This window comes from Rhinoderma darwinii, chromosome 1 (genome assembly GCF_050947455.1).
Source record: "Rhinoderma darwinii isolate aRhiDar2 chromosome 1, aRhiDar2.hap1, whole genome shotgun sequence".
In the NCBI taxonomy this organism is placed as follows: domain Eukaryota; kingdom Metazoa; phylum Chordata; class Amphibia; order Anura; family Rhinodermatidae; genus Rhinoderma; species Rhinoderma darwinii.
In genome coordinates this window covers 411,759,250-411,831,338 of record NC_134687.1, presented here as the reverse complement: position 1 = coordinate 411,831,338, position 72,089 = coordinate 411,759,250, and the positions used below count along the sequence as shown (strand labels likewise).

The window sequence follows — 72,089 nt, the reverse complement described above, 5'->3', positions numbered from 1 at the left end:
AACTCTTTCAGCATCCTGGACAGTGACTATCCCTTGACGTCGCCTAGCAGCGCTCCCGTAATTACGGGTGCACAAACGTAGCCACCCGTAATTACGGGAGCCCCATAGACTACTATGAGCCTGCCCGTGCCGTTATTACGGCCTGAAATAGGGCATGTTTTATATTTTTCAACGGCACGGGCACCTTCCCGTAAGCAAACGGGAAGGTACCCGTGGCTAATTGAAGTCTATGGGCCCGTAACTGCGGCCCGTAATTACAGCCCGTAATTACGGGCATTTTTACGTTCGTGTGCACGAGGCCTAACTATGTAACTATGTAACCATATAACGCATATATGGATACCACACATATACCTTTTATCATGACACTCATCCTACCACCACCATTCCCTGATGCACAGATATATATGTAACTGCCTTTCCCTAGATGTTGTCTCTGCAATAGATGACTTAGTTTGTTCTTCTGCTCACTCTTTCCAATTACCAATTTGTTATTACTATGTGGTATTTGATTGAATACTTTGTAGATGTTCACGAACTATGTTATTATGTATTTACTTCTTGTGACATTCTTATGTTATGTATGGAGAACCTAATGTATATCAATTTTGATTGTATAATTTTTCATTGCCTGAAGAAGATCAACAAGACCGAAAAGTTACAAGACCGGAACTTTGCACTTGTATGAGAAGAATTCAAAAAAAGAGATAAATCCTGGCTACAAGCGATCTACTGCACTGTTAGGTATTGATTTTTTTTTTCTGACAAAGCAGAAAAAGAGCAGCTCTGAAGCACAAACTGTTCCGCCAATCGAGTGATATACTGCACAGTTTTAATGTATATTTTATTGTCTGAGTGGAGACATGCTTAAAGGGGTTGTGCCATCAATAGAAATGGCAATATATAAATTCAATAGACATTTTAGAGTAATGTTGTTAAGTATTGTTATTAAAAAAACTATATATTTGTAGAAAAATTTCAATTTTCTGCTTGTAATAGCGCCCCGCTGGTGTTCAAATGAATAGGCCTCTGCACGTCATTCTAGTAAAGCCCTGTTAGACGTGCAGCTTCTGCTCTTATCTGTGTAACAAACAGAGAGAAAGAAAGTCCAACATGGGCAGTAAGTGTAGTGTCCATGGCCACCGACCATCTGGTGTACTTACCCATCGGCGGCCACAGCCATGGATCTTCGAGTGCCTTCCGAGCAGATGCCACCACTCACTTCTGCTCTGGTTCACTGTGTCCCGTAGGGTGCCTGTGCATGCTCGTGCCCAGCCTTGAATGGAATCATCATTATCAACTGCCCATGATTCCCTGGAGTGTAAAAAGGGCCCTGCCCTTCTGATCCTTGCCTGAGCATTGTTAGTTTATCCCATGTCAGTCTTGCAAATGGTCCCTTAGTGTTATCTCGTTCCTGTTGTTACCCGTGCCCTGTTACCTGTGTCCTGTATCCCGTGCTGTGTTCTTGTTCCTGAGCCTGTTAGTGTTGGAGTCGTGTCCTACTGCATCTGCTGTCGTCTGCTACGTCTGGCGCAACCTGCTTTCCGTTAGATATTTGAGGAACCTGGGAGAGTCTCTTCTGCTGCTGCATCCCTGCTGACCCTACACCAGGGAGATCTCTCAAGTATGCCATTCAGTTTCGTACCCTGGCTGCTGAATTAACTTGGAACAATGAGGCATTGGTGGCCACATTCTGGCAGGGACTGTCTGATGGGATTAAAGACGAGATGGCCGCTCGCGATCTGCCACCTATCCTGGACGATCTCATCCTACTAGCCACCCGGGTTGACATGAGGATCCGGGAGCGTTCCCAAAAAGTTCTCTGGGAGAGAGGATTTTCTAGGCGGGATTCTACTTTCCAGCAATCCCTACAATCCTCCTCAGTCGTCCTACCAGAGGATTCTATGCAGATGAACCTAGTCAAATTGTCTACCCAGGAGAGACAACGCAGACGCACTTCTGGACTTTGTCGGTATTGCGGCCTCGGAGGCCATATTGTGCGTTTGTGCCCCCAGAGAAACCCCAGTGCCTAGGATTGGTTGGAGAGACAACCCTAGATGGAACGGTACAAAATAAAGCATTCTGTTCCAAGTTGAATATTCCTGTGACCATAGTACCCAGTGAGAAGTCGCATCGGGATTCTGCCTATCTAGACTCCGGGTCCGCGGCAAACTTCATCCAAAAGGAGCTAGTGGATCATCTCCAGTTACCCACAGTTTCCCTGGAGACATCTTTGGCTGTAGCCTCGGTGAATGGACTGCCTCTGCCCGATCCGATCGTATCTAAGACCAAGCCGCTGAAGCTCCAAGTTGGAGTCCTTCATTCTAAACTAATTTCATTTCTTGTTTTGCCCAAAGCCATCAATCCTGTTCTGCTGGGCCTGTCTTCGCTTCGACTGCATACCCCAGTCCTGGACTGGAGTTCCGGAGAGGTTCTCCAATGGGGCTCCAAGTGCTTCGATCGCTGTCTGTTGCAGATCCATCCTGTCCAGCCTCCTCTGCCTCAGTCATTGGCGCGACTACCCCCCCATTTCGCTCAGTTTGCAGATATCTTCAGTAAGAGGGAGGCTGAGACACTGCCTCCACATCGGACTTATGACAGCCCCATTGAACTGGTTCCAAATGCCTCTCTCCCCCGTGGACATGTATATCCTCTGTCCTTGCCAGATACTCTATCCATGTTGGCTTATATCAAGGAGAATTTGGAGAGGGGTTTCATACAAAAGTCTTCCTCCCCGGCTAGGGCCGGGTTCTACTTCATTAAAAAGAAAGACGGATCTCTTCGACCCTGCTAAAGGGCGCAGCTCACCCAATCCTGATCTACACCGACCACAAGAACCTCACCTATCTCCAGTGTGTTCAACAACTAAATCCCTGCAAGCCAGGTGGTCGCTGTTCTTCACCCGTTTCCAATTTGTGCTCCACTACCATCCCGCTGACAAGAATGTGAGGGCCGATGCCCTGTCCAGGTCATTTGAGATGGATGACACGGGGGAGTCTCTTCAAAGTTTCATAGACCCGCATTGTAACTGCCAATCCTTTGCAGGTTAGAAACATCCCTCCAGGGAGGACTTTGGTTCGGTTGGCAGACAGAAGAAGAATTCTCAGCTGGCGACACAGCTCTAAACTGGATGGGCACGCTGGTTTTCGCAAGACCCGAGACCTGTTTGCTCATCAAATCTGGTGGCCCACGCTACCCAAAGATGTTGTGGACTTTGTCTCTTCCTGCACGGTGTGTGCTTCTATCAAGGTTACTCACTCCAAGCCTGCCGGCCTGCTCCAACCTCTGCCTGTACCCAATGCCTCCTGGCAGCACATTGTGATGGACTTTGTCACAGACCTTCCTCCCTCAGAAGGATGCAACACTGTCTGGGTGGTGGTGTGGTAGACCACCGGTTTTCGAAGATGGCACATTTTATCCCGCTGGCCGGCCTACCTTCTGCTCCCCGACTGGCGAGTCTCTTCATTCAGCACATCTTCCACTTGCATGGCTTGCTCCTTCACATTGTGTCTGACCGGGGGGGTTCAATTTACCTCTAAATTCTGGAGAGCCCTCTGTAAGCTCCTGGATGTGATATTGGACTTTTCCTCAGCCTATCACCCCCAGTCTAATGGGCAAGTCAAGGGGATTAACCAGATCATGGAGAATTGTCTCCGCCACTTCATCTCCTTGCAGCATGATAACTGGTACAGCTTCTACCACAAACTCCTCCCATCCCGCCGACGCCTTTCTCTCCAGTGATGCCAGCACATGCGTTCGTCCTGTTCCGCGTTGACCACTAGGGTGTGCGTGAGAGCTCAGTCCAGCCTTAAAGAGCCAGAGTGCACACATGTGTGAGATTGAGCTGATTGCTCCCAGATCACCCTGGACTATAAGAAGGGCCCTGTCCCTTCCTGCATTGCCTGAGTGTTGTTTGTACCTACCCGTGTCTGTCTTTGCAAATGGTCCCCTTAGTGTTTTTCAGTTCCAGTGTTCCCGTTCCTGCTACCTGTATCCTGTATCCCATGCTACCATGTTCCTGTGCTGTACAGTGTTGGAGTCGTTTTGTGTCTCCTACTACACCCTCTGTGTTTCATTGTACCTGTTATCTGCCTGCTGTTAGAGTTCCATCCGAGCCTAAACCATCGCTACTGTCTGAATTGCCACAGGTACCTTATACAAACTGTAGACATTGACTTTGTACCCTGTTTGGCCAGCTGCTATACCGCTACGGCGGTACGGCCCAGTGGGTCCACACACCCGTCGTGACACTCGTATAACAACTGCACGAGTGAGTCCACCACTTCCACACTAGTCTACATTGTGTACAGTCAACATCCTAGAGTCCCTCTTCCTGTGTCGACTACTACTCAGGTACACGCTGCTGACTCTGCATTTGGGGACTCTCTGCAAATCTGGCAACAGACCCGGTCCTCTATTTTGCTGGCAGTCGATCGCATGAAGCAAAAAGCGGATAGAAAAAGAAGAGAGCCGCCTCAGTATCTTCCAGGTACCAAAGTCTGGCTGTCCCCTTCCAGTTCTGCAGTTGCTCTCAGCGGTTCATCTGATGTGTTTGAGGTGAGGGAGATCCTGGACTGCAAAAGGGTAGGAGGAAGGCCTTTCTATTTGGTAGACTGGAGAGGGTTTGGTCCTGAGGAGAGGTCCTGAGAGCCGGAAGAGAACCTCAGTGCCCCTGCTCTCATTAAGAAGTTCCTCTCTCGCTCTGGCCCCAAGAAGAAGGGAGATACGGTAGCATCCATGGCCGCGGACCGTCTGGTCTACTCACCCCCTGGCGGCCGCAGCCATGGATCTGTGAGCGCTGGCTCTCATCTCCTGTAGGGTGTGCACGCTGGCCCTTTAAGGCAGGGCAGGAGCGTGCGCGCGCACCCTACGGGACACAGCAAACCGGTGCGGAGGTGAGCGCTGGCATCTCCTGGGAAGGAGATGCTAGCCAGCGCTCACAGATCCATGGCTGCGGCCGCCGGTCAGTGAGTAGACACGACAGTCCTCGGCCTAGTGGGTCCACATACAAATGAAATTATCACTATCAACTGCCCATGATTCCCTGGTCTATAAAAAGGGCCCTGCCCTTCTGATCCTTGCCTGAACATTGTTAGTTTATCCCATGTCAGTCTTGCAAATGGTCCCTTAGTGTTATCCCATTCCTGTTGTTACCCGTGCACTGTTACCTGTATCCTGTTTCCCGTGCTGTGTTCTTGTTCCTGAGCCTGTTATTGTTGGAGTCGTGTCCTACTGCATCTGCTGTCGCCTGCCACGTCCAGTGTCATTTGCCACGTCCAGTGTCATCTGCCACGTCCAGTGGCATCTTCCACGTTCAGTGGCATCTTCCACGTCCAGTGTGATACACCACGTCTGGCGCAACCAGCTGAACCTGCTGTCATCCGACACGTCTGGCATAATATTCTGCACCCACCTCCATCCGTGCCAAAGCCTCAGCCACTGTCTGGACTATTCAGGTACCCTAGTGCGGGACTTTCTATTGCTGGGGTGCTCTGTTCTTTGGCCAGCTGCCTTCCTGTAGGCAGTGCGGCCAAATGGGTCAACATACCCACAGACCGTGACAGTAAGGCTCTGTTCACATTTGCGTCAGGACTCCGATCATGGGTTCCGTCGAAGCTTTCTGTCAGGGGAACCCATGAACAGAGCCCTGACTGAAACAAACGGAAATCATAGGTTTCCGTTTGTATCCCCATTGATTTCAATGGTGACGAAACCGGTGCCAATGGTTTCCGTTTGTAAACGTTGTGTAAGGGTTCTTTCATTTTCACAAATTAATAGCGCAGTCGACTACGGTATTGATTCTTTCAAAATGACGGAACCCTTAAACAACGGTGACAAACGGAAACCATTAGCAAAGTTTCCATCACCATTGAGATCAATGGTGATGCAAACGTCAGCTAAGGTTTCCGTTTGCCTTTCTGTTGAGGGGTTCCCCCGATGGAAAGCTCAGACGTAACCCCTCAACGGAAAGCAACGCTGATGTGAACACAGCCCAAGGCTTTGTTCACATATGCGTTGGGACTCCGTTCATGGGTTCCGTCGGACCTTTCCGTCAGGGGAACCCATGAACGTAACCCAAACTGAAACAGTCGGAAACCATAGTTTTCCATTTATATCACCATTGATTTCAATGGTGGCAGATCCGGTGCAAATGCTTTCCATTTGTCACCGTTGTGTAGGGTTTCCGTTGTTTTCACGGAATCAATACCGTAGTCGACTGAGCTATTCATTCCGTCAAAACAACGGAACCCTTACACAACGGGGACAAACGGAAACCATTTGCACCAGATCTGTCACCATTGAAATCAATGTTGATGCAAACACAATGGTATGGTTTCTGTTTGTTTCAGTTTGGATTTCATTATGGGTTCCCCTGTCGGTAAGGTCCGATGGAACCCATGAACGGAGTCCCAACACAGATGTGAACGAAGTATTAGGCATATTTCTAGCCTTAAAGATATGCCTCTTTTTTAACTGTATTCTACGGTGTCTGACATTCAGACATTCTATAGAATGACGTGCAGAGACCTATACATTTGAACACCAGGGGGTGCTATTACAAGCAGATAATTACCATGTTACTGTGTGGAAACATTTTTTTTTAATAACATTGCTTTGCAAAGTTACTCTATATTGTATATTAAATGTATATATTGCCATTTTTATTGTTGGCACAACCCCTATAAATATCTGAGAAATTCCTTTTATTTATTCATAGTTATTTAAAGAACACTCCGAGCTTAAAGCCATTTTCTTTTAAACAGCACACAATTATTGACACTTATTATTTATCACCTATCAACAGGATAGGTAATAAATAGCTAATTGGTGGGGGTCCGCCCTTTGGGACTCCCATCGATCATGAGAATAGGATTACCTTGCCGTCACTGGGAGCCCCATAGAAATGGAGTGGAAGTGTGCATGCTCGACCCCCACTCCATTCATTGCTATTGGCTGCCGAGCAGTATCTTTAACATTAGGACCCCCTTGTGTTTTATGTATCAGTAATCAGTTTCTGTTTATACTTTATTATTTTATATGGTGAGCGACCACAAGATTGACTGATCAGCAACTCCTGCATTTATTGGGCGGCTCAGATAACGGCATTTGGTTTTCCCAGAGGTCTCCCGACAGGTTTGGAAAGGGACCCATAACCTAGCCACCATAGAGCGGGCTAGAAGAGTTTTGAATGTTCCTGTGTCCAATCAAGTACGTAGTGCAGGTAGAGTTGTATCGCATGTTTGAAGGCGATAACACCAATGTTTTGTTGCAGGCCGGCGTTCATCTGAACTCGGTTGGCCTCAATATATTTATATCAGGCCTTCAGGATGGAAAAGAGAAAGTGTTCTTCTTAAAGAGTGAAGGCAGAAGTTCTGCGAAGGTTTATGCATCGCCCTCGATGTCGGTTATTTAATGCTCAGCACTATGTTCCATTACAGTTAAAAGGAAACATGTCCACTGCATTGCAGTGTCTGGGCATACTCGTGGACAGCTAGGCAAGTGTCTCTACAGTTTTGTATTATTTAGATGTTTTAATATATACAGTACATCTATAATAAAGCTGTGGCCTTCCACTTAACCAACAAGAATGTATGGGTCTTTTAATATAATAATAATCGAGGTAATCTTATGTACAGAACTCCTCTACCTCTCCTCTTATTTAAATAGGTTCTTCCCGGCAGTCATATTTATTTACCAAAACACTAACAAATCTCGGTAGAAACAAGAAGAAAGCTTTACTGTTGTGAGGAAGCCCTTAAAAAGAGGCTCAGTTAAATAGGTATGCTGGGTATCTGTCATGTGACATGATAGGAAATACTGAGGTGGGGTCTGTTTTATATGTCACATCTCCTCTTCACAGTCCCTCAGACTCCTGATGATACAACTTGCACTACACAAAATACAACATGATGTGGACTAACAGCGGAACTGTCCTTCCAGGCCTCTTACTACTTACTCTTGTTATAGGTGAGGATGATTTTTATTACTATTCAGTAATGTTGTCAGAGTTTGGTAAAACATTTACTGCTAAATACAAAGTCATATATATTTTAGAATTAGCACAAAGTTATAGTGATATAATAAAAAAAAAATATTCATATTTTTTATTACATTTTCAGATGTGCAGTCAGATCCTCAGGTGTCTCAGGATCCTGATCTTCACGCTACAGAAGACCAAGATATCACCCTGAAATGTACTCACAAAATATCAAATTATGATCGCCTGATCTGGTACAAGCAAATCCCTGGACACGGACTAGAGATCTGCGCTCATGGCTATATACAAACCACTAACCTGAACTCCAGATACTCAATGACTGTAGAGAAAAGTTCTCTCACTACCCAGCTTCATATAAAGAGTGCGAAGGGAGAAGACACAGCTGTGTATTACTGTGCAGTGAGTGACACAGTGACACTGACACCCTGCAGCTCTGTACAAGAATCAAGCGGTGAAATATAAGTAATATTAAGTAACAAGAATGTGCATTTAAATTGAGCGACATTTATTTATTTAATATAAATGTACAACTAAGTTTCTAGCTAAGTTTAGTGCTTTTGATCCACTATACATTTATGGCAATGGCACTATATACACTACCGTTCAAAAGTTTGGGGTCACCCAGACAATTTTGTGTTTTCCATGAAAACTCACACTTATATTTATCAAATGAGTTGCAAAATGACTAGAAAATATAGTCAAGACATTGACAAGGTTAGAAATAATGATTTTTATTTCAAATAATAATTTTCTCCTTCAAACTTTGCTTTCGTCAAAGAATGCTCCATTTGCAGCATTGCAGACGTTTGGCATTCTAGCTGTTAATTTGCTGAGGTAATCGGGAGAAATTTCACCCCATGCTTCCAGAAGCCCCTCCCACAAGTTGGATTGGCTTGATGGGCACTTCTTGCGTACCATACGGTCAAGCTGCTCCCACAACAGCTCTATGGGGTTGAGATCTGGTGACTGCGCTGGCCACTCCATTACAGATAGAATACCAGTTGCCTGCTTGTTCCCTAAATAGTTCTTGCAAAATTTGGAGGTGCGCTTTGGGTCATTGTCCTGTTGTAGGATGAAATTGGCTCCAATCAAGCGCTGTCCACAGGGTATGGCATGGCGTTGCAAAATGGAGTGATAGCCTTCCTTATTCAAAATCCCTTTTACCTTGTACAAATCTCGCACTTTACCAGCACCAAAGCAACCCCAGACCATCACATTACCTCCATCATGCTTGACAGATGGCGTCAGGCACTCTTCCAGCATCTTTTCAGTTGTTCTGCGTCTCACAAATGTTCTTCTGTGTGATCCAAACACCTCAAACTTCGATTCGTCTGTCCATAACACTTTTTTCCAATCTTCCTCTGTCCAATGTCTGTGTGCTTTTGCCCATATTAATCTTTTCCTTTTATTAGCCAGTCTCAGATATGGCTTTTTCTTTGCCACACTGCCCTGAAGGCCAGCATCCCTGAGTCGCCTCTTCACTGTAGACGTTGACACTGGCGTTTTGCAGGTACTATTTAATGAAGCTGCCAGTTGAGGACCTGTGAGGCATCTATTTCTCAAACTAGAGACTTTAATGTACTTGTCTTGTTGCTCAGTTGTGCAGCGGGGCCTACCACTTCTCTTTCTACTCTGGTTAGAGCCTGTTTGTGCTGTCCTCTGAAGGGAGTAGTGCACACTGTTGTAGGAAATCTTCAGTTTCTTGGCAATTTCTCACATGGAATAGCCTTCATTTCTAAGAACAGGAATAGACTGTCGAGTTTCACATGAAAGCTCTCTTTTTCTAGCCATTTTGAGAGTTTAATCTAACCCACAAATGTAATGCTCCAGATTCTCAACTAGCTCAAAGGAAGGTCAGTTTTATAGCTCCTCTAAACAGCAAAACTGTTTACAGCGGTGCTAACATAATTGCACAAGGGTTTTCAAGTGTTTTCTAATAATCCATTAGCCTTCTAACACAGTTAGCAAACACAATGTACCATTAGAACACTGGAGTGATGGTTGCTGGAAATGGCCCTCTATACACCTATGTAGATATTGCATTAAAAAACAGACGTTTGCAGCTAGAATAGTCATTTAGCACATTAACAATGTATAGATTGTATTTCTGATTAATTTAATCTTATCTTCATTGAAAAAAACTGTGCTTTTCTTGCAAAAATAAGGAAATTTCTAAGTGACCCTAAACTTTTGAACGGTAGTGTATATGGGGGCACAAAGTGCCTTTTTACTGCCACTGTGAGTTTCCCCGAAAAGGGGCCTACTAATTCCGTGTCGCCCAAGGGCCCACATAAACCTGGAGCCAGCCCTGTACCAATTGCCGCAAACCCTTTTGTTCCTAGGTGTGCCATCCCTGGTGGTATAACAACCCCTGACACATCTCCAGCTTCCCCCGTTGTTGTTACGTTAGGAGATAAACAGACACCAGCATAATTTCCACCGGAGAATTTTGAAGTCTGGATAATTTCCTTGATATTGCTCCCACTCCAGAGGAGAGCATAAATCTGTTGGCTGCTATGACAAACCGTATCCGTATCCTTAAGATGAACCCGCAAAAATGCATCTGCATCATTGTAGCGACCAGGTCAGTAAAGAGTCATATAGTCTGAGTACAAGAACTTATTTTCAGGTAATCTACACAGAATCGTAGAGACCAATCTATCTTTTGTACCAGCACTATGGGAGCAGCCCGCTGGCTGGTAGTTTCTTTGATAGCAAGTAGAAAATATACAAGAAAAATTGGTCCGCTCACCACTCATTTGAGGTAAGGATGCCACATTCCACGACTGATCAGTGCACGGGCAGGAGACCTACGTCGGGAGTAGGTAGAAATCCAAGGAACAAAGTTAGAGCTCCAGCACACAATATGATATGCAAAAATATAAATATTTGAGTCAAAATTAAAACAAGAAATTAAAAAATTCCGAGGAGAGAACACATACGGGTTTCGATCTTTTCAGTTCTTAATCATAGCTATGGCGTTCTCTCCCTGGGATTTTTTAATTTCTTTGTTTTAATTTTGACTCAAATAACAGTTTTGTGTTTTTGCTTATCAAATCATGTGCTGGACCTCTAACTTTGTTCATTGAGTTTCTTTGATAACTCCTTCCTCCAACATCTTGTTCCTATAGCACTCCCAAATGGGTGCCGCATCTCTGATGTCAATAGAATGCTCAAAGGCTATGTACACCTTTGAGGGCTTTTTTTTTTAAAGAAATAAATTAGTCAGTGTGTTTCGTGTAACTTTGTAATTAGTCTTTATTAAAAGATCGTTTTACTTTTGGAGATACAGCTGTTCTGCATTCTCTATACAGAACAGGTGTATTTAGTTTTACACTGAATTCGTCAGTCCCACAGACCTGACGGGTTCAGTGTCGATGGGTCCTGCTAGTCTCTGACACGCAGAATCCACCTGTTATGCATCACATCTAAGCTATGATCTTTACAGGTGGATTCTGAGTGTCACAGACACGCAGGACCCACCGACACTGAACCTGTCAGATCCGTGGGACTGACAGATTCAGTGTAAAGCGAATGATACAGCTATTCTGTGTAGAGAATACAGAAATGCTGTGTCTCCAAAAGTAATTTTTTTTTTAAATAAAGTCTAATTACAAGTTAAACACACTGACTAATCTTTTTTTTTTTTTTTTAATTGCCCTCAAAAGTGTATATAGCCTTTAATACAAGGAGTGCATCCTCACTCTTCCTCATGCTGGGCATATCGACCCAACAGTTCTCTAAGTTCTGACTCACACTTAATGGGTAAGTTAAGTCCTTAGATTCCTGCCACAACTATTCCAGATGTGTGCATCTCACGTCATCATCCTTTAAAGTGGGGAATTTAAATCATTCGGAGGAAAAGTTTGGCTGCACCACTTCACGGTTCTGCACTACGTATACTTCTGCTGGTTGTCGTCCCTAGTAATAGTCAGTAGGTCACTTTCCACATTTGCGATCTGAACCTGCACAATTTAAATGTGCAACTTACATTAAATATGGGCGACAGACCATGCCCCCCCCCCAATCCCTGGTCATAAAATGGTTCCACCAGTACTGTGGCTCCAGTAAGCCTCATGGCTAAAGGAAAGGAAATCTCCTTATAACCCGGGACCTCCAGGGAACTTTTGGTCAAGAATCAAATGAGCCCTACCCTTTAAGAGGTGACCTCCCATTCTCATTCCAACTGAGACTGTCGCTGTAGTTAGGGGCGGACCCGTGAAGTGGATGTCGGGCACTTTACTTTGCCCTCAGCTTGTGGAATAAGTGGCTGTCCAACTCCCTTAACATGTTCATTCAAAGAGTGTGGTTAAGCCCATTGTGAGTTGGGCCTGATACCACTATAACCCTCCATTTAGGCAAAAAATAATCTTATAATTCAATACCCAACTGCACGACTCCTAGGACCGGAATGGGCAAATTTTTTGCGGCAGTTAAAATCCCATCAGGTGACTCCATCTGGACCTTGGCCTTGTACCAACAAAGTCATCACCTCCCACCACATATCAACGAAACACTCCACCTGTACAAGGTCACAGTAGACTACCGGCCATGCATCGATTAGTTGTCCCCCTATTGACATTTCCTATACTTCGCTTTCCTATCACAGGTGACTCCTTGAGGGGCTGCTGGACCATAAGAACGTTCTGAGCAGGCAGAACCCCTGTGTATAGAAGAAAAGGGAGGGGTCCTCCAGCTCACCATTTGCTGTGTCTTGTTCAGACTGCGCTCGGATCCTCGTACGGTTGAGGGCAATAGTTACAGGAGAAGCAAGAAAAACTTTGATCCAGTGCTGATAGGATGTAAAAGGAATCGGAGTTCCAATTTTATGTGATTTGCAACTTTAAAAACGTCAAAGTGCAAGAAAGGGGTGAATCGCATTGATCGTTCGCCTACGCATTTCAGACACCTCCTGTGTCCTTAGTCATGGCATGAGTGAATGTCAATGTCGACTCCCAACGTTTATATCCGGTATATCCGATCAAAACAAATCTCAGAGCACCTGTGCTTAACGGAAGTACGAGACACGTAATGCAAAAAAATATTTATAGGAAAGAGACTACTGAATTATAGGATAGCCCACATTAAGTATATGGCATATACAAAATAATGAAATTTTGTGTAAAATAAAATTTGATTTAATTCAAATAAACCGGGGGGAAAACACCATTAATCAATAGATTAGACCATCATATAGGACTCGTGGAGAGATATAGTACATCACATCGTGGTAATCAGTTGCTGCCGAACAATGTACTGTATATATTACAACTAGCTGCTAAGTAAAATACATAAATTTCGTTACACATTTCAGTCCGACATAGATGAACATTTTATTTTTAAATTATTTTTTGGAAGAAAAAAAAGATAATATCATTGTGTTTCTCTAAGTATTTTATTATTATTTGAAACAGTTTTTCTTTCTTTATCTCTTTATTTCATGTTGCAGTTTGTTATTTGTCTCCTGATTCGTTTACGTCCGGCTCTGAATTCTATAGTCTAACAAATATTGGTAGTTGTTACACTAAATATACAAGAAATTATAGCAACAAAGTACCTCTTTGAATGAGGGTACATGTGCCGACACGAAAATATATCTAATGAAGCATTCATGCTAAATAGTTGTTATACAATATTTTTTTTCATTACGTGTCTCGTACTTCCGTTAACCACAGGTGCTCTGACATTTGTTTTGATCGGATATACCGGATATAAACATTGGGAGTCGACATTGACATTAACTCATACCATGACTAAGGACACAGGAGGTGTCTGAAATGCGTAGGCGAACGATCAATGCGATTCACCCCTTTCTTGCACTTTGAAAATGTTAAAGTTGTAAATCAAATAAAATTGGAACTCCGATTTCTTTTACATACCATAAGCGCTGGATCAAACTTTTTCTTGCTTCTCCTAGAACCCCTGTGTACCCTGGACCAAAGAGAAAGTTCTGTGATGTCCCACATGTGATGTAAAGTTAATAAATATATTATTTAGACCCGCCTAACTGCTTTAGCCTGGACCTTTTTGCCATAGTGATTTTCTGGCAACAGATAAAGAAAAAATATATGGTGTTGTTGCTGTTGGGACAATAATGCAACTGCTGAAGGTGAAGGAATCATGCTTTTATTCTGCTGCTTCTGACAAGCATCTGCTTGAGTTTTGTCACATCTGTACCCAGGGCCGGTCTTAGGTTGGATGGTGCCATGTGCAGGACTCTCTATTGCTGCCCCACAAACAAAAAATGAACCACATATATACTGTACATACTAGAATATATATACTGTACATACCTAAAGGAACAAATTTAGACATACAGGCAAATATATATATATATATATATATATACACACAGACACAGGCACATATATACATACATACTGGAACATATACAAATACATAATGTACATATATAAACATACATGCAAATACATATACACACACGGGCACATATATACACAAGGGCACATATATACACACAGGCATATATATATATATATATATATATACATGGACAGTGATACATATACACAGTCAGACCCATATTTATCCGCACAGGCAGATATACCGTATACACAGTACAGATGCAGTAGATGTTGCCTACAGTCCTATGTAACACCACAGAAAACACACATTGCTAACATTCGGAGTACAGATAATGTAGAAGATGTTACCTGCAGTCCTATGTAACACCACAGATAACACACATGGTGATAACTTTCTGAGTAGAAATAATGTAGTAGATGTTACCTGTAGTCTTATGTAACACCACAGATAACACACAGTGATAACTCTGAGTACAGATAATATAGTGGATGTTACCTGCTGTCCTATGTAACACCACAGATAACACAGTGGAAACTCTCTGAGTACATATAATGTAGTAGTGTTACCTGCACTCCTATGTAACACCACAGATAACACACAGTGATAACTCTCTAATTACAGATAATGGAGTAGTGCTACCTGTAGTCCTATATAACACCACAGATAGCACAGATAATGTAGTAGATGTCCCCTGCAGTCCTATGTAACACCACAGATAACACACAGTCATAACTCTCTGAGTACAAATAATGTAGTAGATGTTACCTGCAGTCATATGTAACACCAGTGATAACGCTCTGAGTAGATAATGTAGCGTTCACTTTCCGCTGATCAGCTCCGTCTGAGCTTCCTGTCAGAGGAACCCATCAACGGAAAGGCAAACGGAAACCATAGCTTCCGTTTGCATTACCATTGATTTCAATGGTAATGCTTCCGTTGCTAATGGTTTTCATTTGCCTCCGTTCCGTAAGGCTTCTGTTTTTTTTACGGAATCAATAGCACAGTCGACTGCCACAGATATCACACTCTGATAACTCTCTGATTACAGATAATGTGGTAGTGTTTTCTGCAGTCCTATGTAACACCACATATAACACAGTGATAACTCTGATTACAGATAATGTAGTAGTGTTACCTGCAGTCCTATGTAACATCACAGATAACACAGTGATAACTCTCTGATTACAGATAATGTGGTAGTGTTATCTGCAGTCCTATGTAACACCACATATAACACAATGATAACTCTCTGATTACAGATAATGTAGTAGAGATTACTTGCAGTCCTATGTAACACCACAGAAATAACACTCTGATAAACTATACCCACACAGGCACACATACACACAGATGCACATGTGGATGTAATGTTGACTGCCTCTATTTTTGATCTTGCACGCCTCCCATTCTGCCCCGGGTGATTTTAATTAGCTTAATACTGGTTCCTACCATCCCCAAGTATATGTAGGCTTAGTCCCAGTTCTGGGTGTATGAACAGCGTAGGGACCCACCTTAACCAGTTCAGGACCGGGCTATTTTGATCCTTCAGGACCAGACACCGTTTAGCCCTTTTTAGCATTCATTAGTTAAATGGCTATAACTGTTTTATTTGTTGGGCGAGCGGCATGATTTTTGCATTGTTTTTTTCTGTAGACAATGCAGGTTTCTTTTTTTTATCATAAATTTTTATTTTAATTTTCCAAAAGAACAACAAAGACATAAAGATCTCTAAACATGGCGAGATCCTAACAAATGTACAATTAGATACAAAACAAGAGATAAACATTGCCTCTGAATAAAGAGAACATCCATAGATACTTATCAAGTTTCTTCGCTTGAAGTATTTAGACTGCATCCACCTTTCCCATGAATTTAACTTACGATGATGCATTCGGACATGTGAAAGTAATGACGTTTTATGATGACACTGAATATTTACCCGACGAATAACCTCTGAAATACATGGAGGAACCAGGGACTTCCAAGACTGAGCTATAGCCATTCTAGTAGCAATTAGAATGTGATATGTAAGCAATCTCAAATCAGGAGAAATATCCTCAAGTGAAATATCAAGTATTGCTAAGGAAGGATTGATATTAACGTAGGAATCTGAGAACTCCGAAATCAAATCAAACGTATCGATCCATAAAGGTGTAATAATGGGTCAAGACCACCACATATGTAAGAGGGAACCTGTAATTCCACAACCTCTCCAACAAGCCCTAGATAACACTCTTCTTAGATACGAAAGTTGCCATCCCAAAAGAATGGTACATTCTTTGCCTTATAAAATGCTTAGGGCAAAGCGTATTGTAGATGATGAGATTAATTTAGACCATGTCTTGAATCAAATGATGTCCTATTTCTCACAAAGAGGTTATCCCAGAAAACTATTACAGACACAGAAAGAAAAGATTAAATTTACATCTAAAGGGAATTTGGTTGGTAATCCACAAGAACCAAAAACTAAAAAACGCATTCCATTTGTTTCAACCTATAATGACTATAGTGGAGAGGTGTCTAAAATATTGAATAGACATTGGAGTATCATTAAAAACAGTTACAAACATATAGAGGAATTTAAAAATATACCCCTCATGTCATATAGACGCCCACAAAATTTGCGTGATAAACTGGTGAAAACCCAGATTGAGAAAACAAATAGTACAGGACAGCAGACAACACTTAGACCAAAGAAACTGGGCAATTTCCCTTGTCTTTGTTGTATTAATTGCCGACTTATGTGTAAGGGTAATGTATTTTTACATCCCCTTACACAGAAAGAATATAAAATTAAACACTTCCTTACGTGTGATTCGGATTGGGTTATTTACGTGTTATGGTGTCCCTGCCTTCTACTTTATGTAGGAAAAACTACTTGCAATTTTAAGACCAGCTTAAACAATCACAGATATTCTATTCGCAAAAAAAAAGTGCGATTTACCCGTGGCTAAACATTTTTCCAATGCAGGACACACTGAAAGAGACCTGAGATTTATGATATTGGATCACATTCCTGTCCCCCAAAAAGGCGGGAATAGACATGTATTATTGCATAAATGCAAACTAAAATGGATCTTCCTATTAGGTTCAATAAAACCCAGGGGACTTGACGTAGAGTTCAATGTGGCTAGAGTCACTAATAGATAATCCTTCGCCGGTAGGTTCTTTGCATGTTCTTGCACTGTTCTCCTCAGTGATAACAGAGAAACAATTAATGTGATACACGATATATATGACTGTATGTTTCATGTTTGTGAAATTTTAATGAGCTGTTCTTTTCTCTTTTTAGAGAGAATAGTGAGAAATCGGGACCAATTACTAACACTGGATACCTCTATACATCATGTCATGTGGAGTTTATGTATAATATAGTTCCTGCATACATTTGTTTAATTCGACTGTTAGGAGTCTTATATTATTGCTTGACAATAATCAATGGAAGACAAATATCGACTTAGATGTCATCTTTATCTCATGTAATTGAGTCATGTATAAGTTGAGCTGCTATTCAAGCGGGCCCCTTGTTCCGATACACGATGTATAGGTTTCGTGTGTAGTAGACCCGGTACATGAAAATGTAACAGGCTAGCACACAGACCTTGACTCTGGTTACCACGATACACGGAATGGTGGATCGGGAATCCCGGGTCCACGTGTGGAACAGTATGAATAATCATGTTTTACGAATATGCAATCCGTGAATGTAAGCTTTCCCATGGATAAACAGTTATTATACATATTAGGACGATTGTCCTTCCCCTTACAGTCGAATCTTTTATAAAATGAACACACGAGCCTCACTATCTTTTGAATTATGACGTAGTTGCTAACAGCGATGCACATTATTTCCGGCTTCCTGTGCTTCATGTGGTCGCATAGCAACGATCGGCTTCCGGCTAAGCAGTGTGTCATGCGCATTGGCGCTTTAGCAATTCCATGCAATTACCAATTGCATGGTCTGATATTGACAGTATACCACTATGGATTTACATACTCCAGTCCTGATTGGTGAGTGGCCCTGAGATCCTAACTTAGACACATGTTTTTGCATGTTTGATTGAATAACAATCAAGCATATATATTTTTATTGTAATGTTTGATTGTGTTTTTAACACTATTTACTTGTCAAAAATACACTCTCACTGTTGACATATTTGATGATCTTTGTTTATTATGTACACTTATGGACTTTAACCCCTTCAGGACTGAGACTGTTTTGGCCTTGAGGACAAAGCCGATTTTTTCAAATCTGACATGTGTTAACTTATGTAGTACTAACTTAGGAATGCTTTTACCTATCCACGTGATTCTGGGATTGTTTTCTCATGACATATTGCACTTTATGTTAGTAAAAAACATTTGGACGATAAATTCAATATTTATGTGTGAAAAACACCAAACTTTTGAGAAAATTTCAAACATTTGAATTTTTCTAAAATTAAATGTATCTGCTTGTAAGACAGACAGTAATACCACACAAAATAGTCACTATTTCATATATACCATATGTGTACTTTATGTTTGCATCGTTTTTTGAACATTCTTTTATTTTTTCAGAACGTTACAAGGCTTAGAACTTTACCAGCAATTTCTCATATTTTTAAGAAAATTTCAAAAGCCTATTTTTTCAGGAACCAGTTCAGTTCTTAAAGAGGCTCTGTCACCAGATTTTGCAACCCCTATCTGCTATTGCAGCAGATAGGCGCTGCAATGTAGATTACAGTAACGTTTTTATTTTTAAAAAACGAGCATTTTTGGCCAAGTTATGACCATTTTTGTAGTTATGCAAATGAGGCTTGCAAAAGTACAACTGGGCGTGTTTACAGTAAAAGTCCAAGTGGGCGTGTATTATGTGTATACATCGGGGCGTGTTTACTACTTTTACTAGCTGGGCGTTCTGACGAGAAGTATCATCCACTTCTCTTCAGAACGCCCAGCTTCTGGCAGATCACGCTGTGACGTCACTTCCCCAGGTCCTGCATCGTGTCAGACGAGCGAGGACACATCGGCACCAGAGGCTACAGTTGATTCTGCAGCAGTATCAGCGTTTGCAGGTAAGTAGCTACATCGACTTACCTGCAAACGCCGATGCTGCTGCAGAATCATCTGTAGCCTCTGGTGCCGATGTGTCCTCGCTCGTCTGACACGATGCAGGACCTGGGAGTGACGTCACAGCGTGATCTCTCGAGAACACGCTGTCTGCACTGCCAGAAGCTGGGCGTTCTGAAGAGAAGTGGATGATACTTCTCGTCAGAACGCCCAGCTAGTAAAAGAAGTAAACACGCCCCGATGTACGCACATAATACACGCCCACTTGGACTTTTACTTTTCAACACGCCCAGTTGTACTTTTGCAAGCCTCATTTGCATAAATAGAAAATGGTCATAACTTGGCCAAAAATGCTCGTTTTTAAAAAATAAAAACGTTACTGTATTCTACATTGCAGCACCTATCTGCTGCAATAGCAGATAGGGGTTGCAAAATCTGGTGACAGAGCCTCTTTAAGTGGCTTTGAGGCCCCTTTATATTAGAAAATCCCCATAAATCACCCCATTTTGAAAACTGCACCCCTCAAAGTATGCAAAACAGCATTCAGAAAGTGTTTTAACCCCATAGGCGTTTCTCAGGAATTAAAGCAATTTAGAGGTGAAATTTACAAAATGAAGCTTTTTTTTGCCAAAAATCATTTGTAATACAGTTTTTTCTGTAACACAGAAGGTTTTACACGAGAAATGCAACTCAATATATATTGCCAGGATTGTGCAGTTTTTAGAAATATCCCGCATGTGGCCCTAGTGTGCTAATGGACTGAAACATAGACGTCAGAAGCAAAGGAACACCTAGTGGATTTTGGGGCCTCCTTTTTTTAAAATATATTTTAGGCACCATGTCAGGTTTGAAGAGGGCTTGTGGTGCCAAAACAGTTAAAAAAAAAAAAAAAGTGGCCTTATGTTTGGAAACTACACCCCTCAATTAATGTATCTAGGGTTGTAGTTAGTGTTTTCACCCTACAGTTTTTTTTTTTGCTAAATGTATTTGAATTAGTCTGTGAAGATGAAAATCTACTTTTTTTCTGAAAAAAACGTAGAAATTTGTAATTTTTACAAGAAATAAAGGAGAAGTAACACCCCAGCATTTGTAAAGCAATTTTTCCTGATTACGGCAATACCCCATATGTGGTAATAAACTGCTTTTTGGACCCACAGCAGGGCTCAGAACAGAAGGAGCGACATTTGGATTTTGGAGCGCTGATTTTGCTGGATTAGTTTTCAGTGCCATGTCGCATTTGCAATGAACTGAAGGGACCAAAACAGTGTAAACCCCCTTAAAGTGACCCCATTTGGGAAACTACACCCCTCATGGAATCTATGTAGGGGTATAGTTATCATTTTAAACCCAACATTTTTTTGCTAAATGTATTTGAATTAGTCTGTGAAGATGAAAATCTACTTATTTTCTGAAAAAACATAGACATTTTAAATTTTTACAAGGAATAAAGGAGAAAAAACACCCCAGCATTTGTAAAGTAATTTCTCCCGATTACGGAAATAATGTGGTAATAAACTGCTTTTTGGACCCACAGCAGGACTTAGAAGGGAAGGAGCGCTATTTGGCTTTTGGAGCTCAAATTTAGCTGAAATGGTTTTCGGGTGCCATGTCGTATTTGCAAAGCCCCTGAGGTACCCAAACAGTGGAAAGCCTCCAAAAGTGACCCCATTTGTGAAACTACACCACTTAAAGGAACAGTGTCATCACAAATAATTTTTTTATATGTTAAAGATGTTAGTGCTTTAACCCCTTCCCGACATTTGCCGTACATGTACGTCATGGAAAGTACTGACTTCCCGCATCTTGCCGTACATGTACGCCAAATGTTTGGGACCGGCTCAGAAGCTGAGCCGGTGCCATCATCACCGGATCTCAGCTGTATCTTACAGCTGACATCCGGCTGTAACGGCGGGGACCGAAATTAGCTTCGATCCCCGCCATTAACCCCTTAAGTGCAGCGCTCAAACGCGATCGCTGCACTTAAGGTGTTTGCAGCTCATCGGAACCCCAGTAATGAAATTGCCGGGGTTCCGGTGGCTGCAATGGCAACCGGAGGCCTAATACTGGCCTCCCGGTCTGCCTAGCACCGAAGCCGGTCAAGATCCGCCCGGCGGCGGAGCCTGATCGGCTTCCGTAGCTGCAGGCAAGATGGCGCCGGGTCAGGAGCTGATCCGGCGTCATCAGCGGTGGAAGTCAGCTGTACTGTACAGCTGACATCCACCTGTAACGGCAGGAACCGGAGCTAGCTCCGATCCCTGCCATTAACCCCTTCGATGCAGCAATCGAAAGCGATTGCTGCATCGTAGCGGTTACTAGCAGATCGCCAGCCCTGACAGGCAATCGGGACTGGCGACTGCTGTTATGGCAACAGGAGACACAATGGTCTCCTGCTCTGCCATTACGGAAGCCGATTTAGGCCCCGCCGGGAGGCGAAGCCTAATCGGCTTGCTGTCAGTGAATGACTGACAGATCTAATACATTGCACTACATAGGTAGTGCAATGTATTAGAAAAAAAAAAATCTGACCGTTGGAACTTCAAGTCCCCTAGTGGGACTTGAGAAAAAGTGTAAAAAAAGTATAAAAAAGTGTAAAAAAAAGTGCACAAAATAAAAGTTTGAAAACAGTAAAAGTTTCAAGTAATCAAATAAAACACAATCCCCCTTTTACTCTTATCAAGTCCTTTATTATTGAAAAATAATAATAAACCATATGTATTTGGTATCGCCACGACCGTAACGACCGGAGGTATCAAAATATGATATTATTTATTGCACGCGGTGAACAGCGTAAAAAAAACCGTAAAAAACGTTACCAGAGTTTCTGTTTTTTGGTCACTTTGCCCTACAAATATTAGAATAAAAAGTGATCAAAAAGTCGCACGTATCCAAAAATGGTACCTATAAAAACTATAGCTCGTCCCGCAAAAAACAAGCCCTCATACACCTCCGTCGACAAAAAAATTAAAAAGTTATGGTTCTCACAACTTGGCGACAGAAAAAATACATTCTTTTTACAAAAGTAATTTTATTGTGCAAAAAGTTGTAAAACATAAAAAAGTCCTATAAAATAGGTATCGCCGGAATCGTACTGACCCGCAGAATAAAGTTAACATGTAATTTATAACGCATGGTGAACGCTGTATAAAAAAAACCCGAAAAAAGCTGTGCCAGAATTGCGTTTTTTTGTTTACCTGGCATCCCAAAAAATAGGATAAAAGGTGATCAAAAAGTCGCATGTACCCCAAAATGGTACCAATAATAACTACAGCTCGTCCCGCAACAAACCAGCCCTCATACCGCTACGTCTATGAAAAATAAAATTAGTTATGGCTCCAATAAGTCAGGAAATAAAAAAATATGCAGTTGTGCCCGAGGGGAACATTTCTTCTGTTTGAAGAGGCGATTTTTCAAGGACCTAAAATTAGGGAACCAGGAAAGGGAGGGCCCAAACATATCCGCTGGAAGCGACGGTGCCCGTATTATACCAGGACAACACTTTCCCAGCAAAATTCCCCAAACTACAAAGGCGCGGAGTGTGGACCAAAAGGGGGATAAGAAATGACACCATTTATCAGTGCGACACCGGCCTGTGCGGAAAGGATTGCTTCACAGCGTAACACACATCTATGGATTATTTTTATATTTTTTTTTTTACCCCATTATTATACCACCTGACTATGCCCCTTATATACTCCGCCCGGCTTACATATGCCCTACATTATAAACGGAAACACCAGTAAGACTCCAAACAAAACTACTACCAAGCAAAATCCACGCTCCAAAAGCCAAATGGCGTTCCCTCCCATCTGAACCCTACAGCGGCCCAAACAGCAGTTTCCTTCCACATATATGGCATCGTCATACCCGGGAGAACCCTTTTAACAATATTTGGGGTGTGTGTCTCCAGTGGCATAAGCTGGGCACGACATATTTGCCACTGAATGGCATATCTAGGGAAAAATATAAATTTTTAATTTGCACCATCCACAGCGCATTCATTTATGGAAAAGATCTGTGGGGTGAAAATGCTCACTACACCCCTTAATAAATGCCTTGAGGGGTGCAGTTTCCATAATGGGGTCACTTCCCAGGGGTTTATTTTTATTATTTCACATCTGAGCCTCTGCAGTTGTGAACCAATACTTTGTAAATCGCCAAATTAGGCCTCAATTTTACATGGTACGCTTTCACTCCTGAGCCTGATCGACTGTCCAGGCAAGAGATTAGGGCCACATGTAGGGTGTTTCTAAAACCAGGAAACCCAGCATAATAATTAGAGAGCTGTCTCGTTATGGTGGCACAAGCTGGGCACCACATATTGTCCACATATCTGTGGAAAAAATCCCATTTTCACTCTGCAACATCGAGTTCACACTAATTTCTACAAAACACCTGCAGGGTTAACATGCTCACTACACCCGTAGGTAAATGCATTGAGGGGTGTAGTTTCCAAAATGGGGTCACTTCTGGGGGGTTTCCACTGTTTTGGGCCCACAGGCACCCAGAAACCAATCCAGAAACATCTGCACTCCAAATGGCGGTCCTTCCCTTCTGAGCCCTGCCGTGTGCCCAAACAGCAGTTTATGACCACATATGGGCTATTGCCGTACTCGGTAGAAATTGCTTAACAAATGTTGGGTTCTTTTTTTCCTTTATTTGTTGCGAAAATGAAAAAATTTGCGCTAAAGCTACGTCTTATTGAAGAAAAAGGATTGTTTTTATTTTCACTGCCCAATTCTAATAAATTCTATGAAACATCTGTGGGGTCAAAATGCTCACTACGCCCCTAGATGAATTCCTCAAGAGGTGTAGTTTCCTAAATGGTGTCACTTTTTGGGCGTTTTCATTGTTTTTTCCGCTCAGGGGCTTTGCAAATGTGACATGGCCGCCGCAAACCATTCCTGCTCAATGTGATCTCCAAAAGCCAAATAGCGCTCTTTCCCTTCTAAGCCAAGCCGTGTCTCCAAACAGCCGTTTATTACCACATGTGGGGCATTGTTTTACTCGGGAGAAATTGCTTTACAAATTTTGTGGTGCTTTTTCTCCTTCAGTCCTTGTGGAAATGAGTAAAAATAAGCTAAACCTACATTTTCTTTGAAAAAATGTTGATTTTTATTTTCAGGGCCTACTTCCAATAATTTCTGCAAAAATCCTGTGGGGTCAAAGAGCTCACTATACCCCTAGATAATTTCCTCAATGGGTGTAGTCTCCAAAATGGGGTCACTTGTGGGGGGTTTCCACTGTTTTGTCTCCTCAGGGACTTCGTAAATGTGACCTGGCCTCCGCAAACCATTCCTGCTCAATGTGATCTCCAAATCCAAATAGCGCTCTTTCCCTTCTCAGCCCTGCCGTGTCTCCAAACAACCGTTTATTACCACATGTGGGGCATTGTTTTACTCGGGAGAGATTGGTTTACAAATTTTACGGTGCTTTTTCTCCTTCAGTCCTTGTGGAAATGAGAAAAAATTAGCTAAACCTACATTTTCTTTGAAAAAATGTAGATTGTCATTTTCAGGGCCTATTTCCAATAATTTATGCAAAAAACCTGTTGGGTCAAAACGCTCACTATACCCCTAGATAATTTCCTCAATGGGCGTAGTTTCCAAAATGGGGTCACCTGTGGGGGGTTTCCACTGTTTTGTCCCCTCAGGGGCTTTGTAAATGTGACATGGCCTCCACAAACCATTCCTGCTAAACTTGAGCTCCAAAAGCCAAATAGCGCTCTTTCCCTTCTCAGCCTCGCCGTGTCTCCAAACAACCGGTTATTACCACATGTGGGGTATTGTTTTACTCGGGAGAAATTGCTTTACAAATTTTACGGTGCTTTTTCTCCTTTAGTCTTTGTGAAAATGAGAAAAAAAATCGCTAAACCTACATTTTCTTTGAAGAAATGTTGATTTTAATTTTCACGGCCTACTTCTAATAATTTCTGTAAAAAAGCTGTGCGGTCAAAATGCTCACTGTACCCCTAGATAATTTCCTTGAGGTGTGTAGTTTCCCAGATGGGGTCACTTTTGGGGGATTTTGACTGTTTTGGCACCGCAAGAGCCCTTCAAACCTGACATGGTGCCTAAAATTTATTCTAACAAAAATAAGGCCCCAAAATCCACCAGGTGCTCCTTTGCTTCTGAGGCTGATGCTTCAGTCCAGTAGCACGCTACGGCCACATGTGGGATATTTCCTAAAACTGCAGAAACTGGGCAACAAATATTGAGTTGCATTTGTCTGGTAAAACCTTCTGTGTTATAAAAAAAATTGTACTAAAAATTTATTTCTGCAAAAAAATATGAAATTTGTAAAATTCACCTCTACATTGCTTTAATTCCTGTGACATGTGTAAAGGGTTAAGACATTTTCTAAATGCTGTTTTGAATACTTTGAGGGGTGAAGTTTTTAAAATGGGGTGACTTTTTGGGGGTTTCTAATATATAAGGCCCTCAAAGCCACTTCACAACTGAACTGGCCCCTGTAAAAATGGCCTTTTGAAATTTTCTTGAAAATGTGAGAAATTGCTGCTAAAGTTCTAAGCCTTGTGAGGTCATAGAAAAATAAAAGGATGTTCAAAAAACGATGCCAATCTAAAGTAGACATATGGGTGATGTTAATTAGCAACAATTTTGGGTGGTATAACTGCCTGTCTTACAAGCAGATACATTTAAATTGAGAAAAATGCTAATTTTTGCAATTTTTCGCTAAATTTTGGTGTTTTTCACAATTAAATACTGAACATATCGAGCAAATTTTGCCAGTAACATAAAGTCCAATGTGTCACGAGAAAACAATCTCAGAATCGCTTGGATAGGTGAAAGCATTCCGGAGTTATTACCACATAAAGTGACACATGTCAGATTTGAAAAATGAGGCTCGGTCAGGAAGGTCAAAAGTGGCTAAAGAGGGAAGGGGTTAATAAAAACGTTTATTTTCATTTGTGTGTTTGTGTTTTACTGTTTCTTATTTTTACACTTTTTCTTCCCTATGGAATCTATCTAGGGGTATAGTGAGCATTTTTACCCCACAGGTCTTTTGCAGAATTTATTAGAATTAGGCTGTGACAATGAATATCAACATTATTTCCAATAAAATGTAAAAATGTTTAATTTTCACAAAGAATAAAGGAGGAAAAAACACGCCAACATCTGTAAAGTAATTTCTCCCGAGTACGGCAATACCCCACATGTGGTCATAAATATTTTTTTATTATAAATTATAGAGATGAGCGAACCGGGACAACCGAACCCGGTTTCGGTCCGAACTTCCGGAAAAGTTCGGTTCGCAGCGAATCCGAACTTCACCGGGTTCGGCCGAACCCGTTTTGACCGAACCCGGTCAAAAACATTATACAAATCGGCAGCCACTTATCTCCATCAATCACTGATAGAGAAAAGAGGCTGCTGATTAAAAATAAAATAAAAAGCATTTCATACGTACCCGGTCGTTGTCTTGGTGACGAGTTCCTCTTCTTCCTCCAGTCCGACCTTTTCTGACGCGGCAGCCTGTGATTGGCTGCAGAGGCCTCTGCAGCCTGTGATTGGCTGCAGAGGCTGCGGCAGCCTGTGATTGGCTGCAGCGCTCACATGGGCTGCATCGTCATCAAGGAATGTCGGGCCGGATGTCGAGAGGGACGCGTCACCAAGGCAACGGCCAGGAGACCGGACTGGAGGAAGCAGGGAGTTCCCGGTAAGTATGAACGTCTTTTTTTTTACAGGTACTGTGGTCGGTAGTCACTGTCCAGGGTACTGAAACAGTTACTGCCGATCAGTTAACTCTTTCAGCACCCTGGACAGTGACTATTTAGGGTATGTGCACACACACTAATTACGTCCGTAATTGACGGACGTATTTCGGCCGCAAGTACCGGACCGAACACAGTGCAGGGAGCCGGGCTCCTAGCATCATAGTTATGTACGATGCTAGGAGTCCCTGCCTCTCTGCAGGACAACTGTCCCGTACTGTAATCATGTTTTCAGTACCGGACAGTAGTTCCACGGAGAGGCAGGGACTCCTAGCATCGTACATAAATATGATGCTAGGAGCCCGGCTCCCTGCACTGTGTTCGGTCCGGTACTTGCGGCCGAAATACGTCCGTCAATTACGGACGTAATTAGTGTGTGTGCACATACCCTCACTGACGTCGCCTAGCAACGCTGCCGTAATGACGGGTGCACACATGTAGCCACCCGTCATTACGGGGCCTCATGCACACGACCATAAAAACACCCGTTATCACGGGTCGTAATTACGACCCGAAATAGCGGGCCCATAGACTTCTGTTAGCCACGGGTACCTTCCCGTTTTCTCACGGGAAGGTGCCCGTGCCGTTAAAAAGATAGAACATGTTCTATTTTTTTATTTTACGGGCCGTGCTCGTAATTACGACTCGTAATTACGAGCACGGCCGGCTGGCCACGGGCAGCCGGCCGCTTTTGCGAACCGTGCTGTCATTATAATTATAGCAGCACGGCCCGTAAAATAGAACAATAGAACATGTTCTATTTTTTTAACGGCACGGGCACCTTCCCGTGAGAAAACGGAAAGGTACCAGTGGGTAACAGAAGTCTATGAGCCCGTTATTGCGGGTTGTAATTACGACCCGCAATAACGGGTGTTTTTACGGTCGTGTGCATAATGGGAGCACGGCTCGGAAAAACGAACGGCTGCCCGTGCTCATCTCCTGAAATACTCTGTGCTGCCTTAAACTCTGTGGACAGGTCAGGATCCTGTTTCTTTTAAATGCTGCTAGGGAACCCGCTCGATCTACTATATAAGGCTACGCTACAGTGCAGCATTTAAAAGAAACAGGATCCTGACCTGTCCACAGAGTTTAAGGCAGCACAGAGTATTTCAGGAGATGAGCGTGCAGATTCAGTGCTGCTGTGAACTCTGCTCTTACCATTACGTAGCTCTGTCTGTTACCTCTCCTCCACTCCTGTCCTCAAGAACACCTTCACATGATTGGCAAGTCACCACGTAATGGTAAGAGCAGAGTTCACAGCAGCACAGAGTATTTCAGGAGATGAGCGTGCGGATCTTGTGCGTGGTGGTGACTTGCCAATCATGTGAACGTGTTATAGAGGACAGGAGTGGAGGAGATGTAACAGACTGAGCTACGTAATGGTAAGAACAGAGTTCACAGCAGCACGGAGTATTTCAGGAGAGGAGCGTGCAGATTCAGTGCTGCTGTGAACTCTGCTCTTACCATTACGTAGCTCAGTCTGTTACCTCTCCTCGACTCCTGTCCTCAATAACACCTTCACATGATTGGCAAGTCACCACCCCGCACAAGATCCGCACGCTCATCTCCTGAAATACTCTGTGCTGCTGTGAACTCTGCTCTTACCATTACGTGGTGACTTGCCAATCATGTGAAGGTGTTCTGGAGGACAGGAGTGGAGGAGAGGTAACAGACTGAGAGCTACGTAATGGTAAGAGCAGAGTTCACAGCAGCACTGAATCTGCACGCTCATCTCCTGAAATACTCTGTGCTGCCTTAAACTCTATGGACAGGTCAGGATCCTGTTTCTTTTAAATGCTGCACTGTAGCGCAGCCTTATATAGTGGATCGAGCGGGTTCCCCAGCGGCATTTAAAAGAAACCGTGTTTGTGTATGTGTGTGTTTGTGTATATATGTGTGTTTGGGTATGTGACTTTGTCTGTTTTTGTTTTTATATGGGTGTTTGTGTATATGTGTTTGTGTATATGTTTTTGTATATATGGGTGTATTTGTGTATATGTTTGTGTGTAGATGTTTGTGTGTGTTTTTGTATATGTGTGTGTTTGTGTATATGGGTGTGTGTTTGTGTGTATATATGGGTGTGTTTGTGTATATGTGTTTGTGTATATGTGTTTGTGTATATGTGTGTATAACTGTGTGTGTGTGTGTGTTTGGATATGTGTGTTTTTGTTTGTATATGTGTGAGTTCGTGTATATGTGTGTGTGTTTGTCTGTTTATGTGTGTGTGTGTATATCTTGTTGTGTTTGTGTATATATGTGTGTGTCTGTGTATGGTTGTTTGTTTGTTTGTGTGTGCGTGTATATATGTGTGTAGGTGAGTAGAAGTATTGGTATTGTTCACATTGATAACTGTTTTTTTATGTTGTTGCAGATTTTGATGTACCGATTGGACTACGTCTTCGATTCGTTGGACTACTGCGTAGATCTACGTTTTTTTCAAATTTTAATAAAATGGTTAACGAGGGTTTTGTTGGGGATTTCTTATTTCAATAAAAAAGAATTGTCTTTGTGTTTTTTTTTTAAACTTTATTAGTGCCTAGATAATGGCAGTTGGCTGATTGACAGCATCCATTATTAAGGCGGTACTTAGTGTTAGCCGGTGCAGAAGCTAGCACTAACCACCCATTATTACCCCGGTACCAACCACCACCAGGGGTGCCGGGAAGAGCTTGGTACGATCCAGTACCCGACCATCTGTTGTGATGGTCGGGTACTGGGGCGGCCGTAGGCTGGTATTATGAGGCTGGGAAGGGCCAAAATCAGTGGACCTTCCCACCCTTGTAATGCTAGGCTGCTGCTGCTGTGTTGTATCGGGCTGGTTATAAAAATGGGGGGGACCCCCACGTCGTTTTTTTTTTTTGAATTTAACAAATTTAGCAATAGACGGGTCCCCCACATTTTTAATAACCAGCCATATACAAGGCCGCAGCAGTCTGGCATTACATGGGTGGGAAGGGCCACTGGTTTTGTCCATTCCCAGGCTAATAACACTGTGTTGTATGTGGCTGGTTATGATAAATTGGGTGGAACCCCATGTCTTTTTAAAAAAATAAATAAAAAATAAGTAAATAATTAAAAAAAATGACGTGGGGTCCCCCCCACTTTTATAACCAGCCAGATACAACACAGCAGCAGCAGCCTAGCATTACAAGGGTGGGAAGGTCCACTGTTTTTGGCCCTTCCCAGCCTCATAATACCAGCCTGCGGCCGCCCCAGACCCCGACCATCACAACAGATGGTCGGGTACTGGATCGTACCTGGCTCTTCCCGGCACCCCTGGTGGTGGTGGGTACCGGGGTAATAATGGTGGTTAGTGTTAGCCTCTGCACCGGCTAACACTAAGCCTTGCCTTAGTAATGGATGTTGTCACTCAGACAGCGGCCATTACTAAAGTGGTAGTAATAAAATTTGAAAAGAAAAAGACAAAGATATAGATAAAATATTTTATTGAAATAAAGCACCCCCAACACAACCCTCATTAACCATTTTATTGTAGAAAAAAAAACGTCATCTAAGTAGTCCTCGAAACCGACGTAGTCCAAACACCAAACCTGTAAAAAAATTAAAAAAAATGAAATAAAACATGTCGTAGGCTTAGATTCAGTTTAATGTGTGATACTGACTGTTATACCATGTATAGAAGCCTGCCGTGAAGTTGACTTAGATACAGGGCGCCAGCAGACAGTATCATACATGGCCATACATACATATATACAAACATACATACAAGCATGCACATATATACATGCAAATATACATACATGCAAACATACACACATATATACATGCAAACTATCATACATACATACATACATGCATACACACACACATGAAAACATACATCAAAAATAGGAGATGGGTTGGATCCAGCGCTTGGGTAGAGGTAAAATGGAAGGGATTTCCAAGTTTAATGAAATAATATTAAAAGGTCCATTGTAGTAAGGTCCTGGTGTGTGGGTAATAAGAGGATGATCCTGCAGAAGCCTACGCGTTTCGGACGGTGTCCACGTCCTTAGTCTTGGCTGTAGTGTATACATATATACAAACATACATACAAGCATGCACATATATACATGCAAATATACATACATGCAAACATACACACATATATACATGCAAACTATCATACATACATACATACATGCATACACACACACATGAAAACATACATACATACAAACAAACATGCAAAGATACATACATATATACAAGCATGCACAAATGCACACACACATGAAAACATACATACATGCAAACAAATACATGCAAACATAATTACATACATGCACATATATATAAACATACATGCAAACATACATGCAAAAATAAAAACATGCAAACATACATACATGCACATATATACATACATACATGACAACATACATACATGCAAACATACATACATACATGCAAACATACATACACACATGCAAACATATATACATGCAAATATACATACAAACATGCACATGTATACATACATGCCAACATACATGCAAACATACATGCACATATATACATACATACATACATACATGACAACATACATGCATGCAAATATATACATGCAAATATACATACATACACACATGCACATATATACATGCCAACATACATGCACATATATACATACATGACAACATACATACATACATACATACATACATGACAACATACATACATACATACATACATATATATATACACACATGCAAATATACATACAAACATGCATACATACATACATGCAAACATACATTCATGCAAACACACATACATGCAAACATACATACATACATTCATGCAAACATACATACATACATATATACATACACACATGCACATATATACATACATACATGACAACATACATACATACATACATACATACATGACAACATACATGCAAAAATACATACATGCAAACATACACACATGCAAACATACATACATACATGCAAATATATACATACATGCCAACATACATGCACAGATATACATACATACATACATACATACATGACAACATACATACATGCCAACATACATACATACATACATACATACATACATACATGCATGCCAACATACATACATGCCAAAAAAAAAAATTATACGTTCATACTTACTTTCCTCCTGTCCGGCCTCCAGCGATGACGTTTCATCCATGTCGCCGCTGCAGCCTGTGATTGGCTGCAGAGGCGGTCACGTGGGATGAAGCGTCATCCTGACGTAAGTGACCGCCACTACAGCCTGTGATTGGCTGCAGCGGCGAAAGGGATGAAACGTCATCGCTGGAGGCCGGACAGGAGGAAAGTAAGTACGAACGTATAATTTTTATTTTTTTATTACATTTAAATTGTATTTTCCGCCAGCCGAGCATGTACTGTCAAGGCTGCTGAAAGAGTTAGTGCAGCCCATTAACTCTATCAGCACCCTCGACAGTAGCATGCTCGGCGCAAGGAAGTGACAGGTTCGGTCAGAACTAGTTCGGTCCGAACCGAACTTTTTTGTGAAATTCTGCGAACTAGTCGAACCGAACTTTTGATAAGTTCGCTCATCTCTAATAAATTAATTAACACTTTCAGGACTGATTCATTTTTTGCTTTTTTATTTTTATTTTTTACTCCCCTTCTTCCAAGAGCCATAACTTTTTTATTTTTCCGTCAATGGGGTGGTGTGAGAGCTTATTTCCTGCGTGAGGAGTTGTATTTTCTATTGACACCATTTAAAGTACCATTTAATGTACTGGGAAACTGAAATAAAAGTATTTGCAGGCTGAAACTGGAAAAAACTGTGATTCCTCCACAGTTTTTTGGGTTTAGTTTTTATGGATTTCACCGTGCGGTAAAAGCGACAACTTAATTTCTTTCTAAAACTTAATACGATTACGGTGATATCAAATTTATATTGCTTTTTTAATATTTTACTACTTTTACAAAGTAGAAACTATTTGTTAAAAAAAACCTTTTTGTTTCACCATATTCTGAGAGGCATAACTTTATTTATTTTTTGGTTGATTGAGAGGTGTGAGGGCTTATTTTTTGCGGGACAAGCTGTAGTTTTTATTGGTACTATTTTTGGTACATACAACTTTTTGAGCACTTTTTATTAAAACATTTTTAGAGTTAAGGTGACAAAGAAACAGTGATTTTGGCGTTTTTAATTCTTTATTATTTACGGCGTTCACCGTGCCAGTTAAATAATGGTATAATGTAATAGTTCGTACTATTACAGATGCAGCGATACCAATTTTGTGTATTTTTTTAATTTTGTACATTGGGAAAAGGTTTTTCTTTTGGACTTGAAATATTTATTTAATTTTTTTCACTAATAACTTTATTTATTTATTTTGTACACATTTTATTAGTCCCCCAGGGCACTTTTTACATAGTTATTACATAGTTAGTACGGCTGAAAAAAGACACATGTCATCAAGTTCAACCAAGGGACGGGAAAAGGGAAGGAAAAATTTCTACACATAGGAGCTAATATTTTTTTGTTCTAGGAAATTATCTAACCCTTTTTTAAAGCCATCTACTGTCCCTGCTGTGACCAGCTCCTGCGGTCGGCTATTCCATAGATTCACAGTTCTCACAGTAAAGAAGCCTTGTCGCCTCTGCAGCTTGAACCTTTTTTTCTCCAGACGGAGGGAGTGGACGTAAACTGCTGTTTGGGCACGCTATAGGGTTTAGAAGGGATGGAGCGCCATTTTGCTTTTGGAGTGCAGATTTTGCTTGGTAATAGTTCTGTTTGGGGTTTTACTTGTATTTCAGTTTATAATGTGGGGACATATGTAATTTGTGCAGAGTACATCAGGGCATAATAAGAGGGTATAATAATGGGTTAAATAAATAATAATCCGCAGATGTGTGGCCGGTGTCGCACTGATAAATGGTGCCCAATCTTATCTGCTTTTAGAACACTCTGCACATTTTGCATCACCATATTCTGAGAGCCAGAATTTTTAATTTTTTTCTTCACCGGAGCTTTGTGAGGGCTTATTTGTTGTGGGACAATCTGTTGTTTTCATTGGTACCATTTTTGGGTACGTGCGATTTTTTTGATCACTTTTTATTCCATTTTCTGGCAAGCAATGTGACCAAAAACCAGCCATTCTGACAAGGTTTTTTATTATTTTTTTTTACAGCTTTCACCCTGGGCTATAAGTGACATTTTACTTTATTCTGCGGGTCGGTAGAATTACGGCGATACCATATGTATATAGTTTTTTTTACGTTTTGCAGCGTTTGCACAATAAAATCACTTTTTTATAAAATAATTAATTTTTTGTGTCACCATATTCTGAGAGCCATAACTTATTTTATTTTTCAGTCAAAAAAGCTGTGTAAGGGCTTGTTTTTTGCGGGACGGGTTGTAGTTTTTATTGGTACTATTTTGGGGTACCTGCAACTTTTTCAACACTTTTTATTGTATATTTTGGGAGGGGTGGTGACCAAAAAAAATTGTAATTCTGGCATTGTTCTTTACTTATTTTTTTTGCAGTGTTCACCATGCAAAAAATAACATTATAGTTTCATAGTATAGGTCGTTTTGAACGTGGTGATACCAAATATGTGTACTTTTTTAACGTGTTTATTTTTTTCCTATAATAAAAGTCTTATTATAGGAAAAAAAAGCACTTTTTGTTTATGTAACTTATAACTTTTATTTTTAAACTTTTATAAAACATTTTTATTATCTTTATTTTACTTATTTTACAGGCAAGGCAGAGGGTTGAATCCAGCGATGTAGAGGATAAAATGGAAACTTTCCAAGTTTACTGAGTATCAAAGTTAAAACAGGGTCCAGAGGAAGGAATCCTGGTGTGCAGGTAGGAGAGTGTCTCGGTCCAGTCTTGGGGCCTACGCGTTTCAGACGTTGTGCACGTCCTTAATCATGGCTATTATAGCCATGATTAAGGACGTGCACAACGTCTGAAACGCGTAGGCCCCAAGACTGGACCGAGACACTCTCCTACCTGCACACCAGGATTCCTTCCTCTGGACCCTGTTTTAACTTTGATACTCAGTAAACTTGGAAAGTTTCCATTTTATCCTCTACATCGCTGGATTCAACCCTCTGCCTTGCCTGTCCTCATCCATCGTGTGCCGACACGAGATTCCGTGCGATGTCCACGACACACATGCCAAGTGTCAGGTGAGCTGGAGGATCCCTCCCATATCTCCTGTGTTTACTTATTTTACTTGTCCCACTAGGTGACATTTAGACTTGCAGCTCTGATCGCTACTAGAGTACATTACACTACACACGTAATGTAATGTATTCTTAGGCTGGGTTCACACGACCTATTTTCAGACGTAAACGAGGCGTATTATGCCTCGTTTTACGTCTGAAAATACGGCTCCAATACGTCGGCAAACATCTGCCCATTCATTTGAATGGGTTTGCCTTCGTACTGTGCCGACGACCTGTCATTTACGCGTCGTCATTTGACAGCTGTCAAACGACGACGCGTAAATTGACTGCCTCGGCAAAGAAGTGCAGGACACTTCATTGCAACGTAATTTGAGCCGTTCGTCATTGCATTCAATGAAGAGCAGCTCAAGATTACGAGCGTCAAAGACGCCTCGCATAATACGAGGAGGAGCTTTTACGTCTGAAATGACACAGCTGTTTTCTCCTGAAAACAGTCTGTCATTTCAGACGTAAAAGGAAGCTAGCGTGTGAACATACCCTAACTGTCATTGTGACGTGACAGTCACTCTGACAGGAAGCCTATGAGGACCAGCCGCTGATCAGCAACAAGGAATGCAGGGCACACGCCCTGCACAGTTAACCGCCGCTGCGGTGTAGCACCACGCGCCGGTTAACTGTCAAAGTGCGCGAAGTTACTGCTCACCTTGATGTGCAGTTACGTCAAGGTGCGGGAAGGGGTTAAACTTTTACAATGTTTTATTGATTGTTCATTATGTAAATTATACACATGCTTTATATATCACTGATATCAATGCATCACTATGCTTGAAAAAGGTCCTAAAGTTGGACAGAAACATTGCATCTGCTTGTTGATTGAAATAAACCACACTTTTTTCTACATTGGAGTGCCGCAGGATTTCTTTGTATATATCTCGCAGTCCTTGGATCGGGATTACCTGCTGGACACCCATACCCATTCTGGAATTTGCTTTTGAGTGCTGCTATTTTCTATTGAGATATATATATATATATATATATATATATATATATATATATATATATATATACATATGTATATGTATATATATATATATATATATATATATATATACAGTCCAGATACAGATGAACACAGCACTCCAATACTTCCAGAAATCAGGCCATGTGCTCGTTACCAGGGGATGAATCAATTCCCCAATGTAAAATAGAGAAAAACATAGCACACAGTAACGGCACCAGGACTTCAAGGCAGATGAAAGCAGGGTGGATTTATTCACCTCAAGTAAGCAACCTTTCGGTTCAACAGGAACCTTTCTCAATTATTTATTTCTCTCTCTCTCTCTCTTTCTCTCTCTCTCTCTCTCTCTCTCTCTCATTAAGTTATAAAAAAAACTTTTCCGATTTTCCCTCAAGCATCCGTAAAAACTGTTACAATATAACATTATTTAGCCCGCACATGGAACGCTGTAAAAAACCCAAGAAATAAAAAAAAGCCAGAATTGCTGTTTTTTGGTTGCCTTAGCTCCCCAAAAAAATGGAATAAAAAGTGAGCAAGAAGTCACATGTAGCCCATAATGGTACAAAAAATAAATACAGCTCGTCCCGCAAAAAAATAAGCCTCCTCAATTGACACCAAAAAAGAAAAAGTTATGGCTTTGTTATTTTTAACAAATAGTTTTTTCTCTGTAAAAGTGGTAAAACAAAAAAAAAATATATATAAATTTGATATCACTGTAATCGTATCAACCTGTAGAAGAAAGTTAACATGTCGTTTTTAGCACACGATGAACGCCATAAAAACGAAACCCAAAAAACAATGGCAGAATTATGGTTTTTCGCCCATTTTACCCAACAAATATTTTTTTCTCAGTTTCCCAATACATTATATGGTACATTAAATGGGGCCATGAAAAACGAAAGCTCCTCCTGCAAAAAACAAGCATTCATATGGCTACGTTGATGGAAAAACCACCGTAAAAAGGAGTATTGGTGGTCATTAAGAGGTTAGAGGCCATGTATTTTTGTCTTTGCAACCTGCAGAGGATTTTCTTTTTTTTTTGGGGGGGGGGGGGGGCATTTCACTTTTTGCCTTAGGCAGCATAGGTGCACCCCGGATCATGTCACAAAGTTTTTTTGAATACAGATAAAAAATAGTATGGCTTAGTGACTACTAACATTACCCCTGTATTCAGGAGGAACTTCCAAATGTAGAACTAATAATACCATAAAATACACTAACAGAAATGAGGCCTTACTATAAAGTCAGCTTTATAGAGTGACTAGAAAACCACACATTTCTATATATCACATACATGAGAAGAGTTGTGGTATCTGTCATGTGACATGATAGGAAATACTGAGGTGGGGCAAGTGCTATATGTCACATCTCCTCTTCACAATCCCTCAGACTCCTGATGATACAACTTGCACTACACACAATACAACATGATGTGGACTAACAGCAGAACCGTCCTTCCAGGCCTCTTACTACTTAGGCCTCATGCACACGACCGTGTTTTTGCGTCCGCAATTCCCCCGAAAATCCACGGGAGAATTGCGGCCCCATTCTTTTCTATGGGGCCGTGCACACGACCGTAGTTTTTGCGGTCCGTGCACGGCCCGGGAGCCCGGACCGCAGAAAGTACGGCCATGTCTTATTACGGTCCGGAGTTGCGGTCCGGGCTCATTGAAAACAATGGCCGCGGCCATGTGCATGTGCGGGCGGCCTGCGGCTGACAGTCCGCTGACAGTCCGCAGCCGGCCGACCCGAAAATCACGGCCGTGCACACGGCTACGGTCGGGCTACGGTCGTGTGCATGAGGCCTTACTCTTATTATAGGTGAGGATGATTTTTACTATTTACTGGAAATGATACAAGGTTATTCCCAAATCACAAAGTCAAAGCATATCATTAGAATATGCCATCACTTCGTGTCTCCCATGCGTTAGCGCTGTGCTCCTTTCTCAAATGTCCTCTGTACAGCGGCGGTCTTGGACACCATTCAAATGAATGGGACTGTACTGCAGTTCCCTGCACAGCTCTGCAAGGAAAACCAGTGAAGAGAATGCAGCACTAAACCAGTGTTCTGGCCTCTTCATGTTTAGAATTGTTGGGGGTCCTGGAGTCATATACTAGTGAATTGCCACCTCATTAGTGTGATGGAAATAACCCTTCAAACTTTGATACATAATATATGGCTATATACGATATCATGAAAGGTTAGGTAAGGGAGAAGAGGGAAAAAAGCGGAGCAAGACTGTTATTATGTTTATAGTGAGGTTGCCTTCAATTGTTAGTGTTGATACCGACAATTTAGTAGGGAAAGAAATTCCAATGCAATGTCCACTTAAATTGCTATGGAAAATTACCCAAAAATATCTGTGTCATTTATGTATAGATATTGTTTATTGAGTAATTTTTATTTATTTTTGTTTTACTCTTAATATTTAAACAAGAGTGGTTGTTGTTTTTTTTTGTTTGTTTGTTTTTTATATATTGTACTGTCAATTCCTAGTGATTCAAGGCACTCTTCTGTGTAACAGGCTGTGTCTATATCACCAGGACTAGAGAGGGAGTGCTCAGTAAGTTGAAATAGTATTTTTTGTATTTATGATTTTCATTTTTTTTATATATTTATTTTTATTTTAATTTATTTTTATTTGTAATTCTTGACAAAAGACCATATCAAATTGCCATCCAAGGACCGAGAACAATGCTCAGACCTGGAAGCAAAATAGAGCACTAAGGCGATGTCTCGCAAGTGTGCTGCACAGATTCCCAGGTTATACCATGATAGTGGACCGGAGCTGCAGCATAATATAGTTATAATTGAGTGTCGGCAGTGAAATTCTCACTGCGATACTATGTTGAGGCTCTCCTCCTGACAGCAGGCGCAAAGCCACGAGTGCGTCCTAGATAGTTAGTTATCAGCGTCTCGGTCTCCCAGGTTATTTCCCTGATAGTAGACCGGAAAAATGTTGTTGTATCCAAGTGTCAGCAGTGAGTTCTCACTGCGACACTATGCAGAGGCTCTCCTCCTGACAGCAGGAGCAGAGCCACGAGTGCGTCCTAGATTATTGGATACCAGCGTCTCCGTCTCCCAGGTTACCCTGATAATGGGCTAGGCAGCAGCACAAAGTTGTTATGACTTGGTGTCAGCAGTGAATTCTCACTGCGACACTATGCAGAGGCTTCTTTCCTGACAGCAGGAGCAGAGACTCGAGTGCGTCCTGGATTGCTCTCAGGTTACCCTGCTAATGGGCCACTCTTGTTTAAATATTAAGAGTAAAACAAAAAGAAATAAAAATGACTCAAAATTACTCAATAAACAATATCTATACATAAATGACACAGATATTTTTTGGGTAATTTTCCATAGCAATTTAAGGGGACATTGCATTGGAATTTCTTTCCCTACTAAATTGTCGGTATCAACACTAACAATTGAAGGCGACCTCACTATAAACATAATAACAGTCTTGCTCCACTTTTTTCCCTCTTCTCCCTTACCTAAACTTTCGTGATTTACACTGGTGGTGTACACCTGAGCAAGAACTGATATTACAAAAAATAATAATAGGAGGGTCTCTCCTTTCTTTTTTTATATACGATATCATGTATTTTACCAAATACCACATGGAATTAGTACAAATAATAATATAAGAAACAAGGACATACAATGAATTATAAACATTAATCTTTCTTGTGTTTCCAGATGTGCAGTCAGATCCTCAGGTGTCTCAGGATCCTTATCTTCACGCTACAGAAGACCAAGATATCACCCTGAAATGTACTCACAAAATATCAACTTACCGGATTCTGATCTGGTACAAGCAAATCCCTGGACTCGGACTAGAGATCTGTAATTATGGTGTGGGCACCGCTAGTAATCCGAACTCCAGATACTCAATGTCTATAGAGAGAAGTTCTCTCACTACCCAGCTTCATATAAAGAGTGTGAAGGGAGAAGACACAGCTGTGTATTACTGTGCAGTGAGTGACACAGTGACACTGACACCCTGCAGCTATGTACAAGAATCAACCACAATACATATGATCTGAGCATAGCCTAAAGTTTCCCTGTACCTATGTCGGAGATTTACACAGCAAATTAAAGGTGCTATCCGGGATGTAAAAATATTTTATTAGGGGCTAGAAATTAAATAACTAAATGAAAAAAGCAATACTTACTCTCTGAGCTCTCTGATTGGCTGCAGCAGTCACATGCTACGTGCATGTAAACACCGGGAGTACCGCCTGAGCGACAGCCCTGGATCACCGGGGGCAAGGATAGGTAAGTATTGCTTTTTTCGTTTAGTTATTTAATTTCCAGACCGTAATAAAACATTTTCACATTCCGGATCACCCCTTTAATGCTTGAATACCACCAATACATGTGCACCAAAATGATTATTATCACTTTATGTGGTAATAACTTCGGAATGCGTTTACCTATCCAAGCGATTGTTAGATTGTTTTATCGTGACACATTGGACTTTATATTACTGGCAAAATTTGCTCGATACGTTCAATATTTAATTGTGAAAAACATTTGAGCATTTTTCTCAATTTAAATGTATCTGCTTGTAAGACAGGCAGTTATACCACACAAAATAGTTGCTAATTAACATTCCCCATATGTCTACGTTACAAGGTTTAGAACTTTAGCAGCAATTTCTCACATTTTCAAGAAAATTTCAAAAGGCTATTTTTACAGGGGCCTGTTCAGTTGTGAAGTGGCTTTGAGGGCCTTATATATTAGAAACGCCCAAAAAGTTACCCCATTTTAAAAACTTCACCCCTCAAAGTATTCAAAACAGCATTTAGAAAGTTTCTTAACCCTTTAGACGTTTCACAGGAATTAAAGCAAAGTAGAGGTGAAATGTACAAATTTCATATTTTTTAGCAGAAATTCATTCTTAATCCAGTTTTTTTTGTAACACAGAAAGTTTTACCAGAGAAATGCAATGCAATATTTATTGCCCAGGTTCTACAATTTTAGAAAATATCCCACGTGTGGCCCTAGCGTGCTTATAGACTGAAGCACCTCAGAAGCAAAGGAGCACCTAGAGGATTTTGGGGCCTTATTTTTATTAGAATATATTTTAGGCACCATGTCAGGTTTGAAGGGCTCTTGCAGTGCCAAAATAGTGGATATCCCGCAAACCCATTTCGGAAACTACACACCTCAACAAAATTATTTAAGGGTATAGTGAGCATTTTGACCCCACAGGTTTTTTGCAGAAATTATTGGAATTAGGCTGTGAAAATGAAAATCTACATTTTTTCAAAGAAAATGTAGGTTTAGCAAATTTTTTCTCATTTCCACAAATACTAAAGGAGAAAGTAAGACAATACCCCACGTGTGGTCATAAACGGCTGTTTGGACACATGGCAGGGCTTAGAAGGGAAAGAGCGTAATTTGGCTTTTGGAGCTCAAATTTAGCAGTGATGGTTTGCGGAGGCCATGTCACATTTACAAAGCCCCTGAGGGGACTAAACAGTGGAAACCCCCCACAAGTAACCCCATTTTGGAAACTACACCCATTGAGGAAATTATCTAGGGGTATAGTGAGCGTTTTTACCCCACAGGTTTTTTGCAGAAATTATTGGAATTAGGCCCTGAAAATGAAAATCTACATTTTTTCAAAGAAAAGGTAGGTTTAGCAGATTTTTTCTAATTTCCACAAGGACTGAAGGAGAAAAAGCACTGCAAAATTTGTAAAGCAATTTCTCCCAGAGTAAAACAATACCCCACATGTGGTCATAAACGGCTGTTTGGACACATGGCAGGGCTTAGAAGGGAAAGAGCGCTATTTGGCTTTTGGAGCTCAAATTTAGAAGGAGTTTGCGGAGGCCAAGTCGTATTTGCAAAGCCCCTAAGGGACCAAAACAGTGAAAACGCCAAAAAAGTGACTCGATTTAGGAACTACACCCCTTGAGGAATTCATCTAGGGGTGTAGTGAGCATTTTGACCCCACATGTGTTTCATAGAATTTATTAGAATTGGGCAGTGAAAATAAAAAAAAACCCTTTTCTTCAATAAGACGTGGCATTAGCTCAAAATTTTTCATTTTCTCAACAAATAAAAAAAAGAACCCCAACGTTTGTAAAGCAATTTCTCCAGAGTACGGCAATACCCCATATGTGGTCATAAACTGCTGTTTGGGCACACGGTGGGGCTCAGAAGGGAAGGAGCGGCATTTGGCTTTTGGAGTGCAGATTTTGCTGGATTCGTTTCAGGGCGCCTGTGGGACCAAAACAGTGGAAACCCCCCAAAAGTGACCCCATTTTGGAAAATACACCCTTCAATCCATTTAGCTAGGGGTGTAGTGAGCATGTTAACCCCGCAGGTGTTTTGTAGAAATTAGTGTGCACTCGATGTTGCAGAGTGAAATTTTTTTTTTTTTTTTCCATAGATATGCCAATATGTGGTGCCCAGCTTGTGCCACCATAACAAGACAGCTCTCTAATTATTATGCTGTGTTTCCTGGTTTTAGAAACACCCTACATGTGACCCTAATCTTTTCCTGGACATTTGACAGGGTTCAGGAGTGAAAGAGCACCATGCAACGTTGAGGCCTAATTTGGCAATTTACAAAGTATTGGTTCATAATTGCAGGGCTCTGATGTGAAATAATAACAGAAACCCATGAGAAGTGACCCCATTTTGGAAACTACACCCCTCAAGGCATTTATTAATGGGTGTAGTGAGCATTTTCACCCCACAGGTCTTTTCCTTAAATGAATGTGCTGCGGATGGTGCAAAGCAAAAATTTATATTTTTCCCCAGATATGCCAATTGCGTGGCAAATATGTCGTGCCCAGCTTGTGCCACTGTAGACACACACCCCAAAAATTGTTAAAAGGGTTCTCCCGGGTATGGCGGTGCCATATATGTGGAAGTAAACTGCTGTTTGGGCACGCTGTAGGGTTCAGAGGGGAGGGAGCTCCATTTGGCTTTTGGAGAGCGGATTTTGCTTTGTAGTAGTTTTGTTTGAGTATTGCTGGTGTTTCCGTTTATAACGTAGGGGCATTTGTAAGCTGGGCAGAGTACATCAGGGGCATTGTCAGATGGTATAATAATGGCGTAAAAAAAAGTAATACATAGATATTTATTACACTGTGAAGCAATTCTTTCTGCACAGGCCTGTGTCTCACTGATAAATGGTCCTTGGTCCACACTCTGCACCTTTGCAGTTTGGGGAATTTTGCTAGGAAGTGTTGTCTTGGTATACAGAGGTGTAGCTAGGTTCTCCAGCACCCGGGGCAAAGATTCAGTTTGGCGCCCCCCCCCCCCAACCTCTTTCCCGACATCTCCTTCCCCTTCGCCGTGTTTGTTTTCTCTACCAATCGACGTGTCATTTCTTTTTATGTAACGCGAGCATAAAATTATTTGTACATTTCACAAGCAATATGGTCCTATACACAACACCAGAACCAAGCTCGGTACATATATACAGCACCAGAACAAATACAGCTGTGCAACCCCTGCCGTATAGGTTTGTACGGCGTAAAACTACAGCTCCCAGCATAGCCCGAACAATGATAAGGATATGCTGGGAGATGCCGTTTCACAAAAAATAAATCCTATCATAATCATCTCGCTGCAGATCATACAGTGACTACAGTGCTGATTAGAGGCAGAATAAACATTTACATTAAGTGACTCACTGGTGACGTCTCAGATTCTAGTTCTTTTTCTCCATTTGGTCCAGACCTCTATGATGACTTCTCCCGGTCACAGCCCATTTCTGTAGTTTGCCGCTCACATGTCTTCAGCTTCTCACTTTTCCAACATTTCTGCACCTATAAATAAATATAAAGTTATCATTATACCACACACTACGCCCCTAAATATAATAGTGACATACACTGCACCTCTAATTATAATAGCACCATACACCGTGTCCCACACACACACACACTGTGCCCCCTGTAGATAGTGCTTGCCATAGAGCCCCCTGTAGATAGTGCCCCCATATAGCCCACCCCTGTATATAGTGCTCCACATATAGTCCAACCCTGTATAGTGTTTCACAGATAGCCCACCCCTGTATATAGCCCCCCTTGTACATATAGTCCACCCCTGTATATAGTGCTCCACTAGATAGTCCACCCCTGTATATAGTGCTCCACAGATAGCCCACCCCTGTATATACTATATACAAGGGTGGGCTATCTGTGGAGCACTATATACAGGGGTGGACTATATGTACAAGGGGGCTATATACAGGGGTGGGCTTTCTGTGGAGCACTATAGGGGGAGCTATTTGTGGGATACTATATACAGGGGTGGGCTATATCTACAGGGGGATTATATACAGGGGTGGGCTATATCTACAGGGGGACCATATCTACAGGGGGACCATATCTACAGGGGGACCATATCTACAGAGGGACCATATCTACAGGGGTGGGCTATACACAGGGCTGGGATATACACAGGGGGGCTATATCTACAGGGGTGGGCTATACACAGGGGGGCTAAAGCTACAGAGGGGGGCTATATACAGGGGTGGGCTATACACAGGGGGGCTATATCTACAGAGGGGGGCTATATACAGGGGTGGGCTATACACAGGGGGCTATATCTACAGGGGTGGGCTATACATAGGGGGCTATATACAGGGGTGGGCTATATACAGGGGGAATATATCTACAGGGGGCTATATCTACAGGGCTGGGCTATATACAGGGCGACTATATCTACAGGGGGGGCTATATACTGGGGTGGGCTATCTATGGAGCACCATATACAGGGGTGGGCTATATCTACAGGGGGCTATATACTATATAGCCCACCCCTGTATATGGTGCTCTATAGACAGCCCACTCCAGTATATAGCTCCCCTTTAGATATAGTCCCCCTGTATATAGCCCCCTGTAGATATAGTCCCTCTGTAGATATAGTCCCCCTGTATATAGCCCAGCAGATATAGTCCCCCTGTATATAGCCCAGCCCTGTAGATATAGTCCCCCTGTATATAGTCCCCCTGTAGATATAGTCCCCCTGTAGATATAGTCCCCCTGTATATAGCCCCCCTGTAGATATAGCCCCCCTGTATATAGCCCAGCCCTGTAGATATAGTCCCCCTGTATATAGCCCAGCCCTGTAGATATAGTCCCCCTGTATATAGCCCAGCCCTGTAGATATAGTCCCCCTGTAGATAGACACCCCCATAGATAAAGCCCCCCGCGAGTAGACAAAGTCCCCCCCGCAGATACAGCCGCACACTTCTATTACAATTTAAAAAAACAAAAAAACATTTCAAACTCACCTTATTCCCGCTCCCACGCCATCTGGCAGCCATGGAGACCTGCTCTCTTCTGCGCAGGTCTCCAGGGGGTTGAACGCGGCGTCTATGAAAGGCGCTGATTGGCTGGGCAGGATGACTTTCCTTGCCAGTCAGTCAGCGCCTTTCATCGACGGAAGCGTCACTGGTACAAAAGGTACCAGACGCTTCATTCGTGGAGAGGCGCTGAATGGCCGGGCACGGAACGTGCGCGGTCATTCATTGCTTCTAATTTTACCTGTGTCCATGCGACACAGGTACAATTATAGTGCAGGAGGAGGGGGCGCTGGCGCCCCCCTCTGAACTGCGCCCGGGGCACATGCCCCGCTTGCCCCCCCCTAGCTACGCCCCTGTGGTATAATACGGGCACCCTCGCTTCCAGCAGATATGTTTGGGCCCTACTCTTCCTGGTTCCCTAACTTTAGGACCTTAATAAATCGCCTCTTGAAAAAGAAGAAATGTTCCCCTCGGGCCTGCACAACTGCATATGTTTTATTTCCTGACATATTGGAGCCTTAACTAATTTTATTTTTTCATAGACGTAGTGGTATGAGGGCTGTTTTGTTTGCGGGATGAGCTGTAGTTATTATTGGTGCCATTTTGGGGTACATGTGACTTTTTGGTCACTTTTCATCCTATTTTTTGGGAGGCCAGGTGACCAAAAAACTGAATTTATAGAACTTTATTATGTTTTACAACTTTTTGAACAATAAAATTACGTTTGTAAAAAGAATGTTTTTTTTCTGCCGCCATGTTTTGAGAACCATAACTTTTTAATTTTTTTGTCGATGGAGCTGTATGAGGGCTTGTTTTTTGCAGGACGAGCTATAATTTTTATAGTTACCCTTTTTGGATACATGCGACTTTTTGATCACTTTTTATTTCAATTTTTGTAGGGTAAAGTGACCAAAAAACTGAAATACTGGCATTGTTTCTTACGTTTTCTTTGTATGCCGTTCACCACGTGGAATAAATAACATAATATTTTTATAGATCAGGCCGTTACGGACGCAGAGATACCATATATGTATGGTTTATTTTTTTTTTTCAATAATAAAGGAATTGAAAAGAGAAAAAGGGTGATTGTGTTTTATTCTATTACTTAAAACTATTATTATATTTTTTACAACTTTTTTACACTTTTTTTTACACTTTTCTTTATTCCCACTAGGGGACTTGAAGGTCTAACCATCAGATTTTTGTTTTCTAATACATTGCGCTACCTACGTAGTGCAATGTATTAGATCTGTCAGTTATTCACTGACAGCAAGCCGATTAGGCTTCGCCTCCGGGCGGGGCCTAATCGGCTTTCGTAATGGCAGAGCAGGAGGCCATTGTGTCTCCAGCTGCCATAGCAGCAGTCGCCAGTCCTGATTGCCTGTCAGGGCTGGCGATCTGCTAGCAACCGCTAAGATGCAGCGATCGCTTTCGATCGCTGCATCAAAGGGATTAATGGCAGGCATTGGAGTTAGCTCCGGTTCTTGCCGTTACAGGTGGATGTCAGCTGTAACATACAGCTGACATCCACCGCTGATGACGGGGGCTGAAAGTTTTCGATGCTAGGCAGACCGGCAGGCCAGTATTAGGCCTCCGATTGCCATTGCAGCCACCGACACCACGGCTATTTCATTGCTGGGGTATCGATGAGCTGTAAACACCTTGTTTGCAGCGATCGCTTTTGACTGCTGCATTTAAGTGGTTAATGGCGGGAATCAAAACTAACTTCGGTCCCCGCCATTACAGCCGGATGTCAGCTGTAAGATACAGCTGAGATCCGGAGATGATGGCACCTACTCAGCTTCTGAGTCGGTGCCATGCATTCTTCGTAAGTATACAACATTTTGCGGGAAGCACTGGCTTTCCCCGACGTATACTTACGACAAATATCGGGAAGGGGTTAAAGATGCATGCCATTTCTTTATGCATAATATGAGTCTTTTGCCGCATTTCAGGAGCCATCAATTTTTATTTTCCCATTGACTTAGTCATTTGAGGGCTTGCTTTTTTTGTGGGATGATTTGTAGTTTTTATTGCCACTCTTTTTTGGGTACATTTACTTTATGAACTTATTTAATAAAGAAAAAAATTGGAGAGGCGAGATAGGAAAAAAAAAATAAAGCAAGGGTTTTCTTGCCATTCGCTATGCGGTACAAATAATATGTTATCTTTCTTTCTATGGATCATTATGATTGCAGTGATAACACGTCTATTTTTATTTTACCATTTAATACTTATAGTTTATCAAAGCATGATTGCCTTGCAATCAGGCCCTGTTCACATTACATGTCCGTCTAGCGCATACGTCAAGAAAGCTCCCGACGAACACGCTAAACATGTCCATAGGGCTCCATTAGCCAGACAGATGACAAAAGAGTGTCCTTCTGGCCTGCGTCGAGCTAGTATATATCAGTATACCTTTTTAGGATGGAATAGCATAGTAGACTACACTTTTTTATCCCCCTGGATCCAACAAAAAATTTAAACTGCAGAGTTTACATTTTCTTACAAACATGGGAGCCTATGGGTGATGTATACCAGTGCATAGTCACAGGTATACGTTTAATGTATGCGTCATGGGCTTTTCAATAGCTTTTCATGACGCATTTGTTAAATGGATACCATTATAGTCTATAGGTAACGAATACGTTAAACAGATGCCTAATAGTGGCATCTGTCACCCATAGACTGTAATGGTATACGTTTACGGAGGTGTAATGTACTTTTATGACTCCAGTTCATGACATATTTAACGGATACCAATAAAGCTTTTTCCTTCCATATTTGTTTAACGTAGACAAAAAATGTAATGGGTACATTGCCTCAGACTGACAGGAAGTCTACAGTATTAGACTATGGCAGTCCTGGGGTACTTTGTTAGGCCCCCGGCTGGTATGGTAACCCATCGGCAGCCCACAATTGTGTTACAGGTTCACCCATGGGCTGACAAAGGGAGCCCCCTCCTTCTGTCAAACTCCTTAGGTTTTGCAGATGCCATTGACAGTGGCATCTAAGGTGTTAAACAGTCGGCATTAGAGCTTTTCTAAAGCTCGCTATTACCCCTGGAGCATGGCTGTCAATCACAGCCATGCTCCTGTGAGTAAACCCGTAGACAGCTCAGTGGTGCCAGCAGATGTATTTGCTCATATGTGTACTGTTTGTAATAGAAAATTGTGACAGCATCCAATAGAGAAAAACTATTCAGTGTTTACTAGCACATCCCCATAAGCTGCAAAGTTTCGACCCTCGCAGGGGTCTTTGTGGAGCATGTCAAGCATCTTTGACAAAGACATGTGTTGGTCGAGAATAAATATTGGGATGCACTCCTCGATTTGTTGGTGTGGTGCTAGTAGGGTAGTGACGAAAATCCCACGATATAAGGAAAGATAACCCCAGCGCTCACAAAAGTACAAAAGAGATCAAGAGGCAAAATATATTTACATGTTATTGCAACTGCAACAAAATGGTGGTATTGTAATAGTAAGCGACTTGATAGGACGTTTCGGCCGACCCACGGCCTTTGTCACTGTCGCTGAAATAGTGAAGAGGAAGATTCTTTTTACAAAGTGGCAATAAAAAATACATAAATGTGTCATGAACAAAAAAATTTAAATAACAATGAAATAATCATATGAAAGTAAGACATATAGATGATCAATCTATACTTGTGTCACAATAGTATAGGGAAATGACACCTAAGGTATTCTCGACAGAACCATGTAGAGAGGAATGATATAGCCATAATAAAAAATGGTAGTAGGCAATCAAAAGAAATATATATCACACAATTACAAAAAAGTAACAAAAATGTAACAAAAATTTCTGGATGTATTAATTATATGTGGAAATCATAACAGAGGCTAAGTAACTTGAACAGGAATAATATGTCAAAAGAGAAATGCAACAATATTCAAATATACTTGGCATTGAGCAATCACATAATATCTAAGAATCATATTGGAAGCTAAATAGCTGAAATTGGAATGATCTTGTATATTGGTGAAGTGGAGAGAGGAGAGGATACCACAAAATACCGGTAAGAAGTAAAATAGAGTGAAAGAAGCAAAGAAATAGGACAGAAGGAACAGACAGTAGAAGGAGAATAGAGAACGAAAGTAAGTTAGAGAGAAGACATGAAGAGCTGTACCTGATTGTAAGTGTCACTGATATGGGATGTCCGCCGGATCTGCCCTGTGTGTCTGTGATGTGTTGGTAACATCTATGTTTATATCTGACGCACTGGAAGTGCTACAATGTCGAGTGGTGGAAATTACGTCAGCGGTGCAGCGATTGCCGTCTGACAGCTGGTACAGGAGTAAAGTGAAGTAGATAAGGTAAGTATAATCTAAATGTATATGTGTATGTTGGTGATTACATCTATATGCTATAGGATAATCATGAGGTGGTTATAAGAAGAATATTCACGGGGACTTGTGAAACGATTTAGTTGTCATGGCAACGGGACTAATGTAGTGGAAGAACAAGGAGCGATGCTGATGGCATTATAGATGTTGATAAGCAATGTGTATGGAATGTCTTCTATAAGGTGAACAAATCAAAAAGTGTCTAATGAAAATGTATATGTTAAGAGAATTCTAAAATATCTATTGGGGAATATGACGTCAGCGGCGCAGCGATTGCCGTTTGATAGACGGTACATGGGTGGACTGGAGTTAATAGAGTAGGTATGATCTAGATATGTATATATATGTTAGGAATTACATCTATACATTATAAGATAATAGTGAAATGGATATAGAGATGATATTTGACATCAAATTGTACAATGATTTTGGTAGTCATGGCAACAGAGCTCATGTAGTGAAGGGAAGGGGAACGATGATAGTAGTGACATTGTAGATGTTGTTATGCACTATGTGTGGAATGTCATGTAGAAGGTGAAGGGATCAGGAGGTGTCTAATGAAAATATATATGTTCAAGAATATATATACACTACCGTTCAAAAGTTTAGGGTCACTTAGAAATTTCCTTATTTTTGCAAGAAAAGCACAGTTTTTTTCAATGAAGATAACATTAAATTAATCAGAAATACACTCTATACATTGTTAATGTGCTAAATGACTATTCTAGCTGCAAACGTCTGGTTTTTAATGCAATATCTACATAGGTGTGTAGATGCCCATTTCCAGCAACCATCACTCAAGTGTTTTAATGGTACATTGTGTTTGCTAACTGTGTTAGAAGGCTAATGGATGATTAAAAAACACTTGAAAACCCTTGTGCAATTATGTTAGCACCGCTGTAAACAGTTTTGCTGTTTAGAGGAGCTATAAAACTGATCTTCCTTTGAGCTAGTTGAGAATCTGGAGCATTACATTTGTGGGTTCGATTAAACTCTCAAAATGGCTAAAAAAAGAGAGCTTTCATGTGAAATTCGACAGTCTATTTTTGTTCTTAGAAATGAAGGCTATTCCATGCGGGAAATTGCCAAAAAACTGAAGATTTCCTACAACGGTGTGTACTACTCCCTTCAGAGGACAGTACAAACAGGCTCTAACCAGAGTAGAAAGAGAAGTGGGAGGCCCCGCTGCACAACTGAGCAACAAGACAAGTACATTAGAGTCTCTAGTTTGAGAAATAGATGCCTCACAGGTCCTCAACTGGCAGCTTCATTAAATAGTACCCGCAAAACGCCAGTGTCAACGTCTACGGTGAAGAGGCGACTCCGGTATGCTGGCCTTCAGGGCACTGTGGCAAAGAAAAAGCATATCTGAGACTGGCTAATAAAAGGAAAAGATTAATATGGGCAAAAGCACACAGACATTGGACAGAGGAAGATTGGAAAAAAGTGTTATGGACAGAGGAATCGAAGTTTGAGGTGTTTGGATCACACAAAAGAACATTTTTGAGACGCAGAACAACTGAAAAGATGCTGGAAGAGTGCCTGACGCCATCTGTCAAGCATGGTGGAGGTAATGTGATGGTCTGGGGTTGCTTTGGTGCTGGTAAAGTGGGAGATTTGTACAAGGTAAAAGGGATTTTGAATAAGGAAGGCTATCACTCCATTTTGCAACGCCATGCCATACCCTGTGGACAGCGCTTGATTGGAGCCAATTTCATCCTACAACAGGACAATGACCCAAAGCACACCTCCAAATGATGCTAGAACTATTTAGGGAAGAAGCAGGCAGCTGGTATTCTATCTGTAATGGAGTGGCCAGCGCAGTCACCAGATCTCAACCCCATAGAGCTGTTGTGGGAGCAGCTTGACCGTATGGTACGCAAGAAGTGCCCATCAAGCCAATCCAACTTGTGGGAGGGGCTTCTGGAAGCATGGGGTGAAATTTCTCCCGATTACCTCAGAATATTAACAGCTAGAATGCCAAAGGTCTGCAATGCTGTAATTGCTGCAAATGGAGCACTTTTTGACCGAAGCAAAGTTCGAAGGAGAAAATTATTATTTGAAATAAAAATCATTATTTCTAACCTTGTCAATGTCTTGACTATATTTTCTAGTCATTTTGCAACTCATTTGATAAATATAAGTGTGAGTTTTCATGGAAAACACAAAATTGTCTGGGTGACCCCAAACTTTTGAACAGTAGTGTATATACACAAAAACACAAAAAAAGGCCATACTTACAAAAGGACACAGAGAGGTCAGAAACGCTGATGGAGGATAGTGAACAGGTGCATTAAATAATAATAATAGCCACTCCCACTAGTCTTGAAGGGAGTGGGGTGTAGTGCATGGGATGTGTAGTAAAAAATAATGAATTGTGTATGTGCAAGTGATAATAATATGAGTGAAATATAGGGGGCAGTAATGAGTATAATACCTAAATAAAAATAAATGAACAGTGGGGTGCAAGTGTGTGGGAGATACAAGTAAGCATTATTTATTATGTACAGTATCTGTAAATTGCATTTTTAATTTTATGAATATATGCATCAAAAGCACCAGAGGGCACTATACCACTTGAATAAAAAGTTGCAAAAGAAAAAGTTTTCAGTTTTTAAATACAAGTAGCAAAATAGTATTACAATATATAAAAATAACAACAATCTTTGTTTATATAGCCACAACATATTCCGCAGCATATTCCATTTCAGAGGGTACATGCACAGACAATATCAGACATTACATAGTGACAAAACTAACTAACAATTTCAACCAGAGGAGTGAGGACCCTTCATGCAAGAGCTTATAATCTATGAGGAAATAAGGGGGACACAAAATGTAAAAAGTGCTTGTTAAGTACAATGGTCCAGCCATCTTTGTCTATAAAGATGTGTGTTCAGGGCACCCTTAATACTGTGGATGTTGGGAATTAATCTGATTGTCTGGTGTATTACATTCCAGAGAACTGGTGCAGCACAAGAAAAGTCTTGGAGATGGAAGTGGGAGGTTCGGATTATGAAGGATGTTAATCTAAAATCGTTGGCAGGACGTAGAGCCCGAGTAGGGTGGTAGACAGAGATGAGGGAGGAGGTGTAAGGAGGTGCAGCACTGTGGAGAGCTTTGTGGGTGAGAGTAATAAGTTTGTTTCTAAAGTATTTATTGAATTTAAAAAATAATAGTTGGTAACATAGTATAGAATATAGATGGTGAATTTCAACACCTATCACCAAAGGTATCTTGTAGTGTAATTTACTCCACTTTATGTAAAGGATCTGCCAGACACAGCTTCTGTGTCGACGCCCGTGGGTAATCAGTCTGCACCTGCTCCTAAGTCTGAGAGAGTGACACGATCTTCTACCAGTCAGACTGGGAGGCTGAGGAGTGGGAGAGCCTATCACAGCCTGGCCAGACGGAGCTAGCTCCCGCCCTCTGTCTATTTATACCTGCATTTCCTGCTCCTCCTTTGCCTGTGATTCTTTTCTTTTTCCTGGCTCTGCTGCTCCTGCTATGATTCTTGACCTTGCTTCATTTTTGACCCTGGCTTTACTGACTTCGCTCCTGCTCTGCGATTTGTACCTTGTGCACTCCTGGTTTGACTCGGCTCGTTCACTACTCTTGTTGCTCACTGTGTTGCCGTGGGCAACTGCCCCATTTCCCTTAGCTTCTGTGTACCCTTGTCTGTTTGTCTGTCGTGCACTTATTGAGCGTAGGGACCGTCGCCCAGTTGTACACCGTCGCCAAGGACGGGCCATTGTAAGTAGGCAGGGACTGAGTGGCGGGTAGATTAGGGCTCACCTGTCTGTCTCCCTACCCTTGTCATTACACTTTAATTAGACAAATAAACCACTGGGGTAGGACTGGAGTTTAAAAAAAAACTTTTACTGATATAACTTTTTTTTAAAATTTGTGTAGACATAAATTCATGAAAAATTACTTTTTTCTATTGCAGGAACAATCAATCAAACTGTTCAATCTTTGCCATGTTGTTCAGATATGCAATCAATAAAGGTCATCAAATCTTTAAATTGGTACAATATTAGACAATATCGATTTCTATAGACAGAAGGGTATTTCCTATGCAACCCATAGTTCCCTATATATAACTACTTTTTGGGGTTCATCAACCCTCTTTATCTAGTTCAGAAATCTGTATTTTCTTTCTCCCGACGCGTTTCCTTACAGCCAGAGTTCATCAGGGGAGGTATGGCTAAAATAGCCTAACAAACAATCAGGCTTAGTATAGTATGCTGGAGCAACGCATATCAACATTCAAAAGATGTCTGCAGTGGCAGAGAGTTGACAGCACATGTTCCCTCCGTGCTGGTATGAGCGTTTGTGTCGGCATCTGATGTCATCGCCTATCTAAACTTTACCCATTCTATTTAACTAAGTAGTCCCTCCCATTCTATACACACACCCCCGGGACATATCGGGAGGTGTGTATCCCAGGTGGAAGCTGATACGCCGTCAATCTGACGGCAGTGTCCAGCTCCTCCTGACAGGTTTATGCGTCACCCAGGCAGGCCCGACCACCAACCGAGCGCAGACGCACAACGGCCCGCTGCTGCGCCACCGCAGTGTGACAACCCTTGGCAGGTAAGCGACCAACGAGCATCAATGACGCTCGTTACCACGATAGCGGTCTACACCGCAGTGACGCACAGGCCCATGAAAGGAATAGGGCGTTTACGTCTTATCTGGAATGGTTCTAATAGGACCACCAACCATGGTCATAGTGAACCATCCTGGTATTTGAGTAGACTACACCTATTACATTGATATTCTGATTAAAGAGATAGGATGGGATTGTTATTGAACTGGTGTTCTAACATGTTTTATATTATGATCGGATATTTTCAGCAGTTCACCTCTTATTATTTACGGTAGTTTACATTCCAATATTATTTCAGGTTTTTTAAGGAAAATAATGTTTGTACATGAACCCCAATTTTAATGGTCGCATCTACCACCAGCTCAGGGGCACTGCCATGGGTAATTCCTGTGTGCCCACATACGCTAACTTGCTCCTGGGCTGGTGGGAAGAGACCATTGTGTTCTCAGACGAACGACAATATTTGAATCTCCCAATTTCTATGTGGTCTTGCTATATAGATGACGTATTTGTCTTATGGGGAGGACCGGAAAAAGATCTGGAACAATATTTAAATTTGTTGAATGACAACAGTATAGGCCTAAGATTTACGTTTGAGTTTGACTTAAAAACCCTACCCTTCCAGGACATCTTGATCACTAAAGATAGTAAAGGAGGCATATCTGAACCCGCCAGGTAAGAAATACACCCCCTCCAGTACTTTCCCAGCCACAGGCCTACACATCATATTTAAAACGGAAGGGAAAGAACCGAGAGGTTAAGTATTTTAGTTAGGTGACTAGTGACAGTTGGGGAGAAAGACTGGAAGAGTTGTGAGGGAATAGGATGACTAATGCAGGTAGTAGGGCAAGTAGAAGAGAGGAGCCTAGAGACTTCTTTTATTAGGTCAAATGTTGACAGTGAAGAAGAGGGAGTGCGGGTGGGAAGGGAATCAATACTACTTGTGGAGTGGGAGAGAATTTAAACCGATAGTGACCGCCAATACACCTATTCACGGCAGCCACTAACGAGCTTTATTCTGATGCATACGCCTTTTCACGGAGCTTCATCAGAATAAATCTGCGTCGCCGGGAGCAGAAACTCCCTGCTCTCACAACTTGGGGCATCGCTGCTTAAACAAGCGGATCGAAATCCGCCATTTTAACCCCTTAGATGGGGCGCTCAATAACGAGCGCCACATCTAAGTGGTTTTAGAGAGAGGGAGGGAGCTCCCGCTCTCACCCCACTGTCACTCTGCTATGAGATCGCAGCGCGCCAGTGTCTTCTATGGCAGCCGGAGGCCTAATAAAGGCCCCCAAGTCTGCCTGTAGTGGATGCCTGCTAGGCCATGCCTCTGGCATGACCTAGCAAATGCCTGTCCGTTGAAAACTAGTGGGACTAGTTAATAACTAAAAATCAAAAGTTTAATAAAGTTATTAATAAATAAATAAGTGAAAAATAAAAAACACTTTTTCCCCTTAAAAAAGGCTTCATTATGAAAAAAAAACAAAAAAAGTGACACATATTTGGTATCATTGCGTCTGTAACAACCCCAACTATAAGGCTATTATGTTATTTAACCCGCTCAGAAATGGTGTAAAAAATAATGCCAGAATTGCTGTTTTCTGTTCAGCCTGCCTTCAAAAAATGTGATAAAAAGTGATCAAAAAGTTGCATGTACTCCAAAATGGTACTTATATAAACTAAAAGTCGTCCCGCAAAAGAAAAGCCCTCATACAGCTGCATCGGAGGAAAAATAAAAAAGTTATGGCTCTTCAAATATGGAGACACAAAAACACATAATTTTGAAAAAAAATTGTTTTTACTGTGTAAAAGTAGTAAAACATAAGAAAACCATACAAATTTGGTATTGTCGCAATCGTAACGACCAGCTGAATAAAGTAATTATGTTATTTATACCACGCGGTAAACTGCGTAAATTAAAGACGCAAAAAAATTGGAGAAATTGCTGGTTTTTTTTCTTTTATGCCCCCAAAAAAGTTCTGAAAAGTTAATCAATAAATGATATGTATCCCAAAATGGTGCTATAAAAAAATACAACTTGTCCCGCAAAAAACAAGTCCTTATACAGCTAAGTCGACGCAAAAATAAAAAAGTTATAGCTCTTGGAATTCAACAATGGAAAACATAAAAAATAGCTTGGTCATCAAGGTTTAAAATAGGCTAGTCACTAAGGGGTTAATGATGGATGTTAGCAGATTTAACTTTTAAAAAGTAGCCAGGTCTGATTGAGAAACATTCATACTGATAAAAAAAGAAGAAAAAAAAAGAGGGTTGTTTTAGACCCATTTCATATAGAGTTATACAGAGGTTTGACAAATCGCCAACCATTGATTTCCCAGCCGGCTGGCTATTGGTCGCTTGTGGAAAAAAAATGGCATGCTCTTTCTTCAAGCGTTTTTCGCCTCTGACCTCCCATTGAGATCAATAGGAGGCAGAAAAAACCTACAGCGCTTGTTTTGAGCGGTTTTTTTTGCCCACAGTTATTGTATTAAATTCAACAGATGCAAAAAACGTGGAAAAAAAAGGAATTCCTGAAGGAATTATTAGGCAGGTTTTTTTCTGCCTACAAAAAAACTCTGTGTGAACTAGGCCTTAATATTATAAAATCCAAAAAAATAAAAATTGTGAATAGTTCCAGCTGTATCAGCTGTGCTCAAACGGCTCTGCAAAGTACATAAGGCTTTTGATGAATATGAAACAAATGAATAAGGCCTTACTATAAAGTCAGCTATATAAAGTGACTAGAAAACCACACATTTCTATATAATATCACAGAGATGAGAAGAGTTGTGGTATCTGTCATGTGACATGATAGGAAATACTGAGGTGGGGTCTGTGCTATATGTCACATCTCCTCTTTACAGTCCCTCAGACTCCGGATGATACAACTTGCACTACACAAAATACAACATGATGTGGACTAACAGCAGAACCGTCCTTCCAGGCCTCTTACTACTTACTCTTATTATAGGTGAGGATGATTTTATTACTATTTACTGGTAAAGTTGAAATGTAAAAAATAAAATACGGTCAAATACGCCTAGATACAAATCCTACATAAAATGAGTACAAACCATAATATAACAAACAAAAACATATAATTAATTATAAACAATAATCTTTCTAGTGTCTCCAGATGTGCAGTCAGATACTCAGGTGTCTCAGGATCCTGATCTTCACGCTACAGAAGACCAAGATATCACCCTGAAATGTACTCACAAAATATCAACTTATAATCGACTGATCTGGTACAAGCAAATCCCTGGACACGGACTAGAGATCTGCGCTCATGGCTATATACAAACCACTAACCTGAACTCCAGATACTCAATGACTGTAGAGAAAAGTTCTCTCACTACCCAGCTTCATATAAAGAGTGTGAAGGGAGAAGACACAGCTGTGTATTACTGTGCAGTGAGTGACACAGTGACACTGACACCCTGCAGCTCTGTACAAGAATCAAGCGGTAAAATATAAGTAATAATAAGTAACAAGAATGTGCATTTAAAATGAGCGACATTTGTTAATTTAATATAAATGTACAACTAAGTTTCCAGCTAAGTTTAGCGCCTTTGATCCACTATTCATTTTTGGCACTGGCACTATATAGTTAGCGCCAAGCGCTCCAAACATACCTTCACAACCATTTAACCCCTCAGATTTTGCGGTCAAGAATTTTCGCCAGTGGCAGATTAAGTAGACAATAGGCCCTGGGCTGTTCCCCGAACTTGGGCCCTCCTTCCCTACCACCGCTCTGCCGTGTCTATTGTGCGAGCATTGACAAATGGGTGTTACAGTTCCCATTGTCAAGGGCTGTGTCCCTACATGCTGACAGTCTCCAACCATCGCTGACAATATCACACTGTGTAGGGACACATCCTCTTGACAATGGGAATGGTAACATGCATTTGTCTATTAGTCCTGGGTACGCAAATAATTTATGTGGACCATACATTAAAGGGGTTGTCCGGACAGCCTCTTTTACACAGATTAATACATTTGGACCCCAGACCAGACCCTAGAATACATACAGACCCCAGACCTTCTAAACTATTGCAGTCCCCAGACCAGACCCCCATAAGCAAATACAAACCCCAGAACAAGCACCCTAAATAAATACAGACCCCAGACCAGAACCCCTAAATACAGACCTCGGACCAGACCCATAAATATAGATCCCAGACCTGACCCCCTAAAACTAATAATGACCCCAGACCTGACTCACTAAACTAATACGGACCACAGACCCCTAAATACATACCCCAGACTAGACCCCCTAAACTAATACAGGCCCCAGACCCCCTAAATACAGACCCCTAAATAAAGACCCCTAAACTAATACAGACCCAGACCATACCCCCTAAATACAGACCTCAGACCCCTTCAACTAATACAGACCCCAGACCAGACCCCTAAATACAGACCCTAGACCCCTTAAACAAATCCATCCCCTTATACTTACATAGCAGACTAACTCACAGTCTTCTCTCTGGAGTCTTGCTGTTCTAGGACCTGCGGTCATGTGACCAACAGGTCTCTAAACAGTAACAAGAGCTGCAGACATAAGGTCATGTGACCTTATGTCTGCAGGTCTTTTTGTAGACTACAGGTACATACCCACTATAAACAGATAAATGAATAAGGCGTCATACTCACATCAAAATTCAAATTTATAAAACATCTATAACTTTATCATAAGAAATGGACAAAAATTAATTCTTCTTTTGGTTAAAGTGGAAGGCCACAGCTTTATTATTATAATGAACAACATCAACCTGCCCAGCTACGATGGGCAGCAAACCGTTCTGGTACGTCCTAGGAATATTCTGCCGTGGACATGAAACATGCAACGGCTATAAACGGCTTGCTAGGCAAGCCGACACCGCCAGCTGTGACATCAAAACACTTTACATTCAAACAATAAAATGCAATAACAGAAATTTAGCAAAAAACAACCAGGGAGGGAGGGCAATTTTCTGCTGGAACAGCCTGAAAAGAGACCTGAGGTAAGTGTGCTTTAACTTATATAAACACTTAACTCTTCCTCCCCCAATGTCCTCTCAGTGACCTGTAAAACTAAACATAAAAAAGGTTGGGGCCAGGGAGAGAGCAAAATAAGTATCCCCGCCCTGACCTGCATTTGCCCTTTTATTAACTCTAGACAAGCCAACACCGCCACAATGGGCGCCGCGTAAACCTACAAGGTGTCCCGTCCCCCTCCCAAAAGGAAGAGCAGCCAGGTTGCGTGCACTGCACTGCGCCATACCAATCGTTGCACCACCTCCGACCACACCAGTAGCATCCTCTGGAAAAAGCTGGACAACCTGTCTAAATTGGTCTGGATAAGAGAAATCAACTCCGCCAATTTGTCCACACATAGGTAATTTCCTCCGGCATGCACCACCAATATGACTGGATCAACCACCTCCTTGCTGTATTGAAATGCCTCTCGCAAAACAAGGGACCATCTCATGCCCCTGGCTCCTTTCCAAGACACATCTCCGTGGTCAAAACCGAGATGAGAACCTCCGGGACAAATAGCAGCCCGCTGAGCAGCCCAGAGTAAGTAAGAATGCCCAATGATGCATACCTGGGGGTATCCAGTACCTGAAGAAAAACAACAAGGAAAGTAACGACATAGAGGCAAAACGTCACATAGAAAACAAACCATATAACTGGCAAACAAATCACAGCACTATATCCGGCCGAATATAATTATGAAAACTCTGGGTTCGCCATCGGCCCAAACGCATAGTGTCCGAGTCTGACAAACACAAAGCGTCTGCCATCGTAGCTGCCCCAATGCGGAAGGAATGAGTTCCAAATTCACTTGGGTTCAATTCCAATGAAGAAATACAACCTTTGAATAGTGACTCAAACTGAAATTTTGTCAACGGCGAACCGTCAAAATGAATGAAAAATGGCGAAGACACTGAGCTAGCAGGCCTGTGCCGCAAGTAATCTCCCAATATAGCTACAGGGCAAACTGCAGTACCCAAAGACTTGAGCGACAGCCAGGTACCCCTGCCATGAATATCAGTTTTTGATCTCAGCACACACAACTTAACTCCATCTGTAATGAAAGGATAGGGAGACAGACAGGTGAGCCCTAATCTACCCGCCACTCAGTCTACTGCCTACTTGCACAGCCCGTCCTAGGCGACAGCGTACAACTGGGTGACGGTCCCTACGCTCAATATGTGCACGACAGACAAACAAGACAAGGGAACACAAAACCAAAGGAATGTGGGGCAGTTGCCCACGGCAACACCGTGAGCAACAGAGTAGTGGACGAGACGAGTCAAACCAAGAGTGTACGAGGTAACAAATGCAGAGCAGGAGAATAGTCATTCAAGCCAGGGTCTATATGAAGCAGAGGTCAATAGTAACAGCAGGAACAGCAGAGCCAGGAAACAGAAGAATCACAGGCAAAGGACAAGCAGCAAATGAAGGTATAAGTGGACCAAGGGCGGGAGCTAGAACCGTCTGGCCAGGCTGCGATAGGCTCTCCTACTCCTCAGCCTACCAGCCTGAGTTGTAGCAGATCGAGTCACTCTAGCAGACCTAGGAACAGATGCAGGCTGATTAACCACGGGCGTCGAAACAGAAGCTGTGTCAGGAAAATCCTTCACAGTACCCCCCCCCCCCCCCGATTTATGAGGGGCCACTGGACCCTTCCTAGGTGGACCTGGCTTGTTGGGGAACAGAAGATGGAACTTCCTGAGCAATAACCCGGCGTGAACATCCCGGGCGGGTACCCAAGTCCTCTCCTCAGGCCCGTATCCTCTCCAATGGGCCAGGTACTGGAGGGAGCCTTGGACCATCCTGCTGTCCACAATCTTGGCCACCTCGAATTCCACCCCGTCAGGGGTAAGAACAGGGACCGGAGGTTTCCTCGAGGTAGCCAAGGACGGGGAGCAGCGTTTCAGGAGGGAGGCATGGAACACGTTGTGTATTTGAAAAGACAGGGATAACTCCAGCCGGAAGGAGACAGGGTTAATGACCTCAATGACCTTGTACGGCCCTATATACTGGGGAGCACATTTTTTGGATGGAACTTTAAGGCGCAAATTTTTTGAAGACAGCCACACCCGATCTCCGACCACAAACAAGGGGTTAGCAGAACGTCTTTTATCTACCTGAGTCTTTTGTATGCTCTGGGACGCCTTAAGGTTCTTCTGAACATGGGCCCAGACTGTGCACAGTTCCCGATGAACGACATCTACCTCGGGATTGTTGGAACTACCAGGTGAAACGGAGGAGAACCGTGGATTAAATCCAAAATTACAGAAAAAGGGGGAGACCCCTGACGAGTTACTGACCCGGTTATTGAGGGAAAATTCGGCCAGAGGAATGAAGGATACCCAATCACCTTGGCAGTCAGAGATAAAACACCTTAAATATTGTACTAGAGACTGATTAGTCCTCTCGGTTTTAGCAAAGGGCCTGGAGCACCTTCCTGACATGCTCAATGTGGGAGCACCAGCCCTTGGAAAACACAAGTATATCATCAAGGTACACTACAAGAAATACCCCCAGGTAGTCTCTTAAAATCTCATTTATGAAATTCTGGAAGACCGCGGGAGCATTACACAACCCAAAGGGCATGATGAGGTATTCGAAATGACCTTCGGGCGTGTTAAACGCAGTCTTCCACTCATCCCCTTCTCTGATTCGGATAAGGTTGTAAGCCCCCCGAAGATCAAACTTAGAGAACCACTGGGCCCCTGAACCTGATTAAAGAGATCAGGAATCAGAGGAAGGAGATATTGGTTCCTTACAGTGACCTTATTCAAGTTTCGGTAATCGATGCACGGCCTAAGACCACCACCCTTCTTTACTACGAAGAAGAAGCCAGCACCTACCAGAGAAGTAGAGGCACAAATGTAACCCTTAGCCAGGTTTTCTGGATATATTCTCTCATGGCTTCCCATTCGGGACAAGAGAGATTAAATATCCTACCTTTAGGGAGCTTAGCTCCTGGTACCAAATTGATAGCGCAATCGTATTCTCTATGAGGAGGTAACTCTTCGGAAGCTTTTTTAGAAAAAACATCAGCAAAATCCTGAATAAGCTCAGGTAGAGTGTTCACCTCCTCAGTGAGAGTAATCAAATTAATAGAAAAACAGGACGTCATGCAATCATTACCCCATTTAGTAAGATCCCCGGTATTTCAGTTAAACGTGGGATTATGCATCTGCAACCAAGGAAGGCCTAAAACAAAATCGGATGATAATCCCTGCATCACCAACACCGAACACTGCTCCGAATGAATGGAGCCCACAATGAGTTAAAAAACAGGGGTATGCTGCGTAAAATAACCATTAGCAAGTGGGGTGGAGTCGATACCCACTACCGGGACAGGTTTAGGCAAATCAATCAATGGCTAGAGACATAGCAAATTCCAGAGACATAATATTAGCTGAAGACCCTGAATCCACAAAAGCACTGCCGGTAGCAGACCTACCCTCAAAAGACACCTGAAAGGGAAGCAAGATCTTATTAGGTTCCATGTATACGGGAAATACCTGTGCGCCCAAGCGACCTCCTCGATGGTCACTTAGGCGCAGAAGTTTTCCGGCTGCTTATTCTTACGTCTAGGACAGTCGTTCACTTGATGCTTGCCATCCCCACAGTAGAAGCAGAGACCATTCTTCCTGCGGAACCCTCTACGTTGTTGGGGATACACACAGGCCCCGAGTTGCATAGGTTCATCCGAGTTTTCCGTGGAAGAACGAAGCAACGGAGCCTCGGGGGCCATCATAGGGGAGCCAGAGTTGAATGCACCAAAACTTTCAAGTCGTTGTTCCCTGAGACGTCGGTCAAGACGTACCGCTAAAGCCATAACCTGATCTCAAGAGTCAGAAGAGGGATAACTAACTAGCAGGTCTTTCAGAGCTTTTGACAGACCCAATCTAAACTGGCACCTCAAGGCAGGGTCATTCCACCGAGAAGCTACACACCACTTCCTAAAGTCAGAACAGTACTCCTCAACGGGTCTCTTACCCTGACGTAAGGTCACCAGCTGACTCTCGGCAAAGGCAGTCTTGTCAGTCTCGTCATAGATGAGTCCGAGAGCCGAAAAAAAAGGTCAACAGAAGAGAGTTCAGGGGTGTCAGGGGCCAAGGAGAAGGCCCATTCCTGGGGGCCGTCCTGGAGCCGGGACAAAATCATACCCACTCGCTATGTCTCAGAACTTGAGGAGTGGGGCATTAAGAGGAAATAGAGCCTACAACTCTCCCGAAAGGAGAAAAAAGTTTTCCGGTCCCCTGAGAACCGGTCAGGCAACTTAAGGTGGGGTTCAAGAGGTGGGGTGGAGGGCACTACCTGGGTAGCATCACGCAGGTTGCACCTCTGAGCCAGGTCTTGGACCTGTAGGGAGAGACCCTGCATTTGCTGAGCCAGGGCCTCAAGGGGGTCCATAGTGTGTCAGGGACCGGGGTAGAAAAGGTATATGGGCCTGTGATTATGTAATGAAAGGATAGGGAAACAGACAGGTGAGCCCTAATCTACCCGCCACTCAGTCCCTGCCTACTTGCACAGCCCGTCCTAGGCGACGCCGTACAACTGGGCGACGGTCCCTACGCTCAATATGTGCACAACAGACAAACAAGACAAGGGTACACAAAAGCAAAGGAATGTGGGGCAGTTGCCCACGGCAACACCGTGAGCAACAGAGTAGTGGACGAGCCGAGTCAAACCAGGAGTGTATGAGGTAACAAATGCAGAGCAGGAGAATAGTCAGTCAAGCCAGGGTCAATATGAAGCAGAGGTCAATAGTAACAGCAGGAACAGCAGAGCCAGGAAACAGAAGAATCACAGGCAAAGGACAAGCAGCAAATGAAGGTATAAGTGGACCAAGGGCAGGAGCTAGAACCATCTGGCCAGGCTGCGATAGGCTCTCCCACTCCTCAGCCTACCAGCCTGAGTTGTAGCAGATCGAGTCAGTCTAGCAGACCTAGGAACAGATGCAGGCTGATTAACCACGGGCGTCGACACAGAAGCTGTGTCAGGCAAATCCTTCACTCCATCTTTGACCAAAACTACATAATTTCTCAGGAGACCGCCAGATATTTGAGCGCTGGGAGGCACCAATTCGCAACGCCCCAAAAAAGTCTAAGGAAGATCGCAACAGTAATACTTCATAGTCAGAGGCACAAACCACCGCGGAGGCCGGAAAAAAATCACCCAACAGTTCCAAAGATACAAGACGTGAACCACCGACAAATTGTCAGTCCAGAACAGAATCCTGCGATTTTCCATATCCGAACCCCACAATTCAACAGCTAACACAATCGGGAACAGTTCCAATAGCATCAAGTTCCTAGTCACACCGAGCTCATGCCAGTGTCTTGGCCACGCTCCATTGCTCCATCATGTGCCAAACACTGCGCCAAAACCATAACTGCCAGCCGCGTCAGTAAACAGTTCAAGATCAGTACTAGACCTCTCTGCTTCCTGATACATAGTTCTACCATTGTAAGTACCAATAAAACTGTGCCACACAAGCAAGTCAGCTTTTAAAGACCAAGTGAGCAGGATAAAATGATGAGGCGAGGACACATCCGCCGTCGCCAGCGACAACCTCCTAGAAAAAACCCGCCCCATGGACATTACACGTCAAGCAAAAACCAACAGCCCCAGCAGAGACTATATCTGCCGAAGCGTGCATTTTTTTGCAGTTATAAACTGGCGCAGCAAGGCAGACAAACAGTCAAGTTTATCGCCTGGTAGCCGAAAGACCATGGAAACCGTATCGATCTCAATACCTAGAAATGACAAACAAGTAGTGGGACCCTCAGTCTTCTCCTCAGACAAAGGAATCCCAATAGATGACATCAGAAAATGGAAAGTTTCCAACAAAACCACAAACACCGGGGAACCAGCAGAATCAACAAAGAGAAAGTCATCCAGATAATGCAACACAGAAACAAAATCAGATTCAAAGCGCACCATACATTCCAACAATTAAAAAAACGAACAAGAAATAGAAAATCCCATTGGGAGACACATGTCCCCATAGAAAGCTCCATCAAGCATACAACCTAACAAGTGAAAATATTCCCGATGCACTGGCAGCAAACGGAAGGCCGACAATATATCAGATTTAAAAACAATGCTCCCTTAGGCTATGTTCACACGGAGTATTTTGGGGGAGGAATATCTGCCTCAAAATTCCGTTTGGAACTTTGAGGCAGATATTCCTCTCCCTGCACGCCGATTTTCGCGGCAATTATCGCGCCGTTTTTCGCCCGCGGCCATTGAGCGCCGCGGGCATAAAACAGCGAGAAATACGCTTTCTCCTGCCTCCCATTGAAGTCAATGGGAGGTCGGAGGCGGAAGCGCCCGAAGATAGGGCATGTCGCTTCTTTTTCCCGCGAGGCAGTTTTACTGCTCGCGGGAAAAAGACGCCGACGCCTCCCATTGAAATCAATGGGAGGCGTTCTCGGGCCGTTTCTGCCGAGTTTTGCGACGCGGTTACCCCGTGTGAACATAGCCTTACCTGCCTGACAAACCAAAGACACAGCTTTGTCAAAAGATACATAGAACACTGCAGACTCAGTCTTTGAAATTCCGTCATTCACCGATTCGCCTTTTGGAAATGTCAAATTGTGAATCAAGCGGAACTTTCCTTCCTCCTTCTTGGGCACCAGACCCAAGGGGGAAACCCGCAAATTGCCAATTGGAGGTACGGAAAAGCGGCTGGCCATCCGGCCCAAACCGACCTCCTTCAGCACTTTTGATCTAGCTACCTCAAGGTTATTACCAATAGAAGGTAAATTCTCTGACTTCAACAAACAATCGCTGGGTACATAGGGAATAAAGAAACCAAATATAAAGCCATTAAGAAGCAATTTTGCCTCCCGCCTCCTGGGGTAAAGATTGAGCCACCGCCGCATCGCAGCGATGCTCAACTGCGTTCTCTGCTCCACTGGAAGAAACCACTGTGGCTCACTTAGCCATTCAGAAGCAGCGTATCGCTAAGTGGGCACCCAAACAAACTGAACATTCATGCTGGAATCTTCACGCGGCATAAAACCAGCAATGACCCTCGTTAAATTGCCAGCAGGTACCGATAGGCTTATTGCTGTTGTTGGCCGCGGGCCCTGGTGACCCACCAGCAGCGGCAGCCCCGGCGTGAAAGGGGCATGCCGGACGCTGAGACGTCATTAACTGAATCCAGATGTCGGCCGCCTTTGTTGCCCAACCTCCAGATGGGCTCAAAGCCAATCGGCGCCTGAACTCTTCATCATAGCGCCACCAAGCCGCACCTCCGTGCAGCTTAAAGACGCTATGGCTTGTATCCAAATAAACAAAAAACTCGGCACAACGCTCTGGGAATTGCTGGCAAAAAACATGAACTAAGACAAAAAAACATTGAAGCCAGTTACCAAACGTTTTTGCAACCTTGACCTTCTTTTCAGACCCCCTCTCAAAAATACGCTCCTTGTCAATCGGCACCTGTTCCGCGGAAACCAAAGTCCAAATGTCAACCTACTATCCCTTCCAAAAAATGTTCCTGGTTTCCGCAGACAGGTGAGCACCGAGAGGAGCCACACCACAAGAAAACAGAATTACGAAAAGTTAGGCTAGACAAACCGGCCGGCCGTTCAGTCAAGGGTACCACATCCCCGGTAAGGGCAACAGCCCGTCAAGCTTAGAAGGATTCTCTGAAGTAGCCAAACAGGATTTTAACACAGAAACAACATCCATATACTTAACACCATCATGCACAGGCCATGGGTTCGCCATGGTGGACTCACCAGATGCTGCGGTGCCCAGTGGTCCCGGGTGTAGAATTATGGCATTGACGAGGATGTCCGGTGCGGCCAGCCGCTCTAGAGGAACAGCTGTAGGAGGAACATCCCGGTGATCCATTTCGTGAAGAAGAGAGAGGACTAGCAGAGCTCAAGTGCCGCCCATGGCCACCACGGTTATCATATCATCGCTGACCGTGACGATGCCTATGGTGCGTGTGTGAGCCACGTCTACAGGAACGAGATCTCCCACCATCGCTGGATGAATCTGAGGAGGACCGTCTGGGAGAGTAGCTGCGTCTCCGGCGCTGCTGTTGCTGTAAACCACGGGTAGCAAGAGGCAAAGGGTTAATCGCAAGCGATTCATCTACCATAGGGGGCCAGCGAGGTACAGGAGCCGCAACTAAAGCGGCAGTACCCAACTGCATAAGGGAAGATTGGGTATCGGAAAGGGGAACCAGCCCTGAGCTGTCATGCCCCAGCGGGGGAATAGGTTTTGAGACTAGATAATTGCCAACGGCCTGAGCCCTGACAACACGGGCAGGAGGGGCTGGGCTGCACGGCACGGCCGCACAAGCAAGGGGCGCAGCCGAAGTGGCGGCACGAACCATAACAGCCGCGGCCGATATGACCGGAGGCAACACATCATGTGAAGGAAGGGAGTTAACGACTGGGGCCTGAGGAGGAGCAAAAGCAGCTGGGTCAACTACAGCAGCTCCGCTAGAATGAACCGGGGCTGCAGTCAGTAAACTCGCCGCGGAGGCTGGCACACTACCTCAATGTTGTCCTCCTGCCGGAGGAACAGTACCAGACAGCAGTCGCACCCGCTGTGCGCTGGGGGGCCAGCTCAGGAGCCGCACCCCTCGAGTGCACCACTACCGACTTGGCGCGGACGGAGCGAGTTTTAAATGCTGATGCCAGGGAATGGGCGGCCTGAGATGCTGGTGAAGGCGGCTTGCGTGTGCGGGCCTGGCCACCTCACGGCCTAGCAGCCTCAACCTGCACCTGCCTCTTGGCCTGAGTCAGTGCGGTCGGAGGTGGATTAGGGGGTACGAAACCAGATTTCAGCCGGAGCGCGGCCATTAAGTTTATGAGTGGGAGGAGGGTCGGGACTAAGGCGGGATGGTGGGCGAGAACGCCTGCAAGGTCTGCTCACAGTAGGTGCCTCCCCACGGCCACACTAACAGCAGAGGAAGCAGGTGCAGTCGAATGTAGCTGTAAAGCTCTCTCCAGCCAGGCGGAACCATCCAACCTCACCTTCTCAATCACCAGGGCGGTCAGCTCATCAGATGATCTTTCAGCTATGGTGCAATTTTCTGCTGGAACAGCCTGGAAAGAGACTTGAGGTAAGTGTGCTTTAACTTATATAAACTCTTAACTCCTCCTCCCCCAATGTCCTCTCAGTGACCTGTAAATTTAAACATAAATAAAGGTTGGGGCCAGGGAGAGAGCAAAATAAGAATCCCCGCCCTGACCTGCGTTTGCCCTTTTATTAACTCTAAACTGACCTATAGTCGTTTGGTGCCTGCTAGGACATACACAATGCAGTATGTAGTTCAAAACGGCATTGTACTTTGAGAGAGTACTTATGCCAGAGGCAGGGCCTAATAGAATTCCTGTCAGTTTTACACTGACAGGCATTACACTGCACTACGTAAGCAATCGTTTGATCATCTCTGGTCCCAAAAATTTGCATAAAATCAATCAAGTCCTATTCTATATAGCTCAAAAAAGTACCAAAAAAATTAGTCTGGTGACACAAAAAAAAAAATATGTTTTTTGCAAAAAGTGTTTTTATTGTGCAAACGCAATTAAACATGAAGAAACCAATATAAATTTGTAATTGCTATAATAGTTTGGACCCACACAATAAAGATAATAGTATGTATTTTATACTGTACAGTGAATGCCGCAAAAAAAAAAAAAATCCCAAAAAACAATGATGGAGTTGCTTTTTTTTTTTAATCCCCCCCCCCACCGAAAAATAATAAGAGTTTTCTATACATTTTAAATAATCCAAAATTGTGGCATTAAGAAATACAACTTGTCATGCAAAAAACAAGCCTTAACACGGCTACGTCACTGTAAAGTTATGGATCTTGAAACACAATGATGGTGTCTCCTGAAGGCCAAAAATAGCTGCGTCCTTAAAGGCTATGTAAACCTTTCAACACATTATTATTATTTTTAATAAAACAATGTATCACAGGATTTAAAACAACTCTTCAATTGTTCCTTTATTAAAACATTTTTTTTACTTTTTGTGAGGCAGCTTCATGTATCCTGGATACATAGAAGTTGTATCTTGCGCTCAAACCTGAATCCGATAGGTCAGCGGGACTGACAAGTTCGTGGACAGCGGGGATCCACCGTTATGGACTTAGATGTGATAGATAACAGCTGGATTCTGCGTGTCTCTGACCCGCTGTTACCGAAGCCGTCAGTCCCGCTGACCTGGCGGATTCGGCTCTGAGCACAAGATACAGCTTCTATGTATCCAGGATACATAGAAGCTGTATCTCAAAAGTAGAAAAAACTAAGAAAGAAGTTGTTTTGAATCCTCTAATCTGTTGTTTTATATTTAAAAAAATGTGCTCAAAGGTTTATATAGCCTGTAGGCCTCACGCCCACTTCAGTTTTTTTTGTCAGGGTGCTATCCATTGTTTTAACTGATAGCACCCTGACACATTCATTTCAATGGGGCCATGCACACTTCCGTTGTTTTAACGGAACCGTGCAGCCGTTCCATCAAAAATAGTACAGGTCCTACTCCTGCCCGTTTTTGACGGAACAGTCTCAGCCTTTTCATTGATTTGGTCCGTGAAACAACGGACTGCACACGGAAGCCATCCGTGTGCGGCCCGCGTTTGACGGAACCGTCATTAGTGGACGTACAACGGCCGACGGTACTGTGCATGCAACTTAAGGGGTTCAAAGCTACCGTATGTACACCTTTGCAAGGTAAATTCATAACTTAGATGTGATAGTTCACAGGTGGTTCCTGCCCGCTCTCATCGAACCTGTCAGGTCCTGGTCAGGACTGACAGATTCAGTAAATAGTGGTAGATTCAGCTGCTCTGTATACAGAATACAAAGCAGCTGTATCTCAAAAAGTGAAATTTATTTTTAATAAAAAAGCATTTGTAAAGTTACATCAAACACCCTGATACACCTTTTCTTTAAAAATTAAAAAATAAATTTGCCTTGCAAAGTTGTACATAGCCTTTAATGTTTTTGTTTGGAAAATATAAATAAACAGAAAAACCACTAGAGGGTGCTGTTCCACTTGAAAATTAAACAAAATCTTTCAAAAGATATGTGGGTGGATCGGATAATTTCGAAAATTAGATTAAATAAGTCATAGGGCCAGGGCCGGCTTTACGCCGCCCACCGGCTTAAATTAACTATAGCCGTCCGTGGTAGATTGCAGAGAGGAGCAGATGAAAATAATTTTAAAAAACCTCACCTAACACGTTCCCACGACGAGCTGAACGGTCCCGTCACTGCCTTCTTACTAGTACTTGGCTCCGCTCGCATCCACAATAACAATGCGTTGCGGCGCAGATGACGTAATCATGTCATGCTGACGTGATTACATCATCTGCCCCCACTGCTTTGTTATTGTGGATGCAAGTGGCACCAAGTACTAGTAAGAAGGCAGTGATGGCACCGTTCAGCTCGTCGTGGGAACGTGTTAGATGAGGCAGGGGGATTGGCTTTTATATGGGAGCACAGACAACGGACTAACTTCTATATCGGGGCATGTATGTATGTATGGCCATGTATGATACAGTCCCCAGCAGACAGTAATTTTATACAGTAAAAGAGTACTGCCTGCTTGGGCCCTGTTTTTAAGCCTAACAGACAGTATTATATATGGGCCCTGTATCTAAGCCTACCACATGTGTTACAAAAATTTTTTGGTCTTTGTGTTTTTTTACAGGTCCGGTTGTTGGACTACGTCGGATTCTATCACTACTACGATGATTTTCAATAAAATGGTTAATGAGGGTTGTGTGTGGGGGGAGGTTTATTTCAATAAAATATTTTTTCTATGTCTTTGTATTTTTTTTTTATTTTTTATTACTACCGCTTTAGTAATGGCCACTGGCTGATTGACAGCGTCCATCACTAAGGTGGGGCTTAATGTTGGCCAGTAAAAAGGCTAACACTAACCCATTATTACCCCGGTACCCACCGCCATCGGGAAGAGCCAGGTATGATCCAGTACCCGACCATCTGTAGCGATGGTCGGTCATTGGGGCGGCCGCAGGCTGGTATCATTAGGCCAAAAACAGTGGCCCTTCCCACCGTGGTAATGCTAGCCTGCTGCTGCTGTGTTGTATCTGGCTGGTTATGAAAAATAGGGGGGACCCAACGTCATATTTTTTCTATTATATATTTTTAAATAATTGGAAAAAACAACGTGGGGTTCCCGCCAATTTTTCATAACCAGCCAGATACAACACAGCAATAGCAGCCTAGAATTACCAGGGCGGGAAGGGCCCACTGTTTTGGGTTTTTCCCAGTCTAATAGAACCAGCCTGTGGCTGCCCCAGTTCCCAACCATCGCTACAGCTGGTGGGGTACTTGGATCGTACTTGGCTCTTCCCGGCAACGCTGGTGGCAGTGGGTACTGGGGTAATAATGTGGGTTAGTGTTAGCCTCTGTACTGGCTTACACTAAGGCTGGGTTCACACGAGCACATTAACGTCCGTAATGGACGGACGTATTTCGGCGCAGGAGTCCCTGCCTCTCCGTGGAACTACTGTCCCGTACTGAAAACATG

At 42.7% G+C, this 72,089-nt stretch overlaps 1 long non-coding RNA gene across 1 annotated transcript; it reads left to right on the top strand.

Moving 5' to 3' along the window:
- The first annotated feature begins 18,232 nt into the window (after positions 1 to 18,232).
- On the top strand, positions 18,233 to 40,337 carry LOC142742803 (uncharacterized). Its single transcript, XR_012881442.1, has 2 exons — positions 18,233 to 18,337; positions 39,986 to 40,337. It is a non-coding gene; the product is annotated as an uncharacterized LOC142742803 (long non-coding RNA).
- Positions 40,338 to 72,089: the final 31,752 nt, after the last annotated feature.